Source organism: Lagopus leucura, unplaced genomic scaffold, assembly GCF_019238085.1.
Source record: "Lagopus leucura isolate 7727_CA_CO unplaced genomic scaffold, USGS_WTPT01 Super-Scaffold_100012, whole genome shotgun sequence".
Lineage (NCBI taxonomy): Eukaryota > Metazoa > Chordata > Aves > Galliformes > Phasianidae > Lagopus > Lagopus leucura.
The window spans coordinates 18,464,765-18,522,693 of NW_024962267.1; the positions used below are offsets into that span (position 1 = coordinate 18,464,765).

Below are 57,929 nucleotides of genomic sequence, written 5' to 3' on the forward strand. Positions count from 1 at the left end.
GAGCGTGCAACAGCGTGCAAGAGCGTGCAACAGCGTGTAAGAGCGTGCAACAGCGTGCAACAGTGTGCAACACCGTGCAAAAGTGTGCAAGAGCGTGCAAGAGAGCACAACAGTGTGCAACACCGTACAAGAGCGTGCAACTGCGTGTAAGATCGTGCAAGAGCGTGCAACAGTGTGCAACACCGTGCAAGAGCGTGCAACAGTGTGCAACACCGTGCAAGAGCGTGCAACAGTGTGTAAGAGCGTGTAACAGTGTGTAAGAGAGTGCAACAGCGTGTAAGAGTGCGCAACAGTGTGCAAAACCGTGTAATAGCATTCAAAAGCGTGAAATAGTGTGTAAGAGTGTGTAAGAGCGTGCAACAGCGTGCAACATCGTGCAAGAGCGTGTAAGAGTTTGCGAGAGCGTGTAACAGCGTGTGAGAGTGTGTAACAGAGTGTAAGAGCGTGTAAGAGTGTGCAAGAGCGTGTAACAGCGAGTAAACACGTGTTTAAAGCGTCTAACAGTGTGCAACAGCATGTAAGGGAGTGCAACAGTGTGGAAGAGTGTGCAAGAGCGGGCAACAGCATGTAACAGCATGGAACAGCGTGCAAGGACGTTTAAAAGCATGCAACACTGTGCAACAGTGTGTAAGAGTGTGCAAGAGCATGCAACAGCGTGTAAGAGCGTGTAACAGCGTGCAAGAGCGTGAAAGAGTGTGTAAGACCATGCAACAGCGTGCAAGAGCGTGTAACAACGTGCAACAGCGTGTAAGAGCATGTAATAGCATTCAACAGCATGTAACAGTGTGTAAGTGTGCAACAGCGTGCAACAGTATGCAACACAGTGTATCACCGTTCAACAGCGTAAGAGTGTGTAACAGCATGTAACAGCGTGCAACTTTGCAAGAGCGTGTAACAGTGTGCAACAGTGTGCAAGAGCGTGCAACACCGTGTAAGGGCGTGTAAGACCGTGTAACACCGTGCAAGAGTGTGCAACAGTGTGCAAGAGTGTGTAACAGCATGCAAGAGCGTGTAAGACAGTGCAACAGCGTGTAAAAGCGTGCAACATTGCACAACAGTGTGTAACAGCGTGCAAGAGAGTGTAAGAGTGTGCAACACCGTGTAAGTGCGTGTAACAGTGTATAACATCATGCAACAGCATGTAAGAGCATGCAACAGCGTGTAAGAACATGCAACAGCGTGTAACGGAGTGCAACAGCGTACAACACCGTCCAAGAGTGTGCAACAGTGTGCAAGAGCGCGTAAGAGCATGTACGATCGTGCAACAGTGTGTAAGAGCGTGCAAGGGTGTTTAAAAGCATGCAATACTGTGCAACAGCATGCAAGAGCATGCAACAGCGTGTAAGAGAGTGCAACAATGTGTAAGAGCGTGCAAGTGTGTGTAAAAGCATGCAAGTGTGTGTAAGAGCGTGCAAGTGCATCCAAACGCGTGTAAGAGCGTGTAAGAGCATGTAACCATGTGCAAGAGCGTGCAAATGCATGCAAACTCTTGCAAGAGCATGTAATGGCGTGCAAACGCGTGGAAGAGGGTGCAACAGCATGTAACAGTAAGAGCGTGCAAGAGCATGTAAACAGATGTAAAAGCGTGTAAGAGCATGTAATCTTATGTAAGAGCCTGAAAGCTCTTGTAAACGCATGTAAGATGTTGAGTGTGTAATAGAATGTAAACAGTTTTAAGGATGTATAAGTGGATGGAAGCACGTGTAATAGCGTGTAAGCCCATGTCAATGCATGTAAGCATGTGTTAGAGCCTGTTAACGTATGTAAGTCAGTTTAACCCCATTTTCCAGTGTAACCATGTGTTTGCCTGTGTAAGGATATGTAAATGTATAAACACCTGTAACCTCATGTAAGCACATGTAAGCACGTGAAGAGTTATCTAAGCACACAGAAACACGTTTATTATTATTAAATATCTATTAATCGTAGAGTGTGAAGCAAGTGGAAGTAACCTTAGGCAATATATACACAACTAAGTCCACCTTTTGGCTATACCTATACTTCCTTTCTCTCATTAATTAACATTTGGTATCTGTATTTTGAGTTCAGAAGAAGCTGGAAGTAGTTGTGCACGTCTGTCTTTCTAACAGGAACTCCCGTATTTGACAACATTTAGCTGCCACATGTTCACAGCTACGAAGTGGCTCTCTGAATCCCTTCCGTGGCTGCAGCCTCTATTCAGTAAGTATGGATGAGTGACAGATCCTTCACTGGGAGCTGCTACTTCTAAATGCAAGTGCCTAACCATGCATGAGCACTCATTTTGCAGCCCAATGCTGATAGAACATGCCTGGAATTGAGAGGATGGTAAATGTCTGCACTTGCGTTAACTGCACTTCTAAACAAACCATAGTGTTACCCATCCCTGCTCCTCCAGCATTAAAAGAAACCAAATGGTGATGTGCCTGGAACATAAAGCACGTTGTGAGGGGAAGCCCCATAGGATGATTTAGCCTCATGGTTTTATTGAAAACTCTGACTCCCACTGTTTTTGTGCAGTTCCCTTTAATGGACAGAGCAGGGAGAGTGGACATGCTGTAATTCCCATGAGGTGAAGATAGTGCAAAGGCTGTGAGACAATGAGAAGTCCCTTCTTGCTTCCTTTTGAGTTCTCCTGAAAAGATCTAGGCTCACCGTCTCTCCAGCTGGATCGTTCACAGTCCCAACTCTCACCAAAACCATTAGTGGCAACCTGAGCTCCATGCAGAAAGTGGATTACAGACAAACACCACCATTTCCCAGTCCAAAATCATACACTGCCAGTGAATGTAAAATCTTGTAGTGGAACTACAGGAATTTTCTGCTGTGAGTCTATGTTAAAGGCAGAAACAAGAGGACTCTGAATGAGAACTGAGATCTTAAGTGCAGAAATTTAGGTGGATATGACTGAATTTCCAACCACTGATGTCAACACAAGTCCTTGGAGACAACCCAACAAGAAACATTTCACCAGCCAGGTTTGCAAGAAATCCATGCACACTACGGATTTGTTTTGCCATTTCATCAGACACATTTCGTATGCTGCCCAACAAGTGACATTTTACATTAGTTTTTGAGAACATAATACGTTGCAAACACTTTGTTACCTTCACATGCAGGGGCAGTGGGTGATCAAGCCTTGTCCTAGGCAAACCTTTAAGCATCAGAGTCTGTTACAACTAAAAAGAGAAATTGAGTAGGTGAGAAAACACAAAAATAAAGGACAGAAAACAGCTGACTCACATTCCTTTCCAACAAGCATATCATTAGGATAAAGCACAGCAAGAAATGGGCCCATGATGTTATATTAAATTAGTGTGTGGTCTCAAATTGCTGAAGAGAAGCAGCAGGTATAACAGTTACATAACTACCAAGTATTATGAATTTTACTGTATTTTTTATTAACAAATTTTTCACTCTTCCCCTGCTGCGGAAACTCCACGTGATTAAGGGTGAGTGTGTGCTTACATGAAATGAGATCTTTATTACTTGTTCTGAAACAGGTCATTTGCAGCAACAACTGGTATTAATAAAGTTTGGGGATAGCCGATGGCAGGGAGCTGTGCTTCATCTTGCTACTTTCGAGGGCTAACTTTGGGAAGGAAAATGAAATGTTAACTAACAAGCCATTTCCAAGAGAAATAGTCCCACTGTACATCATCAAACTAATAAAAGAACAGTCATGTAACACAAGGAAATTCCTCCTTCTCCAGGTACCTGGCTGCAAATCATATTTACTCCATTCCCCTGCTCAGTCTCATGGTGCAGTTGAAGATTTCAGTCAGTTTTGTTCATGAATTTATGCAGGCTCCTTACTGCTTACCTCCTGCTTCTTATCTCCATCCTTTTCATTAATGAATTACCCAAGTATTAATTTACATTTCAGTGCCAGATAGCACTTTTTTCTTCCATGGATCTCTTAATCAAAGGTGGGCTTGTAGTGTTCAGCTATAAGTAAGTGGAAATACAGAAACAGAGACCAGCCACATCTCCAGGTCCTTCTTTAAGTACTCAGCATGAGACACTTCAAACATAATTCTTAAGAAACAACCTAAAGAAGCATCAGTTTCCAGAAGAGGCCCAGCCTTCAGTTAACTCTCATTAGCAACAAACCAAAAGCAAGGTCTAGAGATGGCAGCTGCTGCTTGGTCTCTGGTTGAGACAAAGAGCTTCAAAGGGCATTCCTGCACATCCCTTCTGCTATGGGAAGGAAAACCATAGACACAAGCAGATAGAACATGAGCATCTTCCAGTCACAAGTATGCTCACCACCTCTTTTGCCTTAGCTTCTGTGGTAGTAAATTAAACTTTCAGGGAAAACAGCTTTATTTTATGGGTTCATTTATAAGAAAACAGTCATTATCACTGAAACAGTAATGACTCTCAGAGCTTAGCACTTCTGAAAAGTCGTGTTTTCAAGACTGATGTCCTGAACTGATACATATAAAGCCAAAGGAGCTCTTTTGGTTTGCTAAAACCAAAGGCTCGGGCTCAAACAAGGCAGGACTCCAGGTGATCCAGTCTCCTGTCCTCAACGCCAGCATTGAACGCACCACCTCAACATGGCATGGGAGAAGATGCATGGTGGATCAGAGCCGATTCTACCAGAACAGACTGTCTTCTCATAAGGCAAGCCCTTCAGCAGACCCTCCCAAGGCACAGATCAAGGCATGTGTCATTTTTCTAAATGAAATGTTGCTACAATAACAGATCTCAAGTGTCCCCTGAAGGCGCACTGATCGATATTTATCATCACTTAATAAACACGTAAGAAATGGCACAGTACGGGCCTGCATAATCTATGTGCAACGATCCTCGGTGACAAAGTGTAAGTGACCAAATCCCTTTCCAGGTCTAATGATATTTTGCTCCAGAAAGTCAGTGATATATCTTGTATGGAAAAAAATAAAGCACTCATGCATAAAATTAATACAGTAAGCTCTGAAGTCATAAAGCCTTCAGTCTGTGATATATGAGATGGGAAAACTACTAACTCGTAATTCAAGTTCTCCCACTGTCTTATTCCCCATAGGTCCTCAGGTCATCTAGGCATTGCATGATCAAACTGGGCCATTTTAGCTGCACATGGATGATTAACAGACCAGTTGGGAAGCCCCTCAGGGTCACGGGCAAAAAAAGTTCTGCAAAGACAGAGAGCTTCTCTTTACAGAGGTGAAATTTTCTTCTTCTTTTAGAGCCAATCTTTGTCCATCGTGCTCCGCTCGTCTAGAAGAGCCTGTGATGTTCTGCAGGGGCAAGACCACAACTGGACCTGTGCAGCATTGCAGACTCACCCAGCACACATTGGAGAGCCCTCCAGGACCTCCTGCACCATCTGAGTTTTCTGCACCAGTACGTATAGTACTCAGGGAAAATAAAGATATGGTCTTAGCATCCAATACTGCTATTGTCTTTTGTCAGATTACATCCATACATGGCACACTTTTCCATTGCTGACTGTAGCGATTCAGGGATCAGAAATCCAACCCACAGATAATATTTCAAGGTCTTTCTTAGGAGAAAACACGGACACTGCTTGTTCCAACTGGGGATTGCACACAGGAGCATACTCCAGAATCCATCCACCTGCAATCCACCCCTTGTTTCAACCACAAAAACAATCATCCTTTGCATGTGAGATGATCAAAGTGTTTAAAAAAAAAAAATAATAATAATAATAATAAAAAAATCAAACTGCAGCTCCTCAATTGGGAATGCTGCCAAGCTATCGAATCAATAGGTTGTTAGATACTCAAAGTGTGGGGATACGTGAAAGCCATCAAGTGATTTCTCTGTTAATCATTACCATTACAATAGAAATAGAAAGATAGAGATCGGAAACAGTACAATGTGAGTGGTTTCTCATTAAGTGAAATTAGAATACACAGGATTGTTCTTTTCCTTTCTGCCTTGATTCTGTAACATTTTGCACCTGTAAACCCAGAGCTGCTTGTGTACCCAGCTTTGCCTACCAAGATTTCACAGAATCACAAAGGTTTGAAAAGACCTACAAGAGCATCCAGTCCAATCACCCACCTATCACCAATAGCTCTCACTAAACCACATCCCTCAACACAATGTCCAAACGCTCCTTGAACAGAAGCAGCAGTTCCTCAAGTCAGTGAGCCCACAGAGGAGGAGGGCCTACCTGGGATCTGGAGAGTAGTGGGGCATGGGGACATCGAAGATCTGCACCTTGCAGAGCTGAGCTCTGGAGATGGTAGTCGACCAACCTGCAGCAGCGGGTGGGAAGGAGCGGGATGAGAGTGGGAGTGTGGCCCTCCAGTCAGGTGTCTACAAAGGTGAGGGGTCTCAGCCCATGCTGACCATGGGCTAAAGGTAAAGACAATGAGCATGAAAATATCATGACTCAGATTCCTAGCTTTCAAAAAGCCTGCACTGCTAAAACGTAGGTTTTCAGTTGAAGAACATAGCAAGTTCTGCAAATCGTAACATCAGGAGGCAAAACAAGCAGCCAACCCTTCCTCCCCCCTTGCTACTTGTGGTTATTGAGCAATAGACTGGAAAAGCCTGACCTTGGCTAAAGAGCAGGTCAGGGAAAGCAATGAGATACAGATGGGGTTCAGCTTTGCTCCAATTAGCAGAAAATGAATTGCTACTTTGAAGGGAGGAGGGAGAAAACCATTTGCTGAAGGTTCAGAGGTAGTCTGCTGTTCAAAGCTAGCTCAGCTGTCCACTCAACAGCTGGAATTACTTTGATATCGTCCTTAGCCTAATAGCTGGGAGCATGTGGGTGAAAGCACAGCTTCATTCAAAACACTGGAGAGTCAGAGTAAGTAGTCATCTCAATGGTAAATATAAAAGCTGGTCTCAAAGCCCTCAGCTCTGCTTGTGAGGAAAAGAACGATTGCAAGGCTGGAAAATGCTTCAAAGGTACCACTCAGCATCTGCCACCCCTGCAGTGCTCAAACAGGACAATATTAATAGTCCCATAGCCTTGCACGTACAGAATTTCAAGTGTTTCCAGACTCCTTCCAAACCTAATGTATTTACTGAAATTGGTTGCCTTCTACCAGCACATAAAAAGGAGGGGGAAAGAAAGGACTAATGGATGTGCATTAACCTTTTGGTACTAGATTTCCCGATACTCCCTACTAATGCAAAATCCATTAGAAGGAAATGCCTGGGAACCATGGTGTGCAAATGCTGTAAGGCAGGGGACATCTGTAAAAACTTGCAGCAGGCACACCAGGAGCAGGGATCCATGCAAAGGTGGCCACAACTGCAAGACAATTAAATAAACTCCTGGATTTGCTCTGGGCAAAGACGCTCTGCAAAAAAAGGGCCAGTGGAGGGGAAGATTTGGAAGGTGGGCTTTGCAGCAGGCTCTTCTGCAGTACAATTTGGTTGCTTGCCCCAAAGGTAGACATTTCAAGAGCCTCCTTTGTTGCTGCTGCATTTTTTCTTGCCATAGGATTGGAGAACTATAAAATCCTAGAACATTCTGGGTTGGAAGGAATCCCCAAGAACCACTGAGTCTAACCCTGGCTCCACGCAGCACCACCCATACACAACCCTTGTGGCTGAGCAGTGTCCCAACACTCCCTGAGCTCCAGCAGCTCCCACTGCCCTGGGAGCTGCAGGCCACCATCATCAACTGCCATGTATGATCTGCCTGGAAATTGCCATCTGGAGAAATGACTCCTAAGATGTCCAAGCAGATACAATTTGTCTCATCCTTTTTTTAATAGATAGGAGGCCCAGGCTTGCCCCAGAGATGAAATACCAGGAGCAAAGTGGGGTTCCAGAAACCAGTCCCAAATATCCTTAATGGCAAGATACCTTCACTTAAGTGCTTTTCTTTCAAGCATGTGAAAGGGAGAAAATGAAGCCAGGAGAAGTGGATATTATCATTAAATACTCAAAGACAGTTTCGGGAGTTACCTTCACGTGCTCTAATTAAGTGTGGGAATACGCAACACATCCCAATGGCTGGTTATAGCCTCCTTCCCTGCTGCACTCAAACATGTTTTGCCACCATGATGAAATATTTTTACACATACAAAGATTTATCACCCATAGGGCACAGAAGAACACGCTTTAGCTTCCTCACCAGTCACAGCTACCTGCCAACCTCCTAAAACACAGAATATACCCCAGCCACAATGCATTTACCACCTAAAGCCATCAGCAGGAACCTGCAACAGGCAGGGCAAGAGCTTGGACCTGGATAACACTAACTGGGATGCTGGAGCTCGCGGTTCTTCATTCACTGCACAGAACCTCTCTAGGTCACTATTTGCCATCTAGAAAAAATGAAATCTCAGGTCTTTCTCTGACTTGCACTCTGATTCCTTTTTTTTTTTTTTGCAACTGTGAAATCTTTGAAGGAACGCCTTACAGGCTGCCCAGGGAAGCTGTGGACACTTCATCCCTGGAGGTGTTCAAGACCAGGTTGGTTGGAACCCTAGGCAACCTGGTCTAGTACCAAATCTGGAGGTTGGTGGCTCTGCCTGCAGCAGGAGAGTTTGAACTTGATGGTCACAGAATGGCCTGGATTGGAAGGGACCTCAAGGATCACAAAGCTCCAACCCCCTGCCATAGGTAGGGCCACCAACCTCCACATTTAATACTGACCAGGCTGCCCAGGGCCCCCATCCAACCTGGCCTTGAACACTTCCAGGCATGGGGTCCCTTCCAACCCAACCCATTCTATGATAAAGGGTAGACATGAATTACATATAGACCACCACCATGAAAACATGAGTTTCTGCACACCAACCCAATAGCCTCCTGGCCTTGAGGCTTTCTCCAGCTGCCAAACAGCCCAACGTCTGGGCTGGACACAAGCTAAGCATTGTTATCTTCCACCTAATTACCTTTTTGCTATCTTGAGCGTTGCCTGCTTAAACACAGAGCCTGTTCTCCTCCTGCCCCACTGGGGTGCACGATCTTGTCTCTGCAAGGTCCCAGCATGCAGTTTGCACAGAGGTGAGCAAGGACTTCACACCTTTGTGAAGACTTTTCTCTCCTCCTCTGCTCCTACTGTCACTTCTTCACACACATCCATGGGGAAATTTCAACCTCCAAGTTAAAGATCACCATAGAGCAACCCAGAGACTGCTCCAAAGTTGGCACTACCTTGCTGGCATTCATCAGGAACGGCTCTTCCTTCTGACCTGTGGCTCTTAGAGACATTGCTCTTGGAGTGGTGTGTACCATTCTCACATCATCTTATGGAGGAGCTGCTGCACCTGGTTGCTTACTCCTTCAGACAAGAGTCTGTGGGCTTCCATCCCAAAACCCCAGTGCCCAAGTTTGGGTACGTGAATGCCCAATTTGGCTATGGCACCTGCTGCTGCATGGACCACAGGAGCTGTTAACTCAGTAGTGGCTTCTCTGCCTCTGATGAAATGGCCCTTGGCTCAATAATGAAACAGCTTTTTGAAGACACAAACCGATAGCCCATGCAAACTCTTAAAAGAGCTCATACAAAGATACCATGGAAAAAAATAACACAAACCAAGACTATTACCCCAGGATGTTTTCACTAACTCATTCAACAGGTACACAGCAAAGAGAACAGCAGGACCACAGAACTCATACTGTAAGCGAGGAGAGCATCTGCCTCCAATTTTTCAGTGAAACAAAACCCGTGAAGCTTAATTTAATAAAAAGCTCCTGCTACAAGCACAAATAAAATCCTTCAAGGTTGGCTGAGTTTAAAGCCAGAAGCTGGCACCTCCTCAGAGGCACGTCAGGGGAGGAAGCTTCCTGCTTTGACACTGCTGTGAGGAGCAGGACTGGAGCTCTGCAGTAGGGCCAGGCATTCAGAGAGCAGAAAGAGCTGCTGGGCAATTTCTGCATGTGGGATATGGGCACCGTGCTGCTGCACAGCACAAAATAAACACGAGGGGAAAGGTCCAGCACTGTGGGCTTATTGAATTAAACATTATTGCAGCTAACGCAATCAATATGGCATCGATCGCATTATCCATATTAATATTTAATTCAATTAGAAGGCCCCCAATTTATTGTTCTGTACTTTGTTTTGTTCTTCAATGTTCTTCCAGACCTTTCACGCTGCAAAAAAAAGCTGAGCTCACCCAGCTATTGCAACCCAAACGGTTATGCCCCTGCTCAAACCTGAGCAAGGGCTGCTGTGCCCACCAGGAAGAAATCTCTGCTTCTCCAACCCATGCTGGGAAGGCACCAGCTCTGCACCTTGCCATGGCACCACACAGTACTGCAACACTTCCTCTCCTTCTGATTATATACAAAGCATTCCTCTGCTTTCGAGGACCATTTTGCACAAGTCAAACAAGCCTGAAAAGGCAGAACATGCTGTACTGCTATTAAAGACACCTGAATCTTCCTTTGTTCCCTAAGGAACTCTACTCAACCAACAAGGCCTGATGGTCCCCTTCTGGCCAGCTGGGAAGCACAGCTGCAAACACTCAGCCTGTGCTCCCCAGGCCAGCCACAGCCCTTCACCAGGTGCTCATCATCACTTCAAGCCCTAACAGTTCCCCTATAAGGCCAAACTGGTTAACCTCAGTTCATCAGACAACAAATTCATCCTATTTACAAGACCAAAAATAAGTCACCCTCCAGCTCCAAAGTACAAAGTAGCACCAAGAGGAGAAACAAAAAGCTTTTCTCTGCTGCATTCTGTAGACCAGCCCACCCTCAGTTGGCAGCACAGAAAGCCCAGGCAGAGGGACCAGGGACATTCACACATTTTCCCCACATCATGCACACCCACACCTGGTTTCACATGACTGCAGTTTGAATGCTTGTCTCTTTGTTCTGAGTACAATATTCGAAGGAGTTTTGTTGTACAAAGAGCTCATTTTCTGGAAAACTGAAGGATAGAATAGAACATCCAAAATCAAACTTGGTATTGAGACACCTGGCCAGCACAGGAATACCACCAACAATAGCACAACCACACTGGAATTCTTTTTTCTCCTCTTCTTGCTCCTATGAGCCTCACCCAAGCTGACCAAAGGTTTGGGCCCTTCCTGTGTTTGCTCTTCATCAGCAGAGGGTAAGGAAAGGCAGACAACAAGAACCTCCAAAGCGTGCCAACTCTGCTCTTGAGATTAGAAGTGCCAATGCTCTTTAGCATTGCTTGTTATTTCCCCAAAACACTTGTGAGACAACGCAACACCCAAAGTTCTTACAAGCCACTTGTTTCTTCCTCCAAAGTCACTTCTCCAATAACAAATGAAAATTCAATCTTAGGGATACCAATAACCACAGACAAGGAAAAAAAAAAAGCTGACTCACCCAGGTCCTCTGGCTGTAGAACACTCTTTCTCAGGCAGCAGATGCTCTTCCTTCGGAGGCTGGCCTTTAAATGAGCCCAGGCAGGGCTGTGGTCAGGTGGGAAGCACAGGGAATTACTTGCACTTGTGTCCCTGGGCAGCCACCCACTGCACCAGGTGCTGCTCATCAGTTCAGGCTGCAACAGAAGGGTTCCCTACACCCACCAGACACTTATTTTACAGAAAATTCACCTCTTTCCCTCAAACATGTATAATTAAGAGGCGGGGAAGATATTTTAGATATAATAGAACAAGTAATCAGATGTATAAACATGCATTGGTATGAGCTATATGTGATTATATTCCCTGGGATCTACCCAAGACACCAATGCAAGGAAGCATCTCGGTATTGTCAGGTAAGTTTCATTCAATGCACAGCACCATTCTTAAAAAAATAACAATAATGATGAAAAAACGTATTGGCCTGACCTCATATTGTTCCTTAGACCACAGCCGTGCAGCAAGGCTGTGCAATATTGAGTAAACATTACTTTCTATTATCAACAACAGCCTGATGCCACTGAACTGCAGACATTGCTACTGAAGGTGTTATCAGGTGTCCCAGATGAAGCAATTTGTAATGAAATACAGAGATAAATTTCAAGGGCAGTGGCCTGAAAGTCATTAGCCTGAGATTCACCACAAAAAACACACAATTTATTTATAACATCTATAATCCAGAATGCAAGAATTGGATTTTTACCTCATCCACAGAGCCAATAATCACACATTAAGCATATGCATTTTCTCAGGACACTAAATAGATGCTATAACCAAATTTGTTAGCCACCTTTAGTGTGTTTGCTGATGATCTCCCTACTCCATGCCATGCCAAAATATCACAGCACCCCAAAGGGAGCACGGCTGTCTGTGCCTCTATATGTGCTGACACCATATGAAATACCTTTTGTTTTGAGCCTGCCTCCTACTTACTTTAATGCACCCTCACTTCAAGGCAGTGAAAAATGACCCCTGCACACCCTTTGCTCCATGACTCATGGTTTTATAACCTTGTTTTTGTGAGCCAAAATCCAGTCACTGGCTTGAGGAGCTTGATTTATCCTTACTACAAGACTTTTTTCAAACGTGCTTTAATCAAGTGCTTTACCTCTGCTTATGATTAGCAGCACTGAATTAAGCAGCCTGCACCACTGAACTTCAGGCTTTGTTTTTTATCCTGACCAATTGCCTCAGCAGTGCTCAACAACTGCTTCAATTCTGGCATCAAAATCTCCTTCTTCCTGTGCTGCAGGACTGCCCATAAGCTGATTCAGGCCCAAACTCCCATTCCTTGAAGGATAGACAAATAGGCCAGAGTTAGCATTGAGTGTACATCAGTTAGGAAAACAAAACTCGCTGCTATGATAGTAACTATTCTTGTTAACATTACCTGATTGGAAGGAATCAAATTACAAGTGAGCAAATTTGCAACAAGTTGAGTATGGCTTTAAAATAAAAAAAGGCAGATTTCTAGCACAGATTCTTTTCAGCTGCCAGGGAACAACAGCTCTGTAAATCTATTGCCTATACATAAAGAACACAGGAAGAGTTTCCTGATGTGCCAAATCCCTTCCTTGTGGGTAGCAAGAAAAGCTCCATGCTTCAGAATTCTGCAGAGACTGTTACTCCTGCAAAGAATACCCCATTAGGTGTATTGATGTGTTATGAAACATCCAGTTAAAATGTGCTACAATTGTTAAAATAAACGACCACATCTACGCAGTATTGACTCAGTACCTGATTTGCTTCCAGTGTTTATCTGCACAAAAACCCAAAACACATTCATCCTGTAAGTTATTCCATTTGTTAATGAGCCTCACATTTCTGCTTGCTCACACAGACCTGCAAGTACTTGAGAACTGCATTTAGTGAAGAGCAATGATTGGGTCTAGCGTAAGCGATAGAGCAAGACACTCCAGCTGCTGAATTCTAGTAGAAGCCATTGAAAACTACACCTATTATCCATGAAGTGTGTATTTCCAACAGCTCTACAGAGGATATTTAAAATCTGCACGGGATCTCCAGTGGCAGCGATTACACAGAACAACTCATCCAACAGAGCTTGCAGATAGGATACTATCTTGACAGCTTATCAAGTTCACAGAAAAGTACTTAACTTCACAGAAAAGTACTTAACGTTTCCATTTACCTGTTGAGACACACATAGGAACCATGCACTTGCTCCACAGCTAAGCTCATGCAATGAGACACCTCGAGGTGACTGACACTAAGTTTTATTACAAGCAATAGAAACAACTTCGTCTTTTCCCCCCCCACAACCATCGTTCTCATTGCACATCGTGGCAAAAGACAACATCTTTAAGTTATGAATTCACAAAGGCAATACATGCCATGTGATGCTTACAGCTCCCAAGAAGCAAAATTCAGACAATAACTTATGATCAATTCAAGAAAGGAATTAAGCCGATCGTAACAAGTAAGCAAGCATCAAGTACTGCTCCAATGCAGCAAAGTACCTTCAAATACAATGCTGCAAAGCAAGGCATAATTGTTTTGTAATTATTTTTTCCATGTTACCATGATAGCAATCAATCTTTAAGTACATAATTTTTAATCGTAATTTAATAAAGGCTCTGACATTTAAAAACCTTCAGAAAACAGCATCAAATTCAAATTACACACACACAAAAGAGAAAATGGATGGAAGTGAATAAAGCATGACCTGATACAAAGAAAGAATTTTAGAACAAGATTTTCACAGATGCACTTTCAAAACTTAACTTCCAAATGAATTCGGGCCATTAGTTCTGCTTTGATTTCTACAAGGCTTATCCTACGCCAAGAACTTCCTATAACATTCAATTTTAAGTCACAAGGAGCATCACATATCATCTGATCGGTGTCCATACAGGCATATGGCTTTTGTTTTTTAATACATACAAGTTCTGTTCTGGCTGGGAAGTCTTGCCACACACAGTAGATCAACACACAGTCACCAAACAAAAGAAACAGGGGTATGCTCTATCACCAACCAAGCCTGATTTAAGTCAAAATTCAAAAGTCTTCATTTTGCAAAATCTTGCAGAATGTCAATGATTACTACAGGGAATTGAATGTAAAAATAAAGCTTAGCAAATAATCCAAGGCACAACTTTTCAATGCAGCATCTTCTTTTCCCTATGCCATTGTCAGGCCATTTATTCCAGCCTCTCCCAGCGATCTTGGAATACAGAGGAGCTCCGACCATGTAAATGAGTTACCAAGTGCAAAACATAAATCATAGCTTCAGACCAGCCTTTTCCAGCTGCTGAAGAGTCACCACTTTTTAAAAGGTCTTAGTTGTGAGACAGGGATTTTCACTTTACAGGCAGCAGCTGAAATGACATTATGCAGTCTACAATCCAGCTGGAGGGAGCAAACCAGACTTTGCCTTGACCAATTCTCTCCGGTTTGAATTTAGAAGATGCATCATAGATGACATACTGAGTGCAAAATCTCTGGTCAGAAGCAGATTCTGCATGGTATGCCACCGTGTTGATCGTCTGTGTCACGTCGCTGTCTGGTTTGGGCTGCCTAACCAGGATTTGTCCTCCTCCTGCTTTGATCAGCTCCACAAGATCGCTCTTCTGGTGACTTTTGAATGATCCCAAGAAATAGAAGTAGCATCCATCAAACAGCTTAGGCAGCTAAGGGACGGAACATAAAAGTAAGTATGAAAACAGGACTTCCCAAACTGAGTGAAAGTGAACAATGAGTGCCCACAGAAAGTACGACTGAAAATAACCAGCATGAGAAGCCAGGACAGTCTCTTAACACATAAGGTCTTCAGTATAAGCATACAACTGAGCAAAGTTTGCTTATCTGGTAAATTCTTGCTCATGGTTAATTATTTTCCAGCACAACAAGGTCTTCAGCCATCACCTAGGATTAGTCACAGCTACTCCTCCAGCATAATCAGAAAGTAACCAGAAATTAACCCAGAATTACAGATTCACAGAATGGTTCAGAAACACAGAACCCAATTAAATACAAAGTGCTCTGATGTGGAAACAAGACGGATTCAAAACATCTTTTCCTTTCAACTTTCAGATTATGTCAGCTACATTCCTAAAGCTGATCAGGGAGGGCCAAAGCAGCATCGCTTGCTGTCCCATGCAGCTTCTTCCATAAACGTAACAGAGCTTTCCCTCTGACAAGGTTATGGCAACATAACCACTAATGGATAAAAATGACTGCTTTATGGATGTTCGCAGTTCTTTCCATCACCTTGCACATAATCAAATTTCTGTAGGAGGCCACATTAAAATTTTACATCTATTGCACCTGGACAAGAGGCAAAGGGCAAAAATGCACAAACCAAAGGTCATTAAGACAATCTGTCTCAAGCAGTAAAACCCACCAGCTGTTCTCTGTTGAGCCGGCCTCTTCGTGGGCCACCTTGGATTTCATACTTCTCTTCTTGTTCTCGAACTGTGCTTTGTAGACAGGCTTGTACCCCTATAGAAAGCACAGTAAGGGAAGCACTAGTTAGTTACAAATCTCACCATTAATTTAGACAATAAGTCCTTTTTTTTTTGTTTTGTTTGTAAACAGGTTTGTATTTCATTTCAGGGAATAAACAGCTGCACTAGGATGAAAGGATTATCCATAATGCAAAGCACTGCATTCACATAGCATCAAATCTCGTGTGCTTTAGCAATTTTATTTTAACCTGGACAAGAACCTACAGCAGTGGTTGTAAAGATGCAGGTCAGATGGAGAGAAGCAATATCACGCTAAGATCAGTGTTGTAAACACATGGAATTATTGGTGTTTCCTCTTAACTGCTACTAAAGGTCAACTACTTAATGTCAAATTGCTGAACATTTGGAAACTCAAAGCCAGCGAGGAGAACCAACTCTGCAGTTAAGAAATGGAAGCAATTGGCTGATAAAGAGCAATTACAAAGCAAGTACAAAGCTGTTTCTAAATACGAATGGTCTTAGATAAATCAGATGGGATTTCAAGGTCTCCAAGATCAGCAGAAACTGCAGGTTTACGCTGAGGTTTCAACAGTGGCATTTGTTTTTGTGACCACTGCTGCATAATGAGATTGTCTTTTACAGTCAGCATGGTTTTACCTTGTTTTAAGGCTCTTTTTTTTTTCCCCAAATCCAAAGTGCACTGATGCTGATGTATCACTAACATTTGTGACTCGTACCTCCTGACCTGACTTTGGAAAGAGGAATCGCTGGGGTCATCCATTCAAGGATGTAACATTTTGCCTGCACTCATTTATAAAAATTACCTGAGAAAGAAACTTTGCAAACTGTTCCATGAGGATTACAGAGTTGTCACTGTTCAACTTCCAGAGCAGTTCTCATTCCTCAAATAGTGCTTTTATTTAGGCAACTTACTTTTCCTATGCGAACTTGGGAACCACAATATCTAACGAAACACAATATCTAAACAAAACCAGAAATGAAGCAGGGGTGCTGATCCTAGAAGAAGAAAGCCCAAGACTATGAAGCAATGATGAAGGTGCTTGATTCCCACAGCAATAAGTAGCAGAATATAATCCCAATCTAGAGGGATTTTTAAAGTCAACCAGATCTGCTGCTGCTTCACACAGACTGGCAAGATGCAAAAGGAATTCACATTTTAGGTACTAGGTCTTATCATTTATTTAAATGAAAAAAAGACAAACCCACATAGAAAGAAACAACTGGTAGCTGGTTAGATAATATGACAGTACATATTTCCCCCTCCGTGTACATTTAAGTTAATTGCACTTGGTCATTTCTTCAAGAAACATTGATATGAACTCATATAAAACTGGAAGGGCAAGCTAGTCGTGTATTTTCTTGAAAGTAACTTCTGCATTTACTATTCATAACAGCAATGTATAGAAATAAGCTATTTTCAAAGTGCTCCTAACTAGAAAATAAATCTGAAGGGTATTTCAATACTTTACTTAATCATCACTATGTAACTGGATTCCCTCTATCAATTTATTTCAAAATATAAGGTCATTCTTTCAAGAAAACTTGGATGCTAATGGGCTTCACTCACAGTAAGGGAAAAATCTTCTCAGCTAGTCTTAAGAGCAAAGCTGTCTATTCATTAAGAGCATGAGTTATTTCAATTTACCATCAAAAACTCAATTTGAGGGATTTTCCACTACACAGCTGAGGTTTATACATAAGAGTACATCACAAATTGATCATCTAGTGCCAGCAACAGTAAATGGTGCAAATTTGATATCAAAGTAATAAAAGGTTGAATAAACACATGCGGCTACGATGTCTTCTTGTACAGTTACTTCTCTGAGAGAAAAAAAGTCACACATATCTATTTTAACAGAAAATGGAAAATAGACTTTTGCATACACACGTCTGCCCATTCTACACTGCCAGTTGCTCTAGCTAATCTGTAGGCACCACAGTTCTTTGTTGCATTTAGTGAAAATCCTCCACGACTCATCCAGATGTGCCTTCTTTCACTGTCTCCATAAGAACCCAAAGTATTTGTCTCCTTGAAAAACTGCAAGTATGCAAACAGAGCATTTTTTAGCACCACTAAGAGTTTCCCCATCAACTTTAACTTTTCTTAACAGCTAGAGTAAGGAGAAACTTGTCCCTTAATAGATTTGTGGCAAAGAAGTGATCTATTTGAAACAGAGTAAAAAGCCCTGATCCTCTCTGTTTCCAGGTGTTTTGCTTTTTTTCCTTTTAAAACATCATTATGTTAAGAAGCAACACTGTTAGGCTTACACACCCCTTTGTAGAGCAATACCCTATGTGCCCCCTGATGATGGAAAAGCACTTTATTTTCAATTTGAGAATTAATTTTTCATGCATGATATAGAAGCAGAACTTGCTCCGATTCATTGGGTCTTGTCACATTTGGTAGACAGAACAAACATAATTTTTTGGATCCACAGAGCTGTGGGACATTTCAAGCAGCTATCTAACACTTCTGTGTGCAGGTAGCAAGGAGCTTTTGGAGTCCTCAACTGAGATGATGCGATGCCTCAGAATTCACCATGCATCAAGACAAACAGCCTGTCTATGGGGGAAGTTGTCCTAACAAGCAGGGAGTAAAGATGTTTAAGTGGTAGAAATCAGTACGTTCTTTGAGTGCAGACTTTGTTCAGAATGATTTCTTCCCAAGTTGGTCATTTCTCTTCAGCAACTCTTGCATGGGTAGTACAAAATTTTGTAGGCGACTGCTAAACAATTCACACATCATACTGCAATAGAAAAACTGAAATATCCCTCTGTTCTCGTATTTAAGATAAAAAGACAGAAGACTGGAGTTGTGTTTCTATCCAACTTATTATATATGCTTACAATATTTTGTGTGACAACCTCTGAGTGCCAAGTGGAGTTGGCACTCCAAAATAAAGCCCAGGTCTTTTTCCTGAGTAGATCATATTAACTTTAACTGCTAATGTGTGTGAGTGGCTGGGTAACATGACAGCTCCCTTTTAGTACCTTTTTAATCAGGATGACACTCAGCTTGACAGAGAGGACAGATAAAAGGAAATAAAACACCACACTGTACTCAAAGGCACAGCACTCTACTGCTTTCACGGGGATGTTTCCAGAAGCTCTGTGACCTTACAGTACTCCTATTTCAGTCAGAGGCACAGTGCCCCTTGACTTCAAAGAGTAGCTACATTAAATTGATTTCCTGAACATCTTAGGTTGCAATCACTTGTTCAGCATTGTAAAGAGCCCCCAGTGAAAACTTGATGCCAAGATGCACGCACTGGACAAAAGAATGAAATGAAAACTACTGGCTATTAAAGTAATTAAAAGTCAACTAGTACACCATCAATACTATGCCTCCTCTTTTCTGAAACTGACACAGGCTCTTATTTACTTGTGCAGAAGTCAGCACAGAAATCTCCATCTAAGAGAAGGACACCCTGAAAGAAGATTACCACAACCAGAGGGAGAAGTAAACTCATGTTGAGAGGACACTCACAATTTTTGGAAGGGACAGTGATCAGAGTTGCACTATTTTCCTTCCCAAATTTATGGCTGGAAAAAAAGCTGGCTAATTACAAAACAGAATGAGATCACTTTTTAGCCAAGATCTCAGCAAATGTGGATTTATTCCCTGGTACTACTGCCATTTCTTTTTTTTTTTCCTAAAGCAAAGAAGATCATTACTGCAACTACACTTTAATGGTCCTCTAGTTTAATCACAGTAGTTGAATCAGATATCAGTTACCAATACAAGAGGCTGTCTTCCATTCCAAGATGGACCAGAGCTGCTTTGCAATACCTACAGCAAGACTGCAAGCACTCATTAATAAGGTTTACTGCCTGCCAGAAGATGATGCTGGGCAAAGGTCACACATGCAGAAGGGTCAGGCAATGTTCTTCACCAAAAATAAAGAATACTTGAAGTTTAAGAGCCTCTTAAATAGCTGGTTTCATGCCTGCAATGTTTAGATGTAAATAATAGCAGTTGCACAAAATTCTAGCATAAACAGAGCCTGCATTAAAGGTCCCTGGGAAACATTGCAGAGGAAGGTTTTGGCTTCATACCCACTGCATTTTAGGCTGATGTCACCACATTTGGAGGGAAGAGTACTGCTCTACTCCACACTCCTCATTAGCAAGATCAGTAAAGCACCACTACTTAAACTGATCCTTATTAATTCACTGAACATCTGGCCCCACCTCCTCACCTCTTAATATTTAAGAAGCAAGGAGGTTAAAAGGGAGCCCACTAGCAATACCATTAATTGACCTTTGATACAACTGCAGCTACTGGTGCTGGAAATAAAGAAGTCATTACTTGCAAAATTTAAGATCAGAGCCCTGTAATCCTTATTAGTGTAAGTCTTATTGGTTTATAATGAAACTAACAGCATCAGCAAAAACAGTTTAAACAGGGTGAAGTACAAGAATAACTGGACGCCAAGAATGTAATCACCCAGATACCCAGGGGTAGCTCTCAGTAACTCAATTAGCTTAGTGGAGGTTTTGTTGGATTTGCATTAATAGACCAAAGAGCAGGGGTTAGTCACAAATTTCTTTTGAAGCAGCTAAAAGTAATTTAAAAAGATGCAAGAGCAACAAAGAAGATGAAATACTACACAGACAAGATCCAGTAGAGATTGCAACTTCCTCAGCTCACTCTGCCTCTGCTCCGAGTTTTAAGACTTGTATGCAGATTGAGCAAAGCTTGATGAGGTTATTTTCCTAGGAAAGGAAGAAAATTGGACTGAGACAAAGTGTTAGAGGAATTTTGTACAGCTAGCTTCAATTTGCTCCCTTAAGAACATTACTGATCTCTGCCATAGCACTGAAAAGAATTTTCATGTTGTCTTGTGGATTTATCAAGTAATTTCAGACTTGCACTTCTTCATGAAGTGAGAGAGACACCTCGTTTGGTGAAACACAGCCCATTTTTCCAAAAGATGGAAATGCCACCAGATGCTGCAGACTAAAATTAATCTCCTTAAGAAGGAGAGTTAATAAATTAATCCAGGTGGTATTTATTAAACACAATGGAGCAGGTGCTTAGGAAGCCCTTAAATACCGACTGCCAGAAGTTAGGATCATGTAATAGGAAAATCACCACTTTGTTAATAAAAAAATAGAGTGGTTTTAAGCAATCACTATTTGCCAGAGCTGTGAACAAAGAAACTAGAGGTAGCCATACCTGAGGTGAAGTTAGGTTAAATGTCAGTCATTTTCCCCTCTGGGAATGCCAGCAGCTGCACAAGCTAAATTTGTGCCTAAATTGTGTCTAAATTTGACACAAAACTGCTTCCCTCCTCCTTGCCAGGAGGTGCCAGCCACTGTAGGAGTGCAGAAGTTTAGAACCTGATGGGTGACATAAAACATTCCTCTCTGCTGTGCATGTGCACACTGGATGTTTCTACCACCTCCTACAGAGCTGCAAGTCCTTTACAGTTGAAGTAAGTCTCCAATGCAGAACAAGTGTGAAATTCTAGTTGTCAAAGATTTTAAGGTGCTTTAAGAAGGAAGCGCTTTGCTTTAGATAAACATCTTCATCTAAAAATACTTACAGAAAGTAGATAGCTCAGCCTGAGAAGAGCTAAATCAAACTCATCTGGCACTTCCCTTGTCTAATAGCCTAAACAAGGCCGCTCCAAGAAAACTTTGCTTGAAATGCCAGTCATGCAGTGCCCTGGCTCTTCCTGCCAACTCCCAGTTGTTCCAAGTCCTTACAAGAAAGGCAGGATTTTTTGCTTTCTTGTAAGTGGTCAGAGCTGAGTCACTGACGCAGCTCCAAGCAAGCAAAGCAGATGAAGGAATCAGCAATCGGATACTTTGAATTCTCCCAGCTACTTTGCCAAAGACTGACACGAGCTTATTTCCATGTCTATTGTTACCAAGCCAGTTTCTCATTCCCTGCTTTAAAAGATGACAATAAGTGCTTAAGACAAAAGAAAAGCTGAAAAGCTATTAACTATTGCTGTTGGTTTTAATCATGGTCCTGTGATCTACGAAGAGGATAGAGGGAATACAGTATTACTTGAATCTTTGTCTCAGGCAACTTGCAGAAGCATAATGATTCCCTACTTTGTGCCCTAATACAGTCTCAGAAATAATGAGGGCAAGAAAAGAATGAAACAAATGAAAGATACGGCCAAGGGCAAGGAGTACAGCGATCACGGTGTCTCAGTTGAATTCTACGCAGCTCTGCAAGTGGGTAGATTGCTGACAGAATACTATGAATAGAAAACACAAATTGTAAGGTGGAATTTTTCTAGTTTTTCACCTGTGAAGATCTAATACTCCACAGCAATGACATCCTTTTATAACTTCCACTTTCAGACAAAAGGAAAGCCCAGAACTGAAGTCACGCAATGTGAAATCATAGAATCATAGAATCATAGAATCACCAAGGTTGGGAAAGACCTAAAAGCTCATCCAGTCCAACCGTTCACCTATTCCCAATAGCTCCCACTAAACCATGTCCCTCAACACAACATCCAGCCTTTCCTTGAACACCCCCAGGCTTGGTGACTCCACCACCTCCCTGGGCATCCATTCCAGTGCCTGACCACCCTTTCTGAAAAGTAATACTTCCTCATGTCCAGCCTGAATCTCCCCTGCCGTAGCTTGAAGCCATTCCCCCTGGTCCTATCACTAATGACACGAGAGAAGAGGCCGACCCCCAGCTCACTACAACCTCCCTTCAGGAAGTTATAGAGAGCAATAAGGTCTCCCCTGAGCCTCCTCTTCTCCAGGCTGAACATTCCCAGCTCCTTCAGCCTCTCCTCATCAGCCCTGTGTTCCAGACCCCTCACCAGCTTTGTTGCCCTCCTTTGAACACATTCCAGGGCCTCAATGTCCTTCTTGCAGTGAGGGGCCCAAAACTGGACACAGTACTCGAGGTGCGGCCTCACCAGTGCTGAATATAGGGGAACAATCACCTCTCTGCTCCTGCTTGCAATGCTGTTTCTGATGCAAGCCAGGATGCCATTGGCCTTCTTGGCCACCTGGGCACACTGTCGGCTCCTGTTCAGCCGAGCATCAATCAATACCCCCAGGTCCATTTCCTCTACGCAGTCCTCCAGCCACACCGCCCCAAGCCTGTAGCGTCGCCTGGGCTTGTTGTGGCCGAAGTGCAGGACCCGGCATTTGGCCTTGTTGAAACTCATCCCATTAAATCCTGACTCCAACACATCACACTTTGCTCAGACAGCAGGAAAACTCCACGTTACTCCTCCACACGATGCTGGAAGATATTTTATCTGCATGTACAGACACATGTAAACAGAAGCACTACAGAATTATAAAGACAGACTGAAGCAAATGAAGGAGACCGCTTTTCTTTTTTAGACAAACAGCTTGGAAGTCTGCTATAGCAGAAGAGTTAACATAAATACACTTCAATGATCTTGCATGCAAGCGTAAATTTATTTTTTTTAAGTGGAATAGTTGTGTGTGGGCTGTAAGTATAACTTTAGAAATGACAGTAAAATGCAGCTTACCTTGTGGTTAAAAAAAATTCCAGCAGCCAGTTTTATGCATAGCTAGCACTGCATTAAGTGTTACACTGAGCTTTGTTTTTAAGCAAGTTCAGTGTAGGTGTGAACATTAATTTCCTTTAAGTGAGCAGTTTGGAACACTGAACTATAAGCAACTCCTCCTCCCATTTACTTGTAGTGGCTGTGACAGAAATAAGCCAGAGTATATATATACTTCTGAAAGTTTATTTGCATCACATTTAAGGAAAGTTATCCAAACAGGAGTCAAAAAGCCATGATAAATAAAAAGTTATGGAGAGGGAAAGCAAAGACTTCTTTCTCCTAGACAAATGTTCCATCAGCAGGAGTCCCATTATTTGTTATAACAATCTTTAATTTGTAATGACTCTGAAGAAGACTAATAACAGACTGGTAGGAACAGATGGAGTGGTGCTGTTAATTATAGGCACTTAGCTGCATCAGACCCCATGAGTTATTACTAACACTTCCCACTAGGGAGGAGAATCACTCACTTTTAAGTAGTATGTTGCTTACTAAGCTGGGAGCATTATCAGTCAGGATTGTACTAATCAGTTCTTTACCACCACAGAAAACAAAATTCAGTTCCAAACAAAAAAAATATTCCTTGAATAACCCTCACCTTAGTCTTTTTTTTTTTTTTTTTTCCCCCTAATCATAAGTCTATGAAGTTCTTCCACAAACATTTAAACTCAGGTCTAATTTAATCTCTCTGCTACCCAGCTGAAGGCAGCTACATGTCTTTATTGGCTACATTAGTTTCCTAATCACCTGACTAGCAAGAAGATAAAACGAAGTACAGGCACAGAAGATGCAAAGCACGCTGGCTTTCTAAGCCAAGAGAAGCCAAGAACCTGCATCAAAGTGATTCACCACAGAAAGACTTCTCAGTCTTTGTCTGGAACAGATTGTTGTCAACCTGAACACAGTAATTACCCAACTCAAAGCTCACTTCTGACCTGAGTTTTCCACTGAATTCCGACCTCCAAGCGGGAAACTATCTTCCACCTGCTTATTAGCAAAGCACCTGAAGTTATTAAACCCACCTCCCTAAGGAGAAACAGCATATCTCCTGTTAGAGATGTTTAAAAAGTTCCCATTATATGCACGTAGTAAAAGGCAACGCTGTTTTCCTTTTGCAAATGCTTACAAATCTACAAACTCCTGGAAGCACAGCAGAAAACACTGCTGAGAGTACACAGCTTTTACAGGCCCTTTAAGAATCATGAGAGAGAAGAACAAAAAAAAAAATCTATCAGGAAGCTAAATGAATACTCTAAGGAAGCCCAATGATTATGTGGTGCCTTATTTGTAAAACTATTATGCACCTTTTGAAGCATTAAGCAATACTTTCATAAGCATTAGAGAATGCAGAAAATCCAGACCGTTAGAGAATCCTTAAACTCTGACGTTTAGTCACACAGTCAAAAACTGGAATGAAATTTGGCTATGAGCTTTCCATGGATAGTTAATTCATTTGTAGTGCGATTATTAGCTAAAAGGACTTAGCCACGAAGGTCAGAGGGAAGAAGCTGGCTTTAACAACTCCACTGAAAGCAGATGTACGAGCAAGTGCATTAAGAATCATTACTAAAAAAAAATCAGTACTCAAGGTCCATCTTCACAGAACAGCTACATAGCAAAGCACTTGCTCTATAAAAACTAATGATGAAAGATGAGAAAAACAACTGCTTGCATACTAAGGTGGTACTATGCAAATAACCTTTCCCTTGGAGGTTACTGTCTTAGAGCACTCCGGTCTGCATAGCTAACATGTACAGAAACAATATTCAGAGTTATGGCTATTTCATTTATCTGTGCTCTTAGATGAACGAGCAAGACTGCTTGTACCTGGTAGCCTCCACCTGTAATTGCACAGTCTGGCACCTTTCTCAACAAAGGGAGAAAGCACAAGCAGGGAGTTAATATCAGCTGACAACACATCTTTGCTTCTAACGTCTAACTTTATTAGATCTCACCTTACATGTATACAGGCAAAACCTTACCTTCCTACAGGCTTTGATCTTACACCCAAGGCAAGAATTTGTTATCAATTTCAACGAAAGCTGACTGTAAGAAATTGAGGGATGTGACAGACACCTTCCTCCTCTTCCAGGAGGTCTTCCAGAATCTTCAAGATCAGCCATAAGGTAGCCATAAGATGAACAAATTCATTCCCTACTGTACTCAGAAGCGTGACAACGCAATACACGCACTACCAAGGAGGAAGACATAGCATTGAATTAAACATCCTCGTTTTGGAGATTCAATAAACAAAACCCCACGCTTTACATTAAGCTGGTAATTAACACACACACAGTCAGGATGGCCGAGCGGTCTAAGGCGCTGCGTTCAGGTCGCAGTCTCCTCTGGAGGCGTGGGTTCGAATCCCACTTCTGACAGCAAGCTACTCTTTTCTAAAGGTGCCTGGAACACAGCCCAGGGCAAGTTGTTGTTCCACTGTACCTGCTTGAGAAAGCATAGGGCCAGGGGATGGCCCCTCTAGGGAGGAATCCCTTCCAGTCTCAACCATTCCGGGATTCTGTTAAGTGTCAGCATGTCATTTCTCTGTGGAATTGTGCTACTGGACAAGTTGCTCAAATACAATTTTCTCTAGAAGCCCACCCATCATTTCCAATTAGAAGAAAAAAGAATTTCATGTATTTAATACTTACACTCAAACTTCAGGACCCAAATTCCAGTCAGAACAGCCATCATACATTTAACGGTCCTTGGCATTGGAGTATCAGGAATAACAACGTGGGTTACTAGGAGAAATGGAAAATCAGAACCTCAGAACCAAAAGGAAGCAATTGCTATTTACGAACAAATAGGCTATAACAATTTGCTTTTGGTTGGTATGTGATTTCCGAAGGTATGAATATACCTACGTGCTGTCAGACACTGTGAGTTTCTACAATGTTACCCCCATAAACCTGAGTTGCCTTTGAAGAATCATCTTTAACTCTGACAAGAATCTTACTATGTGACCACACTGCTGAACACAAAGCTAATCACAATTCTGGAGCAGTAATTAGGGTGTGAAAGGAGACAGGGCAAAAATTACCTTAGCATTTCGTTCACAAGCAGAAGCAGCATTTCAAAGAAAAACTAAAGGAGGGGATTAAACACCCCAAAAAGGGGGAGAAAAAAGATACCTAAATCAGCTCCATCACCTTAGTAAATTGAAAAACAATTAAATTTGAAGGAAGGTAGCACAAAAGAAGCTGTCAACTGATAGTCACCATTGTATCTAAAGGGACCATGTGCTTAAGATTTACAGGAGATAAAAAGTTTGCAGTATGGCTCATGTAAGCAGGTAACACTCATAAAAGATGTGCAGAGAAAAGGGGTCTCTGAGGAGCACTTATAACTTGTTATTTAAAATCCATACACTGTCAAACCGTGGCTCCCCCAGAAGTCTCCTGCTGCAGTAACCAGGCAGACCTTACGTGCATTCACATGCAACACTGCACGCCATCCTTTGACCACTGCTACAATTCAAGGATTTCAGGAACTACAGTTCAGAATGATAAAAAAGAACTGTTCCAGATAGCATCTTAACAGATAATGTGCAGAACTGCTGTCACTGTTTTAAGAAAACTACATACCTGTGTTGTTAAATTCAGTGCACCTTTGAGCCTTCAGAACTGTTGCTAGCTGGTTCAGCAATTTCTGTTGTTTTGAACTCAGACTGCTGCCCAGGATACCAAGAGGTCCATCTCTAGGCTGGCTTGGGCTCTGTGATGGCAAGAAGGTCCAGCATAAGCCAAGTGTTTGGGAACCAAGAATGCAACTTATTTGCTTGAGAGCATTAGCATAAAGAATAAGCACTGTGAACAACAATTCGTGGCAAGCCGAGCGGAAGTCTATCACTAGTCCATCTTAGTCTATCACTAAATCTCTTTGTAAAAGCCAGCTCCAGAAAGAAAAAAAAAAAATCAAGTTGGCATTTGAGATACTTTGTTTAGCTTATGGAATCTACAAAAACAGGAAGCTGATGCAAAAGTTGTGTTGTTCATCTTAAACAGACTGCTGTCCACATATTTTGTTGCTTGAACATTGTGTAAGCAGTCTTGCTGACTGTAGCATTGGAGGTTTTCTCAGTGTAGCAGTAAAATCATCTGCTCGTAGGGAGACATGACCAACAGCTACACTACCAATATGTTGACTGACTTATATAATTCGCATTTCCTTTTTACTAAGATGTTCCTAATACATTGCTCTGGAAATAATGGATGCTTATGTTTTTTTAATGCAGATTAACGGAAAGTTGAAGATACCGTTTGATCCAGTTTTACGCTGGGAAGGCTGTGATGCTTCAGCTGCTGGTGTTGCTAAGTGCACAGACGCCTCAGCGCAGACCCATCTTTGCGACCCAGCTACCCTAAAGCCTCAGGCTTTGTAACAAGTGATCTATGTGAACTGGCACTCATCCACTGGCATGCCTTCATCCCTAAGCAAGTACAAAATGTGACCGTTTTGCTTGCTACAGAAGAGATCCATTAGCTTACATTTACTACAGGTGGGAGCAACAGTTATACTCTTACTGATCCGGCTGCAACAGTTTACTTTTCATCAATAGGTATTTTCTTGTCCACTGAGAAGGGATCATAGCAGGCTACGAACCATGAAGTAAGGAAGGACTGCTTGCATCAGCCAGCTTGGTTTAATCATCTCTCATTAGGAAGCAAAAAGCACATTATGGTATTCTGGATAAGTTTTGGTTACAAATCCAGAAGACTTCAGAAGAAAAAAAAAATACAGGAAAAAAGAAAAAAGAACCAAACCAATAATTCAAAACCTGTTTTCAGCTACTGAGCTGACATCTTCACTGTTGGTTAAGGGATAATAGGACAGTATTGGAACAGACTTAAAAGCAAAGAGGAACCTGGAGCAACGACTACTGCTGCTTTCAGGTAGTTTGGCAAGCAGAGCAAATTTAAACATGCATGAAAACACCAACGACAGCAAAGGAACAATACTTCAGGAACAACTGTGCCCATTCTCCTATAACAGAGCACTTTCCCAGGTAAAGCTACCATAACACGGAATACTGAAGCTCATAAATGCCCTGCATATAGTCTAGAAATAATACTACACAGATTAGCTCCCTAAACTACTTTAAGCCTCTGCCTTTACTAGGCAATCCACCTAGCTCCAAGTCTTTTGCACTGACACGATGAACTGATGCTCTTTTTCTTTAAGAACAAACAAACAATAGCACAACTACAACAACCAAAAATAAAACCCACACTGAACACTTACCTCAGAGGGCTGGCTAAATGAAAATGATTCATTCTTGACTGGTAACATTAGCACAGACTTCATCTTTTCACTCTCTGCATAGTCCACAGGCCGCAGACCAAATATATTACTGGCAAAACAAGCACAGATGGGTTTAAGTAAATAAAATGTGACTTGATTCTTAAGTAACTGGGTATGTTAGCTGGGTAGCTTCCCCACCATCACTTCCTAACTAATATGTAATTTCAGCTAAAAACCACAGAGCCTCAAATAAGAATTGTATCCAAGACAGATGGATACCAAATTACAAGCTGCTGCATTCAGCTGAGGAATAAGGGATGTTCAGAGTGCTATGCTAAGTATGCCACAGTTCTTGATAAACCCTTTTGAGATACGCTGATATCATTCACAAGACCCAGAAATTTCAGCTTCCATCTTTTCACTGGCCTCCCAGGATCAAGAAAATACATTTTTACCCTTTTGCCACAAAAGGAACACTGGAAGATTCCACCTATTGAGTTAAACACTGGAGTTTGACGTTAGGCTTTTATGGGAAAAGCTATCTGCATTCTTCCTGAGAGCAGAAGCTCCCTCACGCATCCAAAATTTGAGTAAGCATCTTATTTATCTGTGCTGGGCCACAGAACACATTACAGCCAATTCATTCAAATTTGTGTTTATTTGGTCATTTTGTTGAAAACTGTTCATCCTATGTGGCAGCTCGCAGATATTAGATATGCTTCAAGACCCCTCACCTCCCCCATTCTTTTAACATCCCTGACAGACATGATTTGCTATAAACACAACACCAAGCACAGCCATGGCTTCTGTCTCTTCCTCACACGGCTTTGCATTTGCAGGTCAGCAGTGAGAAGAGGAAAGCCTAAAACTGCAGAACAGGTGTAATTGCTGTTAACACACACAATCCTTTGCCAGGGAGACATTCTGCTTGTTCTGCCCTTTGCGGGAATAATGGCCATTCCAGCAGATCCTCTTCTCCTCACCTCATGTAACTCTGGCTGTTAAAATGCATAGTAAGAGCTCATTATGAAGGGGAAGCTCGTCACCAAGAACAAAGCCCTGACTCAGTGCCTGAAACCTGCCAAGCTTGGTCATCAAGCAATGAAACATTTAAAGAGGTCAAAAAACTGCTGCATCTTTCAAGTGCTGTCTCTTAGTTAGCCACACGTTCCTGTGCAGAGTAAGAATCCAGGAAGCTTTACAGCGAATTCCACGAGGCCATAACTCAACCCAGCCTGAACAAAAGCTCAAATCATTAAATCTTCATTCTGACTACACTGGGGGGCTTCGGCCAGCTCAAAGTTAAAAGATACGTCTGACCCCAGACTCTTCCTATGCCCCTGGCTGAGCACAGCTTGCTGACTTCAGCTCTTGGGAACTCTACAACCCACAAAAACCCCACATGGGAGATTCCGGTATTTTACAGTTTCCAATTTCATATTATTGCCAAACCAGAGCTCTCCTGCTTTACTAATGAGCAGAGAGCCAGCCTAATACAAATTCCACAGACAAAAAGATAATTGGTTAAACCTCAGCCCAGTCCTCCGAGTTGTAGCCCATTAAATACTGTCATGCTGTTCCTGCTTTGTCATGCATCATCAGGGTAGCTTTTGCCTTTTCTTTATATAAGGGTCATATATATCCCACTCAAACTGCTGCAGGACAGTTCCTCAGAACAATGGATGCAGAGAAACAACAGTAGCACATACACTGAAGTCATCTTTAGACTGGATGGCTGGCTGAACTTTTGCTATGAAAAAATGGAAAGGAAAAAAAAATCACATTCATTGTCGAGGCTTGGGAGTGTTCTTTCTCCCAGAGATCCTTGACAACTGAAAGAAAATAAACAGCTCATCACCTGATGAATATTTACCTTCAGGCCACTGCTATTATGTGTTTAATTGGCAGAAGACATTTGTTAAATATAAACTGCTCAAATAGGAGCTTTAGCTGGTCCCTCTGTATTCATTTGATTGTGTCTTCTCTCCCTCTCTCCCATGGTTTAAGAACATTTTAATCATCTCTTACCAGAGCACTGCCAAATACCATCCTCTCTTTACTGGCCAAGAATTAATGGCCAGTCATAGGATGCTAAGGTGGCACATTGAAGTGAACAGTGATGAGCTTGAGAAATCAGAGCTGGGAAAAAAAATGCACAGCAGCCCAAGAGATGGGTTTAAGTGTTTTGAATATCTGCATGAAAGCAGTTTATTGATCAGAAGGGAAAGGGAGGAAAACTGAGATGTGAGAGTAGTTCTTTTACAAAAAAAAAAAAAAAAAAAGGAAGGAATTATCTCTGTAAAACAGACATTGGGTATGGTATTTCTTTGACTTCCTTGTCTAAGAATAAGGATAAAAAACAGATTTCTTCATTTTACTTAGGCACCTGGAAGTAGTCATAACCAGAAAGAGACTAAGTCTCTGCTCAGCTGGTACCATTCTTGGTGTAGTTATTTAAAGGTACTATTCCTAATATGTTAGGAATATACACTGTTTCTAGACCTCCAAGCAGGACTGGCAAAAACAAATATGCTCAAATCTGTCTGCAGCCAAGCTGAAGAACAAGAGAAGCCCTCCATGCTGTTGAGGATTTAAACTTTTGATCCACACTGTGAAATGAAATTGAGTGTCATTCACACTAGGGCTGCAACAGGAACACAAACACAGCATTTTGAGGAATACCAGTAACATATAGGTTAGTGTTTGCTGAATATGGGCCCACATGGGGCCGAGCTGACAAGTTCCACCTTCAGAAGGAAGACAGACAGAAGTGTTACCATCAGACGGTAGTAAGTGCCTCTGATGCTTCAGCCAGAATACAAGGTCTCTAAGGCACACTTCTTTCTACTAGAGTGTAAGATGGCTTCTTGCAAGTTGATTTAAACATTCAAGAGTCAGATGTATCCTTTGATGCAAACACTCTCCTATTAGTCAGTCATCAAGGAATATTCAGTGGAGGGCTCTTAGGGCTCCAGCAAATTCCAATCAAAGAGCAGGATTTCTGTGCTGAGAACAAAGATGAGCCCAATGAAGAGCAACTCAATATAATCTTCTGAGTATGGCTTTACATGAGACGACAGGTGATATGTGAAGGACCGAGCGATCAAAGAGCTTCTTATGAACAGCTTTGAAACTGGGATTCGGTTTACGGTGGAACATCGCTGAATTCTTACCTACAAAGCCTTAGCTACAAAGAGACTAATAGCTGTGGCAGAAAGCAAATTTAACAGCTACCTCCTACGTGTTTCAGGGAACTTTCAAGAAACAAGCAATCAGGGGAGAACAGATAAGAGGGACATAGCCATGCCAGTTCCTCAGAAGCCCCAGAGTCACATTTACCTCTATGCCATTCATAACTGGGGACAACAGCCAATCCCTAAACATTCCCCCAGGTTTGTTTGGAATCAGACTCAACTACTCAGACTGCTAACACCTAAAAGAAAAAAAAATAACAGGGCAACAACAATTTTTACTAATGCTAAACTTATTGGGCATGAAGAAGTGGCAAGATAGCCCACTTGAGTGAAAGCATTTAGAAAGTACTGTGAAATTGCAAATGCGCAGAACTAATTTCTCAAATCACTTGGCTTGCTGTGAAGCAAGGAAAGAGGCAGAATTCAAGAATGAGCATGTGGAAAAAAAGCTAAAAAAAAAAAAAAAAAAAAAAAAAAAAGGAGCTATGTGTAGGAGATTAAGTTTAAAAAATTAACTAGACCAGTGGGACAGTCAGTAGATCCAGTGGTGCATATAATATTCTCCATTTGCACTTCGTGTCTTTCCCAGTCAGTGGAAATTTCAAATGGTAAAAGAATTGCCACTACTACTAAATCTTAGAATTCTTTTGGAAATCTGTTTCTGAAGAAGACTGAAATCCTAGAACTGCAATCTGGAAAGACGGGTTGTAGTTCTCACCTGTATTCTCTTTGTCCAGAAGATATGCAGCTGCTTTATATCATACCTCGTTACTTCCTCACGCCTTGAGTCCCTTGGGAAGTGGCTGTATTTGTTCCCAGATATATCTTATAATCCTTTACAGCCAAGGAGATCTTAACTGTCTTGAGGTCTTCAGTTAAAATGCTTCATTTCTTTAAAAAGAATTATTTTGCCTTGTGCAACCAAGATTCACACTGAAATTCAAAACTACTGCTCTAAGCAGGCTCTTCAATGTAATATCTGCTTTAATTCCAATAAATTAACTCTCCAGCACACAAGGGATATTAAGACATAATCAAGTTATATCTATGGTCAGAACAGCCACATCAGTCACTTCTGGGGATTTTCATGCTGCATATCTCAAGTAACGTTTGAATACACGTTTCATGTTCACGATTCACTGAGGTTAGCTAAAGGAAAAGTCTTTGAGTAACCACAGTGAACTATTTAAAAGTTCCTCCACTCCATGAGGCAGAAGAATCACTGCGAGGATAAAGAGGGCCTTCACCCAGCCTCAAAGTTCACTGAGTACTTGAAGAGCCCATGCAATGACCAAAATGAATTGCACATAAAGAATCAATGCAAAGACAGTAGCTTAGCAAAATTTGTTATAGTTCTAGCTTACACACTGCTTACCTTTAAATTTAAGGCACTCCACAAGTACACCCTTCAGTTCTGCTCATTACTGCTCAATTTCTGCACTAACAATGCTAGTCCTAACGTGGAGGTAAGCATATCCTGTATTAAGAACAATGAGGCCAATTATAACTAATCATACCAAATAGACAACGATAAGTGCACTATCGGAGGTGATCACCCTGCTCTTGCCTCCTGTTTTCAAAAGTGCTGCTCCTGGATATATGAAAAAACTCTGAAGAAAAGCATGCTTCTTGCCAGGGTCTTGACTTTATTATAAGGGTTCCTGCATCCTCTAGAAAAAAAAAATTAAACTTTTTATATCAAAAAGGTTTCAAATCCACTTATCTAGACAAATCCAACTACTGTTTAATTAGCACCAGAAGCACAGGTAAAAATCGACCCTGTAAGATTTGGACAGATGTGGTCCAGGGAAAGAATGTAGCAATTTGTTTTTAAAACCAGCAAGGCTCAGTAGAAAAGGGAAGGAAGCATAAGACATTCTCAGAAGTCTCACATACGTTGTTGTTGTTTATACTGTTTCTTGGCAGTGTTTGGAAGAGGTCAGTAAAGTCTTACTATTCAAGTCTAAACACCTCACTTGTAGATCCCTTCTTTTTATGTCTCCAACGTTCTCTGTAAAATGGAAAAAAACATCTTCCTCTCATCGCTGTGATAGGAATATATGCAGTAACACTTCAGACAGGGATAGAGAACATACAGAAGATTTGGAAGCCTCACTTTATCCAGGGCAGGGGGCAGGCAGGGCTGCTTTTTTGCCAAAGCAACAAAAGAGATCAAGAAAGGCTATGCTTGTTCCCCAAAAGATTTAAGAAGTGTATTCTTCCATATTTATAAACAGCACATGGATACTTTGAGCACACTGGAGGCTAAGGCAAGAACACTGTGTATTCAGAAGTAAGAAGCTATTTTTAATACTGCTAGAAGTAGTTGGTTGCAGAGTTGTGACCTAACCTGCATCCCAGTGCCTTCATACACAGCTGAATCTTACCCATATTCAGTGACAACTACGGCCGAGTTTCAGATTTATTCAAATCTTTCTTTCCCTGATTAAAAAGCTCCTGTTTCAACAGAAGGTCATGTTTGCTCACACAGAATGAGCTGAAATAAGTTCAGCTTTGTCTCAGTTTGTCTAAGCCCACGCAGCAGAGATTAAGGCTAATAAGAGACCTGAAAAGTCCCAATGCTGGCATTTGGAGTCTCTGCAGTGCAAACCCTGCAGCACTCGAGTCCTGTTGAAAACTTGCATCAAAGCTGTTGCCTGTGCTACACTTTCAGATACCAGACAGACAAGTGGTAAGTGTCACACAACCAGAGAGCAATACATGAGTGGTTTGAAAATTAGTTTCTGAAGTTGTCAGCTTACGGTGTAACGCGTGGGTCTTTGTTGTTCAAGAACCAAATGAAGATGAACAATCGATCCTTTCTCACAGTTAGGGTGCTCTATTTGGTGTGCTTCTCTCCCCGCCTTCTCCAACTCCAGTGTTTTCAAGACTATGACTGGTTTTGAAAAGCCCATGCTTTTCTTGAGAATACCTCAATTCTGCGATCTTCAAGAGTGAATGCTGTGAGCTGAAGTGATTAAATTGAATTTGCTTATGTTTTGTTATGCTCCTAACAAGGAAACTTATGGCACACAAGGCTTCACCTGTCTTGTTACACACACACACACCCACACACACACACCCACACACCCCTCTATTGACATGTGTTGGGTGCTCCTGGCACAACAGCAATGCTAAAGCACCTACAACCACATTTAACAGCTGGTATACTAACAGTCTGCAGTTTGGATTGAAACACCTTCTGCTGGTGAGGAGAGAAGGGAAAGTGAAAAAAACAGATGTAGCAGTTCAAAGCTCATCTAGTTCAGCATTCCATATCTCACTGAGCTATAACAAAACACCAACAGAAGAGTGGTAAAATGGGACAAGCGTATTTTGTTGCTCCCCTAGGACAGTCCCCAGACACTTCCTGGACAAAGTGAAATAGAAACAAAACACCTTGAAAAGGGGTGGATATAAACATTGTATGCTGTGTTGTGCTCAACATCTCCACTACCGCTACAAATAGCGGTATTTAATTAACTAGCTTTGCTTCATATTTACTTATCATACATCCTGGATACTGTAGCTGGTGCTACAGCTTAAACAGCATTACTTCTACTCACACTGCATCACGGGAGGCACCGTGCAGAAGCAGCAGCTCAACAATGCTCACGTGCCCATTCTTGGCAGCGTCGTGAAGGGGCGAATCGTTCTGATAGCCCGTAGAATTCACCAGTGCTTTGTGTTGTAGCAACAGCTCCACCACCTCTTGGTGCCCGTGGTTACATGCCTCGTGCTAGCGTGGAGAGTCCACAAGCAGGAAAGAGAAAACCCAAGTGAAACAGAGCTCAGAGGAAGGACCTCTGTCATACCAGTTACCGTGTTCATTTTCAAACCCTCTTAGAAGATAATCAGGGAAGATGATGCAAGGATACTGCATTACATTCCCAACATGAACTAACCTTGGAACCTGGCACTAATAACAAGCACAGAGAGGAGGCGAACAAAGGCCGACTGTGTTCAAATTAGACCACAAAGAACAAAGCCTCACAGATTACAGGCTCAGTCAAGAGTACTGTTTAGGAGAGAAAGAAGTTGCTGAAAAAAGCCTCCTATTTATTCTCTGTTCTTCAAGAGTGCGATATTTTTTCATTCAACCACTCCATCTACTTCCAAAAACGTTAAGAAAACCATCAAGGACATTAAGCACTCATGAAAGACAGATGTCTGCAACCGATCACTTTCTAGGTATCATAGTCACATTTTCTGCATTTGCAGGATATCAGACATCTCAGTTGCAAATTCCAACCCAGCAGAGGAAAGTTGGATTTGGCTGCAGCTGTTGGTAATAAATTCTCTTACACTGCCACCATTTTCTATCCTGAACAATTCTTTGTCACCTAAGTGTGTATAAAGGGAACCAAAGTATGAGAAAAGGAGGGATGAAATGAAATCTGATAGAAAGACAAAAGGCAAGAAGTCTACAACTCACCAGTGGTGTCCAGCCAGCATTGTCCTTAACATTGGGATCTGCCCCATTTTTCAGCAGCTCTTCAACAGCTGCTAAGTCACCCTACGTAGGTAAGAAATAACTATCATTACAGAGTAATAAAGACACACAAAGACAACAAGTTTAAGAGATGCAATGTTATAAGTCTACCTGCAATGACATTAAATCAGTCTTCCATTTGGAAACTGCTAGGATAACAGAAACTTACCTGGTTTGGAGACAACATTTTATCAGTGTTCAGTTAGAAGGAGCTGAACATTTTTCCCATACATATGCACCTGATTTTAATGTAAAAATATAACTGTCTTAACGCAGAATCCTGAAATACAAAGTTTGACCTGGTACACTGGAATTAACTGCAAGGACAAGGAATGCTTATTCAGAAGTTATTTCTTTTCTCCTCTTTTTTTTTTCCTTTTCTTTGATTCATAAAGGATTGGCTAGAAACATGTGCAGGTAAAACAGACTAATAAGGCAAACAAGCTCCTGTAGATTGTTTTCCCCCCACAAGTCAAAAGGAAAAGATTTCTATTTAACACTGAAATTACTGCTTACATTGAATCTGACTGAAACTCTGACACTTATTCTAACACAATAGTTTTCAATTGCTTTTTGGAAAACATGCTATTTTCATTTCCTTGCCTATAGTAAAACCTGAATAAAAGGGAAACTGATTTCTGCTCAGCCTGTACTTTGTCTCCATCAAAATATGGCAAAAGAAGCTACCGGGCACAGTTGGTGAAGGCATTTCAAGACAATAACACCTGCCCTAGAGCAAGGTACTGAAGCACTAACATGTAAACTGGTATCCTGCCCTTGTCCTTAACCAAACTTGCAATGTATAAATATCATGAGCCACGGGGAAAAAAATTTATTCCATGAAACGCAAAGTTCTGTACCTCACAAAGCATCAAGGAACTGTTATTCCACAGCCCAACTTAGGCAAATGTGAGAGAATATTAAGTCTTAAGTACAACAGAAATAAACTTAATCCCATTTGTTTTTGTTAGTAGGGAGCACTGCTGAAAAACAACTGCTTTAATCTTCACTCTCTAGTTAGAGAAAAGATGAAGACGTCAGGTTCTGCTCAGCACAAATAAATCCAGCAAGAGACACTCACAAAAAAAGCGCTGAGAATCACTGGCTCTACAGCAGCCAGGCAAATTAGATGGCAGGGAAGTTTCATCCATTACATTCCCAACCTAGATGTCCTAGTAAAACATCACATTTCAAAGCAATTTAAGAATATGCTGCTGTTAGAATACTTTACGGTTGCAAGGTAACAGACACGCATCAAATGTCAACAGTTATTCAGAAACAGCTAAGATGGTGAGATCAGCATCAGATCTTTGTCTACAGAGAGAAGATACAATTATCTATAATAAGCAAGATCTGAGCTTATCATTTAAAGTTAAGTTTGCAAACACGTACAGCAAAGGTTTGACATTTCCACAGTACTCCCCTCTAGAGCAGTAAGCATAGCTAATAATTTGTGTGGGCATCAGAGTGCTGTAGCTGTTCAGAACAGTAACATTAATGTTGATTGGTAAAGCATTGCTATAGCTTTACCAAAGGAAGCGTAGCTGGCGTGGACAACAGAACAACATCCACAGAATAAACAGACCAGAATGAAAAATGGGAAGAGCAGCGTTTTGCAGTTGACAGAAGTATTATGATATCCCCCCCAGCTGTAAATGGAACCCACTCCCTGTAATGGCACCTTGCAATGAGATTGACAGAGGGGTGGGAAGCTGTCGTGTCAGCTGTGCTGTGCAGAGACTGCAGACGTGCTGTCAATCAGGATTGCAAGAGATATGCTAAGGAACTTTTGTTTGTAGCCTCAAAATTGGAAGAAACGTAGCATTGAATTGACTACTTCATTTCTGGCTACGTCACATGATAGGAGCGCATGCCTTTTTGAGGTCAGAACAGATGATCGTTGAGGTCTCTTCCAAACCAAGGCATTCTGTGATGACGTACCCCCAAGAAGCAATTTGATTGAACGTCCTCTTGGGAAACAGGAATTTCAAGAAGCAGATTCTTAGCAAACACCCTAAAGCCCCTCCAGCAAGGAGGGTTACTGGCACCAGAGGGTCATACAAAGTCAGCAGGTAACAGGCGCTCAAAGCTGATAGGTACTCATAAGTTAGTGCTTACCCTTTCTATTTAGAATTTTCCAGAGCATCTGGTAAGGGCAAAGCCCAGTCACGAAAAAAAATAAAAAAAATTAAAAAAAAATCAGTATACCATCTTCCTTTTCTCCACAAGAAAGCAGGAGTCCACAGTTTTACCAGCTATTGCTTTGAGATCACCCATTCAAACATGCTTCGTGAAGTCTACCGAAGGGAACTTGCTTTAGCAGAGGGTTGGACTTGATGCCCACATGTCCTTTGCAACCCCTACAATTCCATGAATTATGCTTTGACTAATATTCAAATAGATGATGTACATTTGGTCCCCTGAATTTGCTTGTCCCTAGCAAGAAAATCACCAGTCCCCAGCAGTCAGAGCTACCCCAGTGGGACCCAACAGCTTGTGTTCAGTCTGCAGCCAAAGTGGAAACAACTGGAGATGCTGCTTGTTCAGAAGCAAACAGGACAAACATCAGGTAGAAAAGCACTAACATTAAAAAGCACAGGGAAATGTTGATTCTGTACATCTCATTATCAATGACAGATTACAACCAGCCTCTAAAGAGTCAGAAATTATTGCAAAGCGTAACATCATCTGTTTGGAAGAAGTAAAGCAAAGGACATTAGAAGCTCATAACCAACCTTATGTACAGTGACAACAACAGAACGGATTGGGTTTGCTCTTCCTCTGCTTAAGGGAGCCCAGAAAAGCCACAGAAGCAGGAAAGGCATTGGGGCCATCTGTTGGCAGGTCCAGAAGATAGTGCTGCATCAGCTTACAGAGAGAAGGGTATTTACACAGCTTTGACAGCAGTCCCTCCCAGTGAGCAGTTAGCTCCTGCAGAAACTGATGGCATAAACCCAGGAAGCCAAATCCACTTGGCTGGGACAACATTTTGGGTTCTTCCCTACCCCTTTCAAGTCCTAACATCAGTTACGTGTCACGATGCTAACAAGAACAGATGGTTAACAACAATTGCAAGTGTCCCTTTAGGCACATTTTTGACATTTTCTCATTCACTGCTTCCATTAACCATACATTTTCCACTGGAAGTCACCTTTAAATTATTAAGTTAATGTAAAATTTCTACCTGTTTAAAAACGAAACTCAGAGTTAGGGTTAAAAACCTGTACAACATCAACCAAACACTTCTCCCTTTGCTCGCTCAAGAGATTTCAACCTGTGGGTCAAACAAATGAACAAAAAACCCTTTCAAACCCACACATTTGCTTGTTAAGATATGGCACAGCATGAAGGAAAACTACAGCTCACAAAAAAGGGTTAAAGAGGACCAAAAATGAATTACAGCATCTTTATGTAATTAGTGATTATGAATGCTCCATTCAACTGTTTCCAATAAACAGCAAGTTTCTCACCTCCATTTTCTCTGAATTACTTCTCAAACCATGATGGCAGCAACCATAAAGGCAACCTGGTTATGATGGGGAAAATACCAAGAGGAAGATGCCTGCTGAAACATTCACAATAGAAAATGCTGCAGGTCTGGGAACCTCAGATATACTTGGGAAATACAGAGTGGATCCTACACAAGCAGCTGGGTACATAAGAACTTGAAATATCTTGAAATATCCTTGATAAGCACAAGGAAACTGCAATCATCACCCAGAAAAACAGAAGTACTTCTGTGAAAAGCAAAATTCAGTCTCAGAAAGCAAGAACTGGTCTAAGAAAATACAAACCAGCAACTTCAATTGGCTGTTCTAGGTAGAGGAACAGAAGTCAGCAGCAGCTCCTGGCTGCTCTGTGTGCTGGTGTCCTACATCTCCTAACTCTGTAAGGATGAAGTAACTCACTGCCTGCCCAAGCTCAGAGCTTCCACTGCATAAACTTCTCTGCATGAGAACTCCAGAACACCTGAGGATACCTGGTTGACATCAGACTCCATGAAACAGATCAGGTTTGAAGCAAAATTTTGCCAGGGTTGATCATCCCCATTCCTAACAGCAGCTTGGTGAGTACTGTACCAGCAACACTTTCAAATCATACAGCTAAGTGTGTACATGGCTAATTAACTGTAAGTACATACTTGCTTTTCTGGTGTTCATTTGTGTCAACTCGCAATAAAGACGCTTTATTTTGTTAGCATTATATGTCCTTGAGTATTACAGAATCCTAGAAGCCCACTCTCAAAAATAGTTTTAAAGCAGACTGAGGTGCCAAGCCTGCACCTGAATCATCCTGTCACTTTCTAACAGATCTCCTTTCTCCAATAAAATGTATGTTATACTCAGTCACTTGCTGCACAGAATCGGGCCTGGCCAAGACCCCAGACCAAGGGATGCACTGACTCACTGCGAAGCAGCTGGAGCAAAGGATGCTGTTTGTTCACTGCCAAAAGGCTAAAGAGGAACAGCAGCAAGGGATGCATTGCCTCACATGTGCACACGTGGCCCAACATGGCCCAACATTTAATCATGAGTTAGATCCATTGGTATCAAAAGGAAGGAATTCCACAACAGGCAAGGTCAGATATCTACCTAAAAATGATCCAAACGCTCTAGAGCTTGGTCATCTGATGCTCACAAAAACTTTCTTTCCTTCTTTCAGGTCATCACTACGCAAGTGGTAACGAAGCAGTAAAAAGGAACACTCACAGAATTACCTAGCAGTATCGCAGTGCTAAGCATAATGAATGTGGAGAGTGCAACTCAGTGGGCTAACCGTGGGTAAAGCTTTCATGAAATCCTCCTCTTTCCACACTAGCTTGTTAGTACAGCATCTGAAATCTAAGTAGTACTGAGTCACATTTTTGAGCATCACCTAAGTAAGAGAGTTTGTACTGTGAATAACTCATTATTCAGCAAGTTCAACAAGGCCAAATGCCGGGTGCTGCACTTGGGCTACAACAACCCCAGGCGACGCTGCAGGCTTGGGGCGGTGTGGCTGGAGGACTGCGTAGAGGAAATGGACCTGGGGGTATTGATTGATGCTCGGCTGAACAGGAGCCGACAGTGTGCCCAGGTGGCCAAGAAGGCCAATGGCATCCTGGCTTGCATCAGAAACAGCATTGCAAGCAGGAGCAGAGAGGTGATTGTTCCCCTATATTCAGCACTGGTGAGGCCGCACCTCGAGTACTGTGTCCAGTTTTGGGCCCCTCACTGCAAGAAAGATATTGAGGCCCTGGAACGTGTTCAAAGGAGGGCAACAAAGCTGGTGAGGGGTCTGGAACACAGGCCATATGAGGAGAGGCTGAAGGAGCTGGGAATGTTCAGCCTGGAGAAGAGGAGGCTCAGGGGAGACCTCATTGCTCTCTATAACTTCCTGAAGGGAGGTTGTGGTGAGCTGGGGGTCGGCCTCTTCTCTCGTGTCATTAGTGATAGGACCAGGGGGAATGGTTTCAAGCTACGGCAGGGGAGATTCAGGCTGGACATGAGGAAGTATTACTTTTCAGAAAGGGTGGTCAGGCACTGGAATGGATGCCCAGGGAGGTGGTGGAGTCACCGAGCCTGGGGGTGCTCAAGGAGAGGCTGGATGTTGTGTTGAGGGACATGGTTTAGTGGGAGCTATTGGGAATAGGTGAACGGTTGGACTGGGTGATCTTTTAGGTCTTTTCCAACCTTGGTGATTCTATGATTATTCAAATGGGCTGTTGAAGGGGCAATTTCCCACCAGGTCAGAGTATCTGGAGTGCAGAAGGGCATGTTCTGTGTCTTGACTAAGTGGAAGTTTTAGCTTTAATGACTATGGAGGAAGATAAACACGAGTGCCGTCTGCTGAGGGAAGAGCTGCATTTATTTTCATTTATCACTGCAACTCAGCATTAAGTTCATCCATTCTAGAATCTTTCTCGAGAGCCATTCTGATTACACTCAGTTTATCACCAGAGTAGAAGTACTAAAAGGGAACAACCCCTCAGAATCATTCAAAACAGAACAATACACTTAATTTTAATGCCTCGTAATGTTGTTAATTATCTATTTTAAATAAGAAAAAACTGGAAGTCAATTAGCTTTCATTACATCCAGAGTATTAAACCCTAACAGATAATGAAAATAACAGATATTTTTTATAATTAATGAAATCCCAGAAAACTAGACTTTGTTTCACTCGGGAGAGGGTGGCAGCTCCAAGACTTTCTCATTACACACATGGAAAAACATTGCAAGCTGCAGAAACATGAGGAAATATTCACCTGTAACACAACACTGGAAGAAAAATGCTTCCAGAAACCAACGATCTGGCAGGGATTTTTTTTAGAAGCACAGTGGGAATACAGATACAGCATGCAACCAAATATTTTCAAGACCAACTTATTTGAGAACACATCTGCCATTTGTTACAAAGTACAGCAAGGTTCCTACTAATAGTAAGCTAGAATGACACAGCTTATACTGATGCCTGAACGCAATGTTTTCTTGCAATGGCTGGAGGCTCCCAACAGATTCATGGCAATGAATCACAATTACTTGTTCACTGTTTTGCAGAGACAGCAAAACACATCACCAATGGTTCACTGGAAAGATTAAGTCTCCACACCACCCTGGCTTGAGCAACTTGTTCTTAACCCACTTTGCCATGGACAAATACTGGCTGCCAGGTGATGCAGCAGCTTCTCATGAACGCCCCAACACGTCCATGGTAGTGATGTAAAAAGAGAAAGAATGCCACAAATCAGAGAATCACAGGGGTTGGAAGGGACCTCAAGAAATCAAATCCAAATGAAAAATAATCCACATCTCCCTCTACAGATAAAGAGCTGTGTTTCAGAGACAGTTAAACAGTTTCTTCAGAGTTAACTAGCTGGACATAGATAAAAAGTAAACCACAAGCAAAAAGGCCACTCTCCTTGCCTTATTTTAACTATATTTAACAGTGTGGCAACTTTGGAACCATCCCCAAGCCCTATCTAGCCACTGCAATACAGACAGAATCAAAGGGTTGGGTTGTTGTTTTTTTTCCACACAGCAGAACCAATAAAGAATGGAAGTCGCTTCCCACCCTGCTCAATGATTATTAAAACATTAATCAAAATGGATTCACATACAGGACTGACAAGGCATTAAGGTGCCTGACTACTGCACTGCCTATGCTACAGCTGGAGTGTCCCTAAAGTAGCCCTACTCCTTTTTTCTCAGCTAATGCTGTACCAGTGCTGACAAGCAATACTACCAACTCTGGACAGCTGCAACACATTTATTCTTGTGTCTGTAGCATCAGATATCTTCTCTTTGTTCATCTTCAAAATGCTCTGCAATGGAAAGCCACCTTATTGGCATATCAGCTTTCACCTCAAATCTCACAACACACCGTACTGATGCTCTTTTCTTGGATGAAGTACTTGTGTTCCAAAGAAGCATCAGGCATGGAAACCACAACCGTGTCAACACTCATCAAGGTAGATCAATTTTTAGAATGAGCCACAATACTGTTCTTCAGAAATTCCCAGAAAATCATGGAAGGATAATTTTTAACCACGTGTTTTAATAAAGAGGAGTTACAAAGAGAAGAAACAAGATCAATCCTTTAAAGCTCTTGAGTCCTGTGAGGACAACATCTCATTTTCTCTTTCCTAATTCAGTATTAATGGCATCAGGTAAGAGATATGAACTTAGCTCAGCTGCCACTTCCACTTAAAGAGGTCTCACATGCAGCAGGAGTGGCTTATTAGGATGCCTATGAAAGAGGACACAGTTATTTATCAAGAACAGCTTGTCTTGTCAAATAGAAGTGCAGTATAAATGTCAGGGTGCTTCCAGCTGAATCAATTCTACCCGCAGAGGCAGCTGATTAACAACACGGCATTTCTACATTATGATTTAGCACCAAGAACATTTAAATTGCTAAGGTATAAACTCTTTGTAATGCCCTCGCAGAGAGGAGCTGCTATTATAACACATTTGATGAGTCTGACTGCAAGTTTTCAACTTATCCCATCTGCAGGTAGCTTCTACAAGGCTAACTTTTGCAAAGAGCAAAGGCCATGGAGTTTTAGCACAGAAGAAATTGGTAGCACAGTAGCAGTCAGATGAGTGGTAGGCATTATTGTATGTAAAAGTCTCCTGAGAACGTCTCAACTCTGTCCTCATGCTCCCTCCTCCACTGTAAAGACAGCACCACTCAGAGGGGGCTCAGCACACATCCCAGGGTGCAGTGTTTGATCAGCATCAGATGGAGATCCTAAAGGTTACAAGATACTTAACTCAAATTGCAGTCATCTTTATGCAAGAAATTAAGATCTCATCCTGGCAATTACCAGGTCAAGTTAAACTGATCAAGATCGCTCCATGAGATGTGAAAAACCTGAATCAACTCCTTACAGCAAGTCAGAGAATCTCCAGCAGACAAGGCCTAAACTTTGGAATGGTTATCACTCCTCAGAACCCACAAGTGTGAGCGACACTGTAAAATACACTAAGATTCTTAATAATAAGCATCTCTGACAACTCCAATAGTTGTTTCTTTATGAAGTCAAAGAAACAAGTTGGCAAGTACTCACTGAACGCAGAGGAGGAAGACCATATTATGAACACTGCCGGCGAAATCAGGACGTGCTGAAGTGGTTTTCAGGATATTTTAAATACAACATTGCCTTTTTAAACCCATTTAAAGGTAAAATAGAAGATGACAGTCCTACCTTGATGGAAGCAATATGAAGCAAAGTCTCCCCTTTGTAATTTCTTCTGGCAATTGTGTTACTAGCAGGGGACTTGAACACAGAAGGACTCTGTGGTAGTCCTACTTGATTACAAGCCTTCAAAGCAGATGGAGTGGAGGGAGATTCTGGAAGTGAAGGAGCACTTCTTGCTGCAGAGCTTCTCGTCTTCATTACACTGCCACAGACCTGAACAGGTGTCTTGGGTTCGGTCACTTGGGGGATAAGGCAATCCTGAGACAAGTCCTCTGAGCAAGAAGTCTGACTGCCTGAATTCCTGTTAAGGCTCCTCTCACTTCTTCGTCTTTTAGACTGAGAAGTATCTGGAAGTTTTGATTGCTCCCTTACACGTTTCAAAGGCATTGCTTCGCTTTCCATTGATGGCAATTTCTCTGCAGCACAGTTTTTTTCCTTGCTGACTCGTACAGGACAGACAGCCTCATCATTATCTTCCTCCTTTGAGGATTTCACCTCTGGAGATACTTCCACTTCTTCCAAGTTTCTGGTAGAGTCAGCTTCCTTTACAGATTCCTGTTGGAGCGTCTCTTTGGGGCTATCTGCTTCTGGAGCGCACAGGACTAGAGGCTCACTGCAAATGGTCACACACTTTTCCTTGGAAGTCTTCTCCTCAACCCCTCCTTTTTGCTCAGGCTTCTCTAAACCCCACACTTTGTTCACGTCTGCTAGGCGTTTCTTCTTCATCTTCTTACTCTGCCTCTGGGTTTGCTTTTTTGTTGGTTTGGAGGGCTTCTCGTGAACGGGGGAAGGAAAGAAATGATAAACTGAAGCCGGGTCTTGACAAGGGTCATTACTCTTAGGCTTAGGCTGATTCTTGTTCACGACACATCGAATCTTCCTACTTCTTGGGCTCAACCACATTTTTATTTGCCCCTTCTTACTGTTTTCTCTTAAGTCCGAGCACATTGGTGTAGACGTAGATTCTGTTGAATCTAGGTAAGAAAGGGAAGAAGAAAGATAATTCAGAGAGTACTCTTCAGAAGAGCACCATAACTATTTGCCTTGCTAGGCAAGCAAACACCCAGGTTGACACAGTTCCTTAACTCCCTGGGTTAACAAAGCAGCACACACAATATTTCTGACCAGGTTATATAAAGGAGAAAAAGTATTTCTCACAGTTTTCCTTGGAAACAGGTCTACCAAAGTAGCCTGTGCACAGACACCAGTACAGAACGATTTCCTGAAGCAATATTACAGTTTATCTGAGGAAAAATGCAAAGAGTTACTGCAAGCAATCAAAAATAAAATGCTTATAAGAACGTTAAATATTTCTGACAAATGTTGATTAATTCCACAGATACAGCAGATGAGTCAGAGGGACATACAAAATCTACAAGTAATTGTATCCTGTTATCTGATCCTCTAACCCTTGGTAGTAAATAACTGCAAGGAATGCTTTGATCATCTCAAATACATCTCCAAAAATGTGCAATGGAGCAATTTTATAATTCACACTGTGCAGCAAAATACAAATCAATAACCAAAATGACACAGGAATATCCTGTACAGGGAACAACAGCTGAGAACAGGGGCTATAAAGTCTCCTCAATGGTTTAAAAAAAAAAATAAAGAGCATTAAGTGACCTCTAAGTTAAACATTAATTTAATTTAACAACTCTTTCAATCCAAGAGACTCAAACAGATCACAGATTCCTCTCTGGAAATCTAACTTGGTTTAGGTTCCTCAGGTAAGTCCTGTGAAGTAAACGTGGCACACTAAGGACACTGAAACAACGGGCACATCTCCTTGTCTCCATTACCTCCAAGCTCCCAGAACTACATTGCCATTCACAGCAGTCCTACTGATGTGTTAACAATTGGGATCACAGAACCAATATTCATTTTGCCTACAAAGGCAGATAGGATGCTTTTGTTTTTCTTAAACAAGATCAGTGTGCTGTTTTTCTTCAAAAAAAAAAAAATAATAATAATAATTACATAAGAAAAACCAATTATACAAAGTCTTAGTTATTGAAAGTGAAAGACAGACAGTGAATGCAACAACATACTACCTTTAGTGTGTTAACTTTCTAAGGACAATTTGTCTTACCCATCCTTTCTCTTATTTTTCTTTGGACATAACCACAAGCAGGTTTTTTACAACAAACTGAGATGAACTCAGCTACCATATGAAGTATTCCCAATCCCTTACACACAATAATATATCTTCATAATTATTTCACTTAAAGCTGTACAGTTAGCAATCAAATATCATGTCTCTTTTAAAAGAGCGTTTCAAGGTTAAACATTTCCTTAGTTTTGATTTAAACTACCCTACTTACCCCTCAAATGAAAAGAGACTCCTAGGTACGAGGAGATTTAGCTGGATGATCTAAGGCATCAGACAAAAGTGTATTTAAGAATACAGCTTGAGGCTAGCTAATCAATCATTTACTTATTTAGTAAAAGCTACGCCATACCAGCAAGATAATTACCAAGTACAGAACTGCAGCTATTTGGTTCTCTGTTAGGGTTGGGCTTGGTACAAACAGGATAAAAGGATTGAATTTGAGGCTCAATTCTCGTAACAAGCTAGCCTTCAGGAAAACATAATACCCAATTTCATTTTGACAATAACATCTTCAGAAAAAAAACTTGATTGCAAAACAGATGCAAAATGTAAGAGTTACTATTTGTCTTGCCTTCATTGTTTACACAACAAGATTCCCTTCTAAAATATTTGCCTTGCTAGAACTACCAGCCATCTCCAAGTAAAGAGCAAGAATGAAATCAGCTTGCAAAAGTAATTTGTCCAACAATTTTGTGACAGACAGAATTCTTTTTGATGTGTACAGCACAGGAAGACTTTAAAGCCCAAGTGACAAATGCAATCAAAGGCACTGCCCTTCAGAAGCAGGATCTAAAGCAGTGTCACACAATTAAGTATTTACACTGGAAGCTCTCCATATACCACTTCTGGCAGCAAGAGAGCTTGTGAAAAATTCACCACAAGAGTTTTTCAACGAATCTGTTCATTACTGGTTGCTCATCAGGGACTCAGTAGTCAGGCTAGTGAACGCCTGCTGAAAACACACTAAATAAATGCTTTCCTATGATTATTTTTCCTCACTTTGACTACTTCACATGTCAAAGAGCATGTTTTTGAACAGAGGAGGCTTTCACAGAAAGAGATCAAAATGCCAGGCAGACTGTGAAAAATTCCCTTCACACACCCAGAGGCCAGCCATGCAAACCCAGGGAAGCTCCTGCAACTTGGCTCTGGTGGTAGGTGCCCTTTGGCCACTCTTCACAAACTCCATTTGTCAGAATGTTCCGTAGCAACCGTCAGCTTTACCTGAACAGCTCTGCACAGCAACTGCTAAGAAACGCTGTTCTCAAGTTCTGCTTCCCTCTCATCTGTTTCTGAAGTTCTCAAGGCAGGGAGTATAAATAATAGGGACAAATGGCACTTCTATCCTCCCTGAAAATCTCTTCCTTTAATGGACTCAGAGCTGGGACAGAGAGAGAAAAGACAGTGCTTAGAAGCTGAAAGGAAGTCGTTGCAGTTTACTATTCAAATGTTCATTTATATAAAGAGGGAATTACCTGGTAGCAAAGTACATTCAGTCAAACTACCTTCAGAGAAAACTGCTCATAGAAAAAAAAAAAAAAAAAAAATCAATCCAAAGAAATTCTTTCCTGTCTTGAAGTTGGAAGCTAATTCTCAGAGCCTTCATCTCAACAGGAATGGAAAAATGACTGTGTATGATTAAGATGTAATTGGTTTATTAATACATGCAAGCTTTATTTTTTTAAAAGATTCATTGAGACAAGGTAAATCAGCGAAGCATGACTTATTAATTCCAGATTTTAAACATTTATATTAGTGTAAAGATTATCCACAATAGCAGTGTTAGAAAGAGCCTACAATAAAAGTAATATATTTACTCTCCGTTGCTTATGTACTAAATACTGTATCAACATACACAAGATTATCTGAACGCTTTCTAAATTAGGCTCTTGGCACATAATAAACACAAGTTTCTTAACGCTGACATTTAACAGAATTCAATTTCTTGAGTGTTTAAAAAACGGACTGAGAGTAGACAAAAATAATGGTAGATACAACTGGAGTGCCACGGTTCCAAGTTTTGCTGTAGTGCAATAACAGACTAGAGCAGGGGAAAAAAAAGAAGCAATTAGAATATGTAGTTTAGCTATCATTAATCTGCATCAAAGGATTATAATGATGCACATTGTGTGCCTTTCAAATTATTCTCTATTATGGGTTTCAGAACAGAAGTTGAGAAATCTCTTTGACAAACTAGTCCCTTATTAAAAATCAAAGGGAAGTGCTTTGGTACCATCTGTGCAACATTAGAGCCTTCACTGAAGAATGATTATTTTGCAAGTTAAGTATTCAGCACAGGAGAAAAGGGGAGAAATTCCAGCTATTCAAAAAAACTCCGTTTTAGCTATTAAGAAAAATGTCACAGCATACATGAAATGCAATACAATCTGTTACAACAGATCAACATCCCCCCCCTCCACAATAGAAAGCTGGGAAACTGACCTGTGATGCTATCAAGACTAATCAAAAGTTAATTTCTCCTACTGCCCACCAATATCAAGACAAACCCGTGAAAATTTGACTAATACCTGCAAAGCTTAAGCTTTGTGTGAGAAAGAGAAGGGTTGGGGATGAAATGCTTTGTGAAGCAGATTACACTACAAAGAATAAGGTAAAATCACCTCCAAGTGACTGCTGGGATCATTTATGATGATACTTTCAAAGAATATCACGCAAACATCTGTAGTATTTGGAAAGTCATTGTCAAGAGCATTACTGTCAATCATCCATCTTCATCTCTTGCAGCTACATACTTTGTCCACAATTCAACAAGTTCTTACTAATTACCCACCGTAATGCTAGTGATTTTATATTGCAGAGTAAATGCAATTAATAAGCTACGCTTGGAAAGGGAATCAAAAACAGTGGGGTGGGGGGAGAAAGCCTTGTAAATCCTACGGGATGGTAGACAAGAAAGTGAAAATAATCCAAGAACTAACAGCTTCTTTCTTCTTTTTAAAGGAGATGGGGACATTTCTACCCTACGAAAGCCAGAAGTGGAATTAGGCTGCTTAATACTCACCATTAGCTGATACAGAAACAGCCATACTCTCAGGAGAAAGATGCTATGATCTCTCTCTGCTAGACAGTATGGAGATGTCCTCAAAACGTGAAAGTGATAATCCACATGTTGGAGGCTTTAACCAAACACATCCTTAGTTCTGTAAAATAAGGCAATCTTACACCTCACTGGCCAGATAAAAAAGCTTCTGATTTGGAACTTGTTCTGATAAGTAACCCCAGATTGAAAGATTACTCCTTTATCTGATGTTGATGCAACTGACTACACGCATTTTTGCCTGCAGGGTTCTTGTCTACATGCATTCCATTCAAGTTATTTTTCATGTGAAGTAAGAAACTTCTCTAGAGAAAAAAACTGAACTTGAACAAAACAAACAAAAGCATGAGAGAGAACAAACCCACCATCGAGCTTCACCCTCTGCTAAAACCAGCCATTAAGACAACACCATGTTTTTTGGAAGTATGTAAGTTGAAGGTGACTTTGGACAGTGCATGCTGTTGCAGACTCACTAGTTGGCGTTGCTATGCTGCGGCTAATCTCTTCCATGTCTGTTTCAACATGAAGTGACACAAATTTGTTTATATTTGCCCAGCTCTGAAATGAAGCTGGAAGATTGAAACATTTCTCATCCACTGAGGTGATAATGTCTTAAACTACTTCATGACATTCACCATGGAATGCTTCCAATCCAGTGTAAGCCTCTCCTCTCCAGTCACAGGATCACAGAATTGCAGGGGTTGGAAAGGATCTCTAGAGATCATCGAGTCCAAGGCCCTGTGTCAAGAGGAAGAGAACAGTGCTTCGACTGAAACCTTTCTAATACAAAAGTCATGATCTTAAATAGGGCTCCCAAAGCCACTAGATTTGAAGTGTATTCAACAAATATTTGCTCTACAACAAAGGCACAAAATAGAGTTAACGTAAGCGCCCTGTATGGACTGGGGTCTGTAGCAAGTTTCTCAACTGTGGTCCATGCCTCTGAGTCAGTGCTTCAAACATCTAGGTGCACACACAAGAAACATTCTCTTCTTTCCTGTCCATCTTCTGTGCTGTTTAGCAGCACCAAAACTTCACTACTGTCATTCTTGCTCAACTGGAAAAAAAAAAATAAATTAATCTAATAAACAGAAGAGAGACCAATTCTGGCAGCTATTTTTTCACCTGTAAGACCACCAGCAAAAGCCCAGAAAATCTTTTGTTCTTTCCAAGGAAGCCACCTTTCTTTTTTTAAGCTAGTCTTGAAGTATCTCAGTGCCTTCTGCTAAACTGGCCCCTATTGAGCCTGTTAATCCATCAACCACAATTCTCAAGAGGTCTTGGAGTTGGCAACACTAAAGAGTATAGCATAAGAACTGAAGAGTGTTGCACAAATATTCCATCTATGAAACCAGCCAGCCAGATTGCCATTATCCTTGTAAATCTCCAACAGTGGGCAGTGAGAAGGATGCAGTATCTCTAATGAATTCAGTTTGAGACTCAGCTTTTGCTAACCTACAGAATGTGGATAGGAAATGCAAGCTATTTGCCAGTCCTCCCCGGTCACATCCCTCATATTATTCTGTACTGTCATCCGCTGCGCTTCCCTTTAAATTAAAAGAGAAGGATAATTTGTTTTGTGCAATCTTCCCTGAATTATTTGCTACAGTTTCTTAGAACAAACACAGCTGTGCAGAAAGCTGTCCTTTATCCCAGAGGACTAGCAGGCAAGATCCCTCCTCCTGAGCACCGTGGAACTTCAGGGCTTCAACTTTAACCTTTTCAAATATTCAAAAACAGATGTATGAAACAATTCCCATTTCAACTACTTTTTCTGCTGCTTCTTCTCCTTTGCTCCATAGGAATGATTGCTGACCTTCTAACAGAAGGAAGAAGAAAACATTATTGACGGGGCAGAAGTAGCGCCTGAAGAACATGAAAGCAACTTCTAAAACAAGAAGAGCTCAATTTTCCAAACTCAAACACTTCACTTTGCATATATTAACTTCAAGACAAATGTCTACCAGAAGTGACAGATTTGCCAGAAATAAGAATGACAAAGCATCCTGAAGGATTTGTTCTCAGAAATCTGGAGCTACGATCTCCCATAGCAGGAGACAACTCCGTTAGAAGCGTGCTCACTCACATACATATCCGAACCTTTCATCACAATGAGCTCAGATTTTTTTCCCTTCACATCATTACATAAAATCTGAAAGACTTCTGATGCTTCACAGAGCAAAGACAAGGTGTGATGGAAAGCAAGCTTCCAGTAGTTCATAATTTCAGCTTCAAACAGAACACTCTTGTAAACACTCACCTAAAGCCTGCTTTAAAGTCCAAACACAACAAATGAGAAAAGAACCTCATTTTTTCTATGGCTAAGCCACACCACACAAACCTCATTTTAGAAGTGCTACGGCATTACGTGTAGTATCCAACTTCTAGCACAGTGAAAGTTCACACCATTCTGTAAGAGTCACTCCATCTCTAAGATCTGCAGAACATTCAAGCCATATCAATAACTGTAACCAGCTGCATGTTAAACAGTTTGCTTACAGCACCACAAGTGCCTCCTCCCAGAGATTCTCCTCCAGCTAGGTTTTAACAAGGCTTCACCACCAAGACATTTCCCTGACATCGCACATAAGCCATCACCTAGAACTCCCTATGCTCCAGAAGATTTCTTGATTTATAGAAAAGATATTCCTTAGCAGATGGACAACAGGCTTCCAGTCCCATCCCATCAATGTATTTTGATGCCAAAAAGAAGCTGCCCCATTAATGAACGTGAAGGTGAACACAGACTTTGATAAAGGATCCTTTATTTAGACAAACGTATTAAGTAGCAACAATGAAGCAAGAATTCCTTTTTCTGCATTTGACAACTAAATGAGTGTTTTCTAAAACTCAGTATTACATAAGAGGTTCCTCTCCAGGCTCACAGAAGAGTCACCCATTCACCTACACTCAGTTCATTTCTTCCCTACTTTGACAATCAGTCTGAAATTTGATAGACGTTAATTTCCAGTGCACAGACTCTGCAATCTTCTTGTACAATCAACAAGGACAAAATCCCATTGTAGAAAACTAGCTCACTGTTAGGGACCAGAATAAAATAAATGAATTAAGACCTGCCCCCTTTCTCTCTAGGCAGAGAGCAGAGTTTTGTGCGTAAAAACCCAAAACTGAAAACTACTGGGATACCACGCATACCTTGACATGCAAATCACTGAAGGGCATGATAATGTCTTAATCCTTTAATAGACCCTCCTAAGGAAATGTGTACTGTGGGATGTTACACATTTGCGTTCCCTTAGGAGCACAAGACACCACAACTTGTGCCCCCGTGTGTTCAACTAACTGCCATAAGACTTGGGAATATATCCTACTTTCATCTAATTTTGAAAGACAGATTCTAATGAATTATGGATAACCCGCTCATGCAGATTTCTTCGTAAAACAGATTTGAAGAACCAGCAATCCATACAGACAGCTCCCCTCACATCAAGTTTCCCAAACATGGTTTGTAACAGCTTTTCAGAATCTTAAACAGAGCTGCACTGCTCATTCTCTATAAAGTACACAAGATGAAACGCTGCAGTCTGGAATCGACGGCTGCCAGAAGCCCATATTTGCTCTTACCTGAGGTGCCTGCACCCAGGAGACGCCGCAGTTTGCTGCAGAGCTGGACCATGTCATCCAGTTGACGGTTTATCTGCATGTCTTGCACCCAGGCTGGCACGTGGCACACCGGGCACCCTTTGCCAACATGGTCGCCCATGCAAGATCTGGAAGTCAAAAGTAAAAATCTATTACCCAGTGTAAGTTATCTATTGTACTTGCATATAGCCTTTCCAGAGCCAAACACTCACAGAGAATCTCTTTCCTTAACACTGACAAACTACTATTGTGAAGCAAATACGAGCTAGTCACAAGCACAGGAGAGGACATATTTATCATGGCAATATGACAAGCCATAATTAAGCAAGCTAAGTCTAGAGCCTTGCCAGGGTGCTGTCATGGTTATCACATGACTCCTACAGCCACAATTTGATCCAAATTTCCAAGGTGTGCTGAAGTTCCATCGCTGTTTGTCTCTAGATAACAATAAATAGATAACATGGGGGAGAAACAGGTTTATTGAATAAAGGTCATGTAACATTTGTAGCTTCTTGCTAATACTATTATTGTGACACAAGCTTCAAATCTTAGATTCATTAGTCCAATGGGGGGACCTTATGATTTGCTACTGCCATCATCCAGCGTAACTTCTCAATTTCAATCTATTCTACAAAACATATTTTAACTTCACATAATCAAGACTGAATTAATCTCAACAACGTCTTTGCTATCTTGCCACCACGTACGATGCACAGCTCTAGGCAGAGGTACAAAATTAAACATGAGCAGATCATACTAAAAATTTGGAGCAACAGAAGGTAAGTAATACCACAGCACCGTTACCTGGACAGGAAGATCAAAGTCAATGCACGTGGGCTGTAAATACCGATATGGAACATGTTGCCCAAGGAGGCTGTGGATGCCCCAGCCCTGCAGGCATTCAAGGCCAGGCTGGATGTGGCTCTGGGCAGCCTGGGCTGCTGGTTGGTGATCCTGCACATAGCAGGGGGGTTGAAACCAGATGAGCATTGTGTTCCTTTTAACCCAGGCCATTCTAGGGTTCTATGATACGGCCAGAAGCTTAACAACTACCAATTTCATTATGAGAACTATTTGCAGAACTGCACTGGCATCTTTCCCTTAAACATCACACAGGTACCATCCATGCCTTCAGATAATATCAAGACAAGAACGCAGAAGCTGCTGCTAGGTGTTGGTGTTTTGCACTTCATTCAGTCTTCTCGGAGCACAAAGATCCTCAACATTGAGGCCCTGTGTCTCAAACCGCAAAGACTGACATACAGCTCTTGGCTCTGATGTATCCCAGGTGACACAGACAAAACACTTTGAGCAAAGATGAGAATCACACAGGTCTCATTCTCCAGGAAAGCTGGCCTCCGGCATCCCAAGTCTGCGAAAGGCAGTGCAAAGGAAACAGGACTTTCATACGATGACATTTCCTAATTACTTCAAGCTGTTAGCTTTTTACACTCATCAGCCAGTAACTGCAGCTAACTTAGAGTTACTCAGACAAAACTGCAGGAACAAATCTTAGCAAATATCCCTGCTCATAATAAATCCCATGCTGAGAGAGAACCAGTTATATTATGTGTTACCTGACAACTGCATTTCATTACTTTCACACATTTCATTTCACTTAACGCACCATAAGCCAGCACTTACCATCCACCCCACTCCTTTCCCAGGCATATTAAAAAAAGTTATTTCTTTAGCAGTGGATCAGAAACGATTCACCCAGTTCTACAGGTCCAACCCATGTCCTGCCAAGTTTGTTTGTGATCAAATCAATGTAAAAGAGCAGCTGCTATTCAAGACCCAGCCATCAAAAGATACCGAATGGATGACTAAAAGGTTGGACACACGAAGGAGAAATGACTGGGTACTGCAGCTGGGATAATGGCAAAGAAGCTTTCTCAGCAGCATGGAAGAGCTGCTGGGGTACCCTTAAGAATCTTACTGGCTCCTCTTTCCTACCTCATCAATGCAAACCACATCACACACCACCTTCTGATGCCTTGGCAGTTTTTCTAAAACCAAGGAATTCTTTCAACGGTGGGTTTGAAATTCATCCTCTAGAATAAGCCAGCATTATCCAATTTAAAACCACAAGGCCTCAGATACCCAACAATGTAATTATGTTTACTAAACCACTGTCATGCTACCCTCCAGCAATCCACATTATACCTATAAAATCACTTTATAAGACAGATATGAAGATACTTATTGCACCTTGTGCAAGCTTCTGGAATTTATTTTACTTCCCCAAGTACACTGTGGGCAGGTAGTGAAATGAAGCAAGGAATTGCTCCAGAAGGCAGAACCTTCTACAGCAATTAAGGGCCAAAACTGGGCAACCATCCACGTGTCTAGATGAAAATGAATCGTTTGTACTAAGATCCATTCCACAGGGAAGAGACACTGAGAGCATCTGCCCGGTCATCAGCTCTACAAAAGCAAGAAATTATCTTTTGCTACTGTTTTAGTATTCAGGCCTACAGGAGAAAGCTCCAGCAGAAAGGTGAAGCTAAAGAAAAGGAGCAAATAGGTTGTCAGTACAGGCAGCAAGTCTTTCTACACATTCAATTTATCAATTTTTTGGAAGGGTAGATAACAGCAGGACAAGGGGAAATGGTTTAAGTTAAGGGAGGGAAGATTTAGGTTAGATGTCCCAGGGAGGTTCTTTACTATGAGAGCGATGAGGTACTGGAACGGCTGCCCAGGGAGGTTGTGGATGTCCTGGAAGTGTTCAAGGCCAGGTTGAATGAGGCCCTGGGCAGCCTGGTCTAGTATTAAATGGGGAAGTTGGTGGCCCTGCCTGTGGCAAGGGCATTAGGGATTCATGATCATTGAGGTCCCTTCCAACCTGGGCCATCCTGTGATTATTGGCATAGCGACTACAGCTTTAACAAGTTGTATCTCTAGACTGGCTTATGAGCAGAAATTAGAAGCAGCCAACCCTCTCCTCTGCTATAATCACAGTAATAACAGTCTCCCCCTCTACTCTGTCCTTTAAAGGCCCCACCTGAAGTGCTATGTCCAGATCTCAGGCCCTCACCACAAGAAGGACGTGGGGCTGCTGGAGCAGGTCCAGAGGAGGGCCATGAAGATAAGCAAAGGACTTGAGCACCTCCCCTTTGAAAAGTTAAGGGAGTAAGGCTTGTTCAGCTTGGAGAAGAGAAGGCTCTGAAGAGACCTCACTGCAGGCTGCTAGGGAGGCTGAAGGGAGTCTCTGAGCAAGAAGGGAAGCAACTTTTTAATATGATCTAATAGCAATAGGACAGGGGGGAATAGCTTTAAACTACAAGAGCAGGAATTCAGGCTAGATGTCAGGAAGAAGTTCCTGATCCAGAGAGAAGTGAGGCCCTGGCACTACTGCCCAGAGAGCTGTGGGTGCCCCAACCCCGGAGGTGACCAAGGCCAGCTGAGACATGGTCCTAGGCAGCGGATGGCAGCCCTGCCCACAACAGGAGACTGGAGCTCAGTGCTCTTTAAGGTCCTCTCCAACCCAAATCATTTAGTGACTCCGTGCGGCACAAATACCAGCACCCAGGAATCTCACAACGGTTGGGTTGACGGGGCTCTCACAGCCCGCACAGCCCCCGGCAGCACAAGGCCCAGCGCAGAGAAGCACGGGCCACCCTCAGAGCTACTTACAGACAAAAGACGTGCTCGCAGCCCCCCAGAGACACGGGCTCCCGCAACACACCGGCACTGCGGGCAGAGGAAGGAAACAAAGCGTTAGGCGTAACGCGACGGCCCGCAGAGCCCCGGGGGAGAAAGAGGGAGGGGATGGGAGGGGGTGCCGTTACCAGAGGGAGCAGCTCAGCGCCCTCTCCAGCCCCTCCAGCGCTGCTCGGGTGTGCGCCCACGGCCCCGCCATGGAGGCGACGGGGCCGGGCTGGCCGCCCTGGGCCGGCCTGTTGCCCGAGCGGCCGCGCAGCGCCTCACGCATCGCCGCCGCCACTCCAAATTCCCCGCCCGTCACCACTGCGCAGGCGCCAAGCGCTGCGCGCCCGTTCGCGCACATGCGCACACGGGGAGCCCGCCCTCAGACTGCGGCGCTCCCCGCTCACGGAGGGGGGGGTGGAGACTGAGCGGAATGGCGGGCGGCGGGCTGGGAGCGCGCCTGTATTGATTTTGTGGTGTTTTTGTGGCAACGCCCCGCGGCTCGGCCTCACTCCCGCTCCTACAGCGGCTGCTGTGAGGGAGCTGCCCGCACCTCCCCTGCACGCTGTAATTACTGGAGCACATAACGCGGCTCCAGCGGGAATTTATCACTTTTAGGCAGAAATAACTCCCAAGCCAAATAAAAGATAGAGTAG

The 57,929-nt window shown here is 42.1% G+C and overlaps 1 protein-coding gene and 1 non-coding gene across 3 annotated transcripts; one reads left to right on the top strand and one right to left on the bottom strand.

The window, feature by feature from the left end:
* Window positions 1-13,899: 13,899 nt before the first annotated feature.
* Window positions 13,900-57,559, bottom strand: BARD1 (BRCA1 associated RING domain 1). Of its 2 annotated transcripts, XM_042874727.1 has the most exons (11): window positions 57,417-57,559; window positions 57,262-57,318; window positions 53,608-53,753; window positions 44,858-45,825; window positions 36,112-36,192; window positions 35,243-35,415; window positions 28,483-28,591; window positions 26,826-26,955; window positions 25,890-25,982; window positions 15,631-15,728; window positions 13,900-14,917 (listed from the first exon to the last, which is right to left on the bottom strand). In XM_042874727.1, exons 1-11 carry the CDS (start codon window positions 57,557-57,559, stop codon window positions 14,588-14,590), a joined length of 2,328 nt encoding a protein of 775 aa, XP_042730661.1. In that variant the 3' UTR covers window positions 13,900-14,587. The 2 variants fall into 2 exon arrangements, with proteins under 2 accessions (XP_042730661.1, XP_042730662.1); XM_042874728.1 differs by lacking the exons at window positions 53,608-53,753; window positions 57,262-57,318; window positions 57,417-57,559 and adding an exon at window positions 48,189-48,240.
* TRNAL-CAG lies at window positions 25,534-25,616 on the top strand. Its single transcript has one exon. It is a non-coding gene; the product is annotated as a tRNA-Leu (tRNA).
* Window positions 57,560-57,929: the final 370 nt, after the last annotated feature.

Excerpts from the sequence above, each read along its gene's own strand:
- BARD1 (XM_042874727.1), bottom strand. The coding sequence starts at position 57,559 with ATGCGTGAGGCGCTGCGCGGCCGCTCGGGCAACAGGCCGGCCCAGGGC. Across the intron at positions 36,193-44,857 it reads TTCATATTGCTTCCATCAAG|GGTGACTTAGCAGCTGTTGA; the intron begins GTAGGACTGTCA and ends TTACCTACGTAG. Across the intron at positions 28,592-35,242 it reads GGTGCCTCCCGTGATGCAGT|TAATATATTTGGTCTGCGGC; the intron begins GTGAGTAGAAGT and ends TTGTTTTGCCAG.